The 70,755-nt window shown below is 50.8% G+C and overlaps 1 protein-coding gene across 2 annotated transcripts; it reads left to right on the top strand.

The window, feature by feature from the left end:
* Nucleotides 1–34,372: 34,372 nt before the first annotated feature.
* Nucleotides 34,373–43,185, top strand: TBXT (T-box transcription factor T). 2 transcript variants are annotated; one of them, XM_042985367.1, is made up of 8 exons: nucleotides 34,373–34,578; nucleotides 34,984–35,248; nucleotides 35,985–36,119; nucleotides 36,909–36,970; nucleotides 37,091–37,152; nucleotides 38,648–38,821; nucleotides 40,255–40,384; nucleotides 42,261–43,185. In XM_042985367.1, the coding sequence occupies exons 1-8, from the start codon at nucleotides 34,373–34,375 to the stop codon at nucleotides 42,532–42,534; spliced, it is 1,308 nt and encodes a 435-aa protein (XP_042841301.1). In that variant the 3' UTR covers nucleotides 42,535–43,185. The 2 variants fall into 2 exon arrangements, with proteins under 2 accessions (XP_042841301.1, XP_042841299.1); XM_042985365.1 differs by having other exon boundaries at nucleotides 38,645–38,821.
* Nucleotides 43,186–70,755: the final 27,570 nt, after the last annotated feature.

Raw genomic sequence — 70,755 nt, 5'->3', positions numbered from 1 at the left:
ATTGCAATGTTTCAATCTTTCCCTTTATGTCGTTTATCTTCCTAAAGCAAGTGGTATATAAGTATTGATCTGTATTGTGGTTTGTCACTTTGGCCGCACATTGGAGCCCCCTGAGGAGCCTGAAAACCTAGACGCCTGGGACCCGCCCGGGGGGGTTTCACCACGCGGCCGCACTTGGAAACCCATTTATGTGGCGTGGTGATTTTTATAATTTCACTCTCTACATTTGCTTGCTCATGAGGTCGGAATCTGACCTTATATTGCCAAAATATTTAGCCGTTTTTCTTAAAGCCATTTGTTAGACAATTCATTCTCTACCAGATACTACCCTTTCAAAGATGTTTGAGTGTTTTCCTTTAAAACATTTTTTAATGTTTATTTATTTCTGAGAGAGAGAGAGGAAGAGAGGGAGAGAGAGACAGAGTGTGAGCAGGGGAGGGGCAGAGAGAGAAAGGAAGACACAGAATCCAAAGCAGCTCTGGGCTCTGAGCCGTCAGCACAGAGCCCGACGCAGGGCTCGAACTCACGGAGTGTGAGATCGTGACCTGAGCCGAAGTCGGACACTTAACTGACTGAGCCACCCAGGTGCCCCTTTCCTTTTTTATTTTTTAAAGATTTCTATTTTTAAGTAATCTCTACAGCTCCCGTGGGGCTGTAACTCACAACCACGAGGTCAACAGTTGCCCGCTCAACCGACTGAGCCACCCAGGCGCCCCTGGGTATTTTTCTGTGTTTCGATTCTGTCCACCTGATTCCTGTGACAGTACTTTTCGGTATCGCAGAGGACGAATCTCCCATTGTTACTTTTTGAGATGTGGAGGTCACATGTCACTCCTAAATCGAGACTACCTGGAGGGAACCTAGAGGCTAACAATTCGTCGAGCCATCTGCATCGGGTGGCAGGCAGTTAATATTAAAAGCTGCTCTGTCTTCGAATCACTTACCGTGAATACGTTTAAAGGAAATGCACACATATTCATCCCCTGGCTTTTGGTGGCGCCCAGGCTTTCCCTTTGAGGCTGGGTCTGCTGACTGGTTCGGTGTGGTTTTCGTGCGTCCTCCATAACTGGATGTGTTGTCTGCGTCCTCGACTTCCCGTTGGTGATGGCGTCAGCGCCGGGGACGGCCAGCCCAAGTGCAGACGCCTTTCCGACTCGACGGTTCTCTCCCCTGCGCTGATTCGCTGGCTGTGTCTTAGGTGACTCACCTCCGTCACGTTTCCCCAAAGCGGTCAGCTTGATGGTTTTGTTTTTTCGGAAAGAACCCCCTTTTATAGTCCCATTTTACGAGGTTATGTCAAAGCTTCGCTGAATTCTAAAACCCGACTGTAACTGCGCTCGGCCTCAGTGGGGAACACACGCAGACGGCTGATGACCATCAACCTGATGGTGGATAGAGCCACGCGGCCGCCCACGAGGGGCCTGCCGTGGGCTCAGCCTGACCTGGGACCCCTCGGTGTATTTCGAAGAGGGTCATGGGCTCACCTGGTCGATGGGTTCAGTGGGGTTTTGGGGAGGTTCTGGGGCGCCCGTGGTGGGGAGGCAGCATGGAGGTAGGAAGCAAGCGTGGCCAGAAGAAGGTGGGCCAGTGGAAACCAGCACCTGCCCAGCTGTGGGGCTCTGGGAACGCTCCTTCTGTCTCTGCCACTCTCGTCCTGTGCCCAACGAGGGGGATGCCACAATCGCCGTGAGCATTCAGCGTAAGGGGGCTATAGTGCCTGCACCCCGGAACCTGGGAGTGACCCCTGCCATCACCCTCTACTCCCGCAACACCTGACGTACCCCAAGCTCGTTCTCATATCCCGAACTCGCACATCTCTCAGGCCCCCACACTCGGCCGGGCCCCCGTGACCTGGACCGGTGGCCTCCCTGTGTCCACTCTTGCCCCTCTCACACCAATTTTCAACTGGATAGTGATTTTAAAACACATCTAGGGATATCAGCCTCCCCTTCTAAACATCTGTGTCTCCCTCCCCCCCGCCCCCGGCTCTTATGATAAAGGTGGAAACCGTCATCCGTCCTGCTCTGTCCTCAGCTCTCATCTCCCTGGCCTCTGGGTGCTTGTGGTGGTGGTGGCTGATGGGGGGTGGACAGAGTGCTTCTCCACAGGGAGTCTGGTGCCCAAACTTCCCTCCGGCCCCCTGCTGGCCTAGCCTCACTCCTGGGGGGGCGGGGATTGTCCTCCTCCAACACACTGGGTTCTCAGGCCTGGGGGTCTCCTTCCTCAGGGACACTCACTCAGCTGTAGGCGGGGTTCTGTGGTTACCTGGTTACCATCTGTCTCCCCTGGGGGACGGTGGGCCCCATGGCGAAGGAACCCTGTCACTGAGCGAACGCTCTACAGAAAAGCTTCAAGTTTCGGGAGTATTCTCAACCGGTCCTGAGTCAACTGCTCTCCATCAACCTTAATCCTTGGTAACAAACTGTCACGGTTTCGGATCATACCAAATTGCGGCTTATTTGTAATTATATTAGACTTCTTTCTCCCCCGTTGAGCTCTGGCAGGGAAGGTGAGGCCGGCTTTGATCCGGGAGCAGGTATGTTAATGCTGCAGCTACAGGAAGCCCTCGGGATTGCCGCCCACCCCGCCCCACTCCCGGCCTCCACGCCATTTATCTGCCCGGCCAGATTAAGGAGACCAACTTGAAAGGCGCAGGCACTTGGTCATATTTACATCAGCTGTATCCATTCTAAGGAAAAAAAAAAAACTTTATGGGGGAAAGAAAAAGCCTTAGTGACTCAGGGGTTCGTTAGAATCCCCGGTTAGTACAAGGTTTGGGACTTCTTATTCGTGTATTTTCCAGGGGTCTGCAGGCTTTTTCGGTAAAGGGCCCAGGGTGGGGGTGGGGCGCGTCTACACTCCTCTTTATGGGGGCTGCTCAGCCCATCGAGTCTCATTGCCGGGGGGGGGGGGGGGGGGGGGGGGGGGGGGGGCTTCGAGAACCACCCGCCCCCGCCCGCTTTCCTCCCACACCCCTCCCACAGCACGGCAGAGGAATCTTCCTGATGGGACCACTTGAGGGTCTAAGTCCCCCCTCCCCACAGGGCTTCCCAGGTACCTGACCGCCTCCGGCCCCCCTGCTGCCCCGCAGCCACTCCCCTCTGCTCTCCCAGCACTGGCACTCACCCGGGCCCTCCCCCACCCCCTGCTGCTTGCAGACCCCTCCAGGGCGGAAGCTTAGATTCCCACGTATCCCCTCAAAACGTGGTGGGAACAGAAACTCTGGGTAGAGGGGCACATGTCTGTCCCATGGCACTTTGCACGCGGGAGCTTGGGGATCTGTACCCCGTGGCCTGGTGCACAGAGGGCCGGCCACCCCGCCACGGTGATTGCTGTTGTGGCAAGAACACCCTCCCCTTGAAAGGGGACAAAAGCTTGAGATTCAAGTGTGGGAGTCAGTGTTCTCCAAAGTAGGGTGCTCTCCGTTACCCATTTGGGGGAGAAATCTTCTATTCACGTTTTTTAATTTTTTTCTAAAAATAAAAAAAAAAAAAGGTGTGAAGTGTCGCTGATATTTAACCTACCGGCAGAGGCTGGGGGCCTGTCCTATGTCATCAGTCACAGACAGGGCGCCGTGGCGGGGCCGAGATTCGTGGGGCCTGGAGCGCACGCTTTCCAGAACAAAAGGGGTACTTGGGGGGTTCGTTAATGAAAAGACTCGCACTGTACGTGACATGCTGAGGCCGCCCGGTGGGACAGCCGTGCTGCCGTCACTCACTGCAGCTCTTTGGGACACGCTGTGGCTTTCACGGTTGGGTAAGCGAGCGTACAGATTATGCTTCTTCCACACCCCTCGGTGCCGCCCCCCCCCCCCAAGGCAGTGGGAAACCACAGGAAATGCCAAAAAGAAAGCCTTTGGGGCCTAGGCTGAAACCTTGGTCAGTTTTATGAAGCCGGGGACTGGGCACGACAATCGAATCAGAGGCTAAGTCAGGAAAAAAATGACAAAAGCCCTGTTGAAAATGTAGATTCATATCCTAATCTCCCAGGGGGGCAAAATCCCCCTGGGTGCACACCGTGCTTTGGGAGACTGGCGAGTGACCCCACAAAACCTTGGTGACTTAGCAAGACATTTAAAGGGAAGGATGGGGTGGGTGCACCTGGGTGGCCCAGTCGGTTGAGCGTCTGACTTCAGCTCCAGTCACGATCTTGAGATTCACGAGTTCGAGCCCCGCGTCGGGCTCTGTGCTGACAGCTCAGAGCCTGGAGCCTGCTCCATTTTCTGTGTCTCCCTCTCTCTCTCTGCCCCTCCCCGGCTCCCGCTCCGTCTCTGTCTCTCTCAAAAATAAATAAAAACATTAGAAAAAAAAATTTTTAAGTAAATTTAAAAAAGTAAACCAAAATATGTCAGGATTGTCAGAATGGCATGTGCCATGACACGGGCTGTGGTCACGGCGTCTCGTGCCACACAGAGGCTACTGGTCACGTCTACGAGGGGTACTTGGAAGATTTCAGTGACAGGTGAGTCACACGCCTTTATTCTATGCAGAGAAGGTGACCTAAATTTGCCGGCGTTTTCTGTGTGACAAATGACTGGTAGATTGCAGAGGGTTAAAAAGAAAAGCCTAATCCACATCCTTCAAGGTAAAGACAGAATGATCAGTTTGTGACTTATTTGTTTTAATTTTTTTTTTTTAATGTTTATTTTTGAGAGAGACAGAGGTCAGAATGCGAGTGGGTTAGGGGCAGAGAGAGAGGGAGACACAGAATCCGCAGCAGGCTCTGGGCTCCCAGCTGTCAGCCCAGAGCCCGACACGGGGCTCGAACCCACGAGCCGCGAGATCATGACCTGAGCCGAAGTCGGACGCTCAACCGACTGAGCCACCCAGGCTTCCCCAATTTGTCATTATTAACTGTAGTCCACAGCGGACTTTAGGGTTCACTCTTGGTGTTACACATCCTACGGGCTTCGACACACGTGTCACGTCACGTATCCACGGTTTGAATATCAACACTTTCCCTGCCCTAAAAATCCTCTGCGCTCTGTTCACCCCTCCCGCCCTCAGTGCCTGGCACACAGGGATCCTGTCACCGTCTCCGCAGTTTAGCCTTTTCCAGAATGGCGTGTCGCCGGCGTCATGCAGGGCACAGCCTTTTCAGATTGGTTTCTTTCACTCAGTGATACCATTTAAGGCTCCTTCGTGTCTTTGCGTGGCTTGATAGTTCATTTCTTTTGAGCGCTGAATAATATGCTGTTGTGGGGCAGCGCCACGGTTTATGTATTCATTTACTTAGTGAAGAACATTTTGCTTACTTCCTAGTTTGGGCAATTAGAAATAAAGCTGCTATAAACATCTGTGTGCAGCTTTTCACGGGGACAGAAGCTACAGCCCCTTTGGGTAAATACCAAGGGGCCCAAAAGCCAAATCTTATGGTAAGAGCATGCGTAGTCGTGTAAGAAACCGCCCATCTGTCTTCCGCGTGGCCGCACGATTTTGCACGCCCACCAGCAGTGACAGTTCCCGCTGCACCACAGCCCTGCCGGCATTGGGTGTCAGTGTTGCAGATTTTGGCCATTTCCGCCTTTCTAACAGGTGGGCGGTGCTAATCAATTTGCATTTCCCTGAAGACATGACCTGATCATTTGTTCATGTGATTATCTGCCGTGGGTTTGTTTTCTTGGGTCAGGTGCCTGCGAAGATCTTTGGCGCATTTTTTTATCTTTTTATTTTTTTAAGTTTATTTATTTATTTTTGAGAGAATGGGGGGAGGAGGGACAGAGTGAGAGGGAGAGAGAGAGAATCCCAAGCAGGCTCCGATCTGTCAGCACAGGGCCCGAGGTGGGGCTCGAACTCACAAACCGTGAGATCGTGACCCGAGCTGAGATCAGATGCTCAACTGAGCCTCCCAGGCGCCCTTGGCCCATTTTTTAATTGTATTGTTTTCTTGTTAAGTTTTAAGAGTTCTGTGTGTCTTTTCAAGGCAAGTCCTCAGGTACATTTTTGCACACATTTCCTCCCTGTTTCTGTTTGTCTCTTCAGTCGGCTACTGTCTTTCATAGAGCAGAGGTTTGAATTTCACCGAAATCCAGCTTACCAACGTTTTTCATGGATTGTGCTGCCTTTAGCGTAGTATCTGAAAAACTTATCACCAACCGAGGTCACCTAGGTTTCTCCTGTGGGATCTCCTAGGGGTTTCGAGGCTTTCACTCTCCTTGTGGGTCCATGATCCATCCCGAGCTTGAGTCTGAGCTCTGTATCGAGATTCTTTTTGCTTTCACATGGATGTTCGATTGTTCTATTTCTTTTTTCTTTTTTTTAAGTTTATTCTTGAGAGAGAGCGAGAGAGAGAGAGCACTCGAGTACAAGTGGGGGAGGGGCAGAGAGAGAGAGGGAAACAGAATCTGAAGCAGGCTCTAGGCTCTGTCAGCACAGAGCCCGATGCGGGGCTGGAACCCATGAACCGTGAGATCATGACCTGAGTCGCATTCAGACGCTTAACCTACTGAGCCCCCGCCCCAGGGGCCCCTCGGTTGTTCCATTTCTTGAGAAGACTATCTTCTCTCTGTTGAATAGCCTTCACTCCTTCGTCAAAGATCAGTTGATGTGTTTGTGTACGTCTGTGTTTATTCTGTCCCACTGGTGTGTTTGTCTATTTGTTCACCAAGAACACATCATCATGATTTTTGTATCCTTACTAAATCTTCAAGTTGCATAGTTTCCACCCTCTGACTTTGTTCTTCTCTTGTGCTATTGTGATGGCTATTCGGGGTCTTTTGACTTTTCTTTCTTTCTTTTCTTAAATTTATTTATTTTGAGAGAGAGAGAGAGAGAGAGGCCGAGTGAGAGGGAGAGAGAGAATCCCAAGCAGGCTCCAAACTGTCAGCGCAGAGCCTGACGTGGGGCTCGAACTCAAGAACTGTGAGATCATGACCTGAGTTGCAGTCAAATCGGAAACTTAGCCAACTGAGCCCTGCAGGTGCCCTGCTCTGTACTGTGTTGTGTGTGGTAGTTCTAGATATTACAGTCTATACGTGACTTATCCCACACTCCTCATATCAAAGACTTAACATTTCGAAGGAAGCATCGAATGTTTCCTTCCATTTAGGTCCTTTTATTCTTTCCACTTTTTAAAAAGATTGGATTTCCTCTACATACACTGAGTGCTGCATCAGGTAGTGTTAAAAGATTTGTTTCAACCATGAAGTCTGATTTAAGAAACTCATGAGAATTGTACTCTATTATTTCACCCCTATTTTCCCCCAATGCATCAGTCTGCTAGGGCCCCCATAACAAAATACTGCAGACGGGAGGGATTAAACCGCAGGAATTTCTTTCTCAGGGTACAAGAGGCTGCGAGTGCAACATCAAGGTGCCAGGAGGGCGGCTTCCCAGCGAGGCTCTCCTCCCGCCCTGCAGACGGCCGCCTTCTCCCTGCCTCCTCACACGGCCTTTCCTCTGTGCGAGCGCACATCCTCATAAGGACACCAGTCCTATTGGGTTAGGGCCCCACCCTTATGACCTCAGGTAACCTTAATTACTTTCCAAAAGACGCTGTCTCCAAATATGTCACATTGAGGGCCGGGACTTCGATATGTGAATTTGGGGGAACACAATTTGGTTCATAACACTCGCCCCCTTTTTCCCTTTCTGCAAACAATATCGAGCGCCTCGAGAACTCACGGGCCATCCTCGCGCAGGCAGGTGGATCTCTGCGTGGTTTCGTTTTCCCTGTGTGTGGCTGAAGTGAGCGCTGTTTGAATACTTAAATAATTCCTTTTGATTGAGTCTGATTGTCATCCTAGGAACAGGCATGTTGCACCTTTCTGATATAGACGCATTCTCGAAGTTAACGTCCCCTTCTCTTAGTCGGCTGGATCTCAATATAACCTTAGCACATTATCCTCACCGGTGTGTCGGAGCCACTGGTGAAATTTGAATCGAGTTGTAAATGAGACAATAGCATTACAGCAATATTCAATTCCTAAATTTGGTCATTTTGTTAAGGTTATATGAAAGCACGACCTTTTTATTGGGAAGCGTATGATGAACTATTTAGGGGTAAAGGGTCATTATGTCTGTAACTTTCTCTCAGATGATGAAGTAATAATAATAATAATATAATTATATCTACAATGTATGTATATGTAAGGTAGGTATCATATATATGCGTGTATATGAAAACCCACATACAAAAGGAGAGAAAGAGAGACCCGAAACATGTATTTCATGTGACGCACAATGCGAAAAAAAATGTTTACAACGGATACATCTGACTGAAGGACATATAGGAGCTCATTATACTATTCCTGTAACTTACGCATAAGTTTAAAACATTTTTCCAAATAAACAGTCAAAACATTTCAGAGTTAAAAAGACAACCCCTCCCCTCCCTGCAACTTGACCTGGGGGTATTATATAGTCCAAGATATTAAAAGTAGGATGAGGTCTATTTTTTTTCTTCAGTATATAGTGTTATCAGTAAAGACAGATTGAAAACAAAATCACACTACTAATTCCAACTGGCCAATAGTCGGTATGTGTCTCCAAGTACAGAAAGCAGCTCAACAGAATTTGGTGTTTCTGTCGATTCCCCCGGAAGATTTGGTGATATTGTTTAAGGTGGCAGAAGCTGTGGGAAAAGTGTGCTCATCATGAACCATTGATGAGCTTGTTGTGAATCACAGATACGCAGTTTGAGACGGAGACTGGAGGTAAATAAACTTTGTGCCCCCAAAGATCGGAAGGCTATCAACTAGACCCAGGAGCACATGAGGCAAGTCAGATGTCTCTCACATTACGGTGGGTGGCTGTGTAAAACACCTGAAAACCCGGACAAGTGCTTGGGAACGGACATGACCGATTTGGCGGACGACGTCAGCACAGCCAAAATTCCACAACGGGGTGAGAAAGTGAAAACCTGCAACAAACGGGAAGGTCGAAAGTGACCGAAGATCGCGACCAGAAGTGTTTGAGAACGTTAACCAACTCTGAGATACAAACGCTTCTAGAATAAAAGGAGGAAATAAAATACGTGAAGACCTTTGCTGCAGGTGTGACCTTTTACATGAGAATGGGACATAGTCGGGGACAGTGTAGCTGCCATGAATTGCTTGGAGCCCACGCTCAGCTTTATGATTTAAGAAGCATTACGTCAAACTTTCAAAAACCCTACTTAAGCATGTAGAACACGAGAACATGCAAAATCTTCACCGTAATTCCCAAACTGAGCCGAGGCCATCGGATGGCAGCTCGCCAGCAACTTGAGGCTTCCGTCCGAAGTGGCGAACGTCCAGCAGAGAACCGCGGAAGGCTGAGGAAGAAAAGACTCCTCCCCAGCACCCTCCTTGGTTCACGCGGGGATCCACCAGCTGGGTACTGATGAAGGAGGAGGAGAAGAGGAGAGGAGGGGGCGTGAAGAGGGGAAGGGGAAGACGAGGAAGACAAGGAAAAGGAATTGGTGAATGAAAAGGAGGTGCGCAAGCAGAGAAGGGGTGCGTCCGGTAAGGCATTGCAACTCCAACTAAGTAAACAAACGTCTTCCAGGGAAACTTTCCCAACGTAGATTTAATCACTGATCGTCGCCAACGGCGACCTCTCTACCGATCAAGCCATCCAAAGATCAAACACTCCCACAAATGGAGAGATTATGTGACCATCAGTGACAGTGGCTTATCACCCAATGAGATCCTCTAAAAAAAAAAAAAATTGTCGCTAGGATCGAGTCACTTTGGCATCCACACCGGGGGGTGGGGGGGGGGGTGGCTGAGCTCAAACCCAGAACTGCACGTTAGGACGCCTAGACAGGCCTTTGCTTTCTTGCTCACCCCTCTCCCCCTTGCTGAGGGACAAGGGAACCCCCGTAAGTGACAATGTGCATTTCCAGGGCAGCTGAAACAAAACACGTTATTCTGAGGTTGAAGCAAACATGTGAAACGTAGAGTAAAAGAACAATTTGCAAGAATTTTTAGTGAAACATATGATGTCAAGGAAATGTTGCTCTTGAAGTGGGATGAGTCCCTGGTGCCGTGGGGGGCGAGCCTGCTTCCCGCTGACATCAGTGGGGCCTTTTGGAAGCTTCACCCAAAAGTTCCCTTACATATAGTTGTCCCGAGCTCTGTCACATTGCCATTGGAACTCACAAGGGGGCCGGAAAACACGGTTTCTTCAGCTGGGCGCCTCGCCACCCCACAGCATGGCTGGGGCCCTGTTAGTTAAGGAAGACACGGGTGACAGGCGTTGGGTCCTTAGCCAGCAGCGTTGGCCACCTCGGGAGAGCCCCTGCCACTTGCTGGGCCTGGCGGTGGCTTCGCGCTGGTCACTGGGAAATGGGCATCGAAAGCCTGCGACGGGTACCGAGCACTCAGTGACGCTGCTGCAGGTGGCCGGTGCGGAGGGGGCGGGGCTTTGCCAGAGTGACCTTGTTTATGTTTATTCTTGTTTCATTTGCTTTGCTCATGTGCTTTGCTCGGTTTGTTTCCTGTAGGCTCCTCGAGTCCCATTGTAAATAATCCCGCAGCAGGCCTGCCCTAGGCGAGCGACAGGTGCGGTGATGTTGTGAACTTAGGCGTCCCCACCATTTCTGTATTTGAAACATTCAGCTGTCCCTGTGTCACCATCGGGTGAATGAACGAGGCCAATTATTCTCCATAAAAGGCTTTAAAATCTCATCGGCCCCCTGGATTTTTCTTTTTTTAAGCCCCGAAAATCATTCTTCATTTCAGTCTCGGAGTGGGGCTTACCTTACCGAAGACTTCACCCTCGCTGCGTTTGATGTTCTCTTGCCACATTTCGTCTCACTTGTCACTAAAGTGGATTTCTCCTTTGCGTACTGAAATTCTATTTCTGAGACCTTCCAGTTCCGGAATTTGTCCAAAACTCTTGCTTTTTTATGGTAAGGACTTAGGAAACAAGAGAATCGGAAGTGTCGAATTGCTTTGTTACGTAATAGGCCAATGCGCCTTGAATTTCACGCCACACGTGTCATGACGTTGACCTCCTTTTTGCTCCGAACTGGCCTTTGCTATAAAACATTAATGTATAAATAAGTAGGCTCCAGTATACTGAGGAATAAAAGTACAGGAAGTTCTTTATGTTCGCATAAAGATCCTGTTGTGCTCTGAGTATGGGAGTGACGTATACTGTTTGGAGGGTGTGGGCTGGGTGGAGCGATGGCCGGCATTGGGGCTGCGTTGTCCCTGTCTTGCTTGGTGTGTGTGGCCCCCTCCCCCACCCCAGCCCCGCCCCGCCCCCAGCCGCCCTTCAGGGGTGTTTGGGGGTGTGGCCGAGTGCACGCTTCTGCACCCACATTCTATGTTGTTAACACAATTCAGCGGGGTACCTTTTAAAGGTCCCTTTGGCTTCATTTGGCGATTCACGAATCGGGCAGCGTCCCATCGAGCAGACAGAGAGGAGCTCTGAGGAGCTGGACAAAGCGGAAGGCTTACGGGCAGAAGAGAGTGGGGACAAGAAACTGACAGGAGTCAAAAAGGCACACTCTCCCTCGGGGACGGCAGATGTCTAGCAAGTACCTAATGGTAGTTGGTGCTGGTCAGGCGATTCCTCACGGGCGGGCTGAAGTCTCCGTTTCCCGGAAAGTGGAAACCCCACCGAAGTCTCAGCTTGGTGACGTGGGGCTTGGCGTAAGTGACTCCATTTTGAGCCTTTTTGTTTAAATAATGTCTGCATCCAATCTCATGCTTCCAGCGGCTGTACCATATTCCGTGGTGAGCGTTCCACCCCGTTTTTCTTACCTGCTCTCACTGGGTGGCTTACGTCCGCAGAGATGACACCAAGGGCAAGAGCAAGTGGCCCGGAGAAGCCAGCGCGGCAGCATCAGATGAAAAAGCGCCAGGCCGGGGACCCCGCACAGGGCAAGCCCGGGGCGTGCAGGCCGGGGTGACGTGTGGCCACGGGAAGCGGGAAGAAGGTCCTGGAGGCAAGAAGGGGCCAGATCAGACCGCCAGCCTCGTGGCGAAGGGTCCCCGGGAGCTGAAAGGCAGAAACGGCCAATTACCCTTATCAGCCAGCGTGTATTAAACGTCCCTAGGTGCCAACATGTCACCCACCGCGCAGCTTGGCGGGGTGCCGTGGCCTCTGGCGGGCCGGCGAGACGCACGGGGCGTGAGTCGGTCATCACCCAGAGGGACAGGACAGAAGGCCCGGAGCTGCATTTCAACCCGGAAAGACCGAGTTCCGGATGCACACGCCCCCGCCCCCCTGCACAGTCAACGGCAAGGCCGAGCGGAGGGCAGGGGGAGACGGGGGCCCGCCACACAGATTTTGCCTGGTTTTCCCCTGGAGATGATTCGAGAGAAAGAAATAGACAAACCCGAAGGAAGACTAGGGAGCGGCATCCCCAAAGCCTGCGAGCCAGCGAGGAGGAACCAGTACGTGCTCTGATACGACACACGATACTGACGTGTCACCGGGCGGCTGGCATCGTGCGTAGGGCACAGTGAGGCCAGTGCCGGTGCTGTCCAACCAGAGGGCCTGAATGGCGGGGGGCAGCATGTAGGGGCGACAGGGGTCACCGAAACGTGGGTGTGGCAACAACCCCGCGCCCCATTTGCAATCCTGGCCCTACGTTCCAGGGGGGACCTGGCCGCCGTCGAGGCGCAGACGTGAGGCGAGTTTCCCAGTTTTTAAGTTGTGGTGGAAATCGGAAGGCCTCCGCGTGGCTCAGGGCATCACCGATCTGCGGCACCGAAGGGTGTGTGTAAAAGCCTGTCTCCTGTTCCCTCTCAGGACCTTCTTCCTCGGCCGGTGGAATCCAGGATAAAGTGGGATAAATCCAGGATAAAGCAGGACGTGGCAGAGAGGCCGGCCCGAGGCCAGGACCAGGTGAGCTGCTCCCGGACACCTTTGCTTGCCTCTCTCACCTCTTTCCGCCCCGGCCCCCCGTCCAGTCGGGCTGTCCGTACCCGAGAGAAAGCCCAAGGCGCTGGGGGTTCAATGTGGAATCTAGAAGAACCCATAGTAGAGAAGAAAAAAATGAAAGGATTCAGACAAATGCTTTTTCTTCTTGTTTTTTCGGTTTTTTTCTTTTTTTCCAGACAGATGCTTTCTTTATCCTGAGAATAGTGACAGAGCCCAGCTGAGTGTTGAGGTAAAGGTGACCGTCCCACCCGTGTCTCCACTGACTGAGGCCAGACTTATCTTTACCAATCACAAAGCCAGATAGCTGGGCTTAGTTTCCTAAAGCATGTCAAGATTACATCAGTATAACCTGAGAAACAGTCGGCCTTCTTAAGGTGCATGCGACTTCTTGAAATTCATGAAACGAAATGAACAAACTTTCCCCCAAGGACTGCCCATCATGGATTATGAGCTAGAATTGGACTCTGTTTAATACGTACAGGCTATGGGTTAAGGGGCTCGGCTGCAGAATGCTCCCAAACTCAGGAAGGGGTAAAGACACACACCTGTAATATGTGCTCACACGCGCACGGACGCACGAACTTACACGGCTCAGGGAGGTGCACCTGTTGTCTGTCGGATGAGGGACCCTGACGGGATGATGTTCTTGGCGGCCCATCCTGCCTCTAACATTCTGTGAATATATATGATCTAGAAATCCAAGGATGTGTTTATCACCACGACCCCGACAGCACAACCACACCAGAAACACACACATGCGCTTACTTGGGCCTTTAATTTAGAAAACAAAACGTGTCCTATTGGTAATATAGTCTACCTTTAAGTTGGATTGTTTTTTTAAAAACGTATTTATTTTTGAGCGGGGGAGGGGCAGAGAGAGAGGGAGACCCAGAATCCGAAGCAGGCTCCGGGCTCCGAGCTGTCGGCACAGAGCCCGATGCAGGGCTCGAACTCACGGACCGCGAGATCATGACCTGAGCCGAAGTCGGCCGCTTAACCAACTGAGCCACCCAGGGGCCCCTATAGTTGATTCTTAAAGCAAAGAATACAGTGGCAAGTTGTTGCCATATGTTTGGGGCTGTCCAAGAAGACCGGTTTGTTTTCCTGAGCCAGACTCGGCTGTACCAGGGTTCCCCAAATGTGCTGAGTCATCGCGGTCACGGGGGGCTCTTGGTAAAAACGTGCAGTTCTAGGTCTTTCCCCGAAGACTCGGATTTAGTTGGTCTGTGTTGGGACCCAGGAATCTGTGCTGTTATCAAGCTCCTCGGGTAATTCCTGTGAATGTGGTGATTAGGCAAGTCTGGGACATCCTGAACGGAGTAACCTGCTGTCTCTACTGGTACCTGATTCTGTCTGGACGTGAAGTTCAAGGACGGGTCATGATGGTAGGCGTCTCCATTGGAGCACTGACTGAGGGTGTGCTTTGCTTTACGTGTAATAATTTCTGCACCAAGGACCACTGGGGCTTAAAAATGCTCTGCTGTGCGTCCTTCCGGGGCCCCTCATATTCCTACGTGTTCTTATTTCTTGTTTTTCCATCTGTTTGAAATTTTCACAGACCTAATACTCTTTCATTTGGGGTTCAGTTGGATGTAACTTTCTACCTACTTGTATGGGTTTTTTTTCTCCTCGTTTTCTTAGAGGGGTGCAGTTTATGTGACTACGTTTGGATTTTTTAAATATTATCTCAAATACGATACTTGATAAGACCCTTAACTGTGCTTCAGTTAATATCATCCACTTTTTTTTTTTTTTTAAGTTTATTTATTCTGAGAGAGACAGAGAGTGAGCAGGGGCGGAGCGGAGAGACAGGGAGAGAGAAGGAATCCCAAGCGGGCTCCACACTGTCAGCATGGAGCCCGAGGCGGGACTGGAACTCACGAACCGTGAGATCATGACCTGAGCTGAAACCAAGAGCCAGACTGAGCCCCCCAGACGCTTCAGTCCATTTGCTTTTTACCAGCCTGAGCCTGGGTACCTCGGTGTCTGTCGGACTCCTGCTTTTCGGTAGAATTAGCCTGCTCTCACGAACTAACTTATCCTGGAGGACCAAGGCCAAGGAGTCCAGGTCTTTGCAGCATGCCCAGAATATTTTGACACGCATCCGAAAGCAGAAGTGTAAACCAGGAAGGATTTGTGCTGGATTCGCTCGTCTTGAGAAGCAGCCCAGTGTGCTGCCCGGGTGGGATAGATCGATCTGTGCGTTAGAGATGTAAAGAGGGAGAGAGAGGAACCCGTCCTCGGCGGTTCTCAATTCCAGCCGTGGAGGCAGGACATGAACAGAAACAAGCATCAAACGTTTGTTTCAGAACAAGACGGTGTGTAAGTCAGAGGAGAAGGAATCCCGAAGCAAAGCATACCTTCGCCGCTTCCGTCGCATGTATTCTGCTTCTCTCGCCAACACGGACTTCTCCAGGAGGTGAGTTCCTTCCTGAATGTGCGGGTGTATGTGGATTTTCTAAATAGTACTTTGCAAACTCATATTCGCTGCCTTGTCACGGATCCACGAGAGAATCGTCACTCTACATAGTGGTAGCACACTGTTCCCCAGTAAAAGAAGGGTCACGGGGCGCCTGGGTGGCTCAGTCGGTTGAGCGTCCGACTTCAGCTCAGGTCACCATCTCGCGGTTCGTGGGTTCGCGCCCCGCGTCGGGCTCTGCGCTGACGGCTCGGAGCCTGGAGCCTGCTGCGGATTCTGTGTCTCCCCCTCTCTCCGCCCCTCCCCTGCTCACGTCGTCTCTGTCTTTCAAAAAATAATAAATACACATTAAAAAAAAAAAGATGTCACAAAGGCCAATTGGCAAGAAAGAAGCCGTCAGAGTGCAGATCTAAACAGTAAACCGGAGTAACCCCTGCTCTATGAGATCCTCGGGGACCATAGGAAGTAGCCCTGGGGGAGGGGATCCTTACCCTTGAGGATTGTATAATAATTCCGTCGCGGCTGGAAATTGCGAAAGCATCTTACTGGCACAAACTGAAAACCAGCGTTGCTCTCCCAGACACGCATACGCCAGCAGAATGGAGCTAACCCTCACAAGGCACCCAGGGAACCCGGGAGCGGGCCACTTGGTGAGCGGTGTGCCCCCCGCCGGGCACAGCGTAGGTGCAAGGCCAAAACGTGCGGGGCTGCATAATTGGTGGACGAGGCAAACGCAAAACCAAATGTTACGAAAGCGCACTGGAACGATGGCAAAAGAGAGACAGAGGAGAGGAGTTGTTAAAACCTCTCCATCATCTGCCCCGCGTTCCAACCCCGAGGGCTTTCCCGGGCCCCTCGGTAACAGAGGCCAGCTAGTGTCTCCTGGGACAGGGAACAGGCATGGGGGTGACAGAAGAGACCACGTTCTTGGAGTCAGAGCCTCTTTCAAAGCGAAGGCTCCCTTCTCTTCTGCAGAACCCCACACGCTGAGCATGCCTCACCCCAGGCCACCACGGGGATGTTTCCCATGAAGCGGTTTAACAGACGGCCCTGCCCGCCCGACTGGAAGAATCCTGCAGATTTCTTGCAGCAAAGGAGTGAGTCTCTGGTTGTTTGCAGGGAAGAGCGTCTCCCTTTTAGGGGCCAATTCAGCTCCGGCCATTAGCATTTGAATCGGTCCACCAGGCTGTTTTGATTGAAGAGAGAAACACAGCCTTTGTTGCTGTGATTTAGGGGCGTAAGTAATTTTCCAACCCCCTTTAATCAGTTCACACAGTTGGGGAAATGGTAATATATAGGAAGGGTGTGGTCTGGCCTCGGAAATGCAGATGGGGCTCCTGTCCGGAAGGTTCCCCGTGGCAGCTCCTGGCCCTGCCTGCGGCCGCTCCCTGAGCTCTAGGGACCCCCCCTCCAGGGGCCGCCTGTCCTTCTCACCAAAAATTGGCTGAATGTCTTCAACACGTTCTCTTTGTTTGGGTTAAACCGACTCAGGTAATCACAGAAACCCAAGGGGCCTCGTCTTCCTGGGCTGACTCGTGCTTCCGGCACACGGATATGGGCCAACCCGGGGGTCCCGTCCGAAACGTGACGGGTCGCTGGGCTCCCTGGGTTCACCGGGCCACTTTACAACCTGTCACTGACTCGCTTAGCAGACCTGCTTCTGTGGCTGAGAAAACCCGCCAAACTTTAGGTTTAAAGAGGGGAGACGGCGTCTTGCAAGATCCCGTTGGCCTCGTTTTCCTGCCGCACCTTTGCTCATCTCGTGCGTGTAGACGCGTGGCAGTTTAGGCTTCGTAGCAAGGCAGCGCCTGGGGACGACCTAGCTGGGAAAAGCAAGGTCTTCTCGAAGCTGCTGCCCGTGCCGCCGGGCTCAGAGCCGAGTTTCATGCGGCGTGTTGGTATCTCCGTGGACACTCGGGCAGAGGCCTGGGCCGAGCCGGGTGCACTTCTCAGCGCTCCGAGGCTTTAGCTCCGTGGCCCGACGGAGAGCGATGGGTTGGCTGAGTATCCCCCCCCGCGCCCCCGCCGCCCCCAGCGTTGACCAAACACCCCCGGAGGACCCCCGAGCCCCGAGGCCCCACGAAGGGGGGTGCACCGGGACCCCAGACGGCCGTCGGGGGGCGGGCCTTGGGCTCCAGCCGGGAAGGAGCTGCAGTGGTAGCCGCGGAGGCGACGGGAGGAGGCGACGGGAAGATGCTTCACCCCGCTCGGCCCGAGACCAGAGTCAACGACGACACGTTTGCCCCAAAACGTGCCTTCAGAGGGCACCCGCGCCCACCTGAACACACTCTGCCCACTACCTTGGCTACCGTATTTGCGAGCCACCTTTCCCTCCGCGGGCGAATTCCCTCTCTGAGACTGGGTTCCAGTCTCCCTTTACCTCTTCCCTCCTGTCGGCTAATCCATCACCTCCTCCAGGAGGCATTCCCGGACTCCTCTGCCTCTCTCACTAGCTCCTGCCTCAGCTGGGGCTGAACTTGTCCCTCGGCGAGTTACGTTCTTCGGCTGTCGGAGCTCTCAGTGCCTCCGAGGCGGGTCCCGCGGCACCTAATCACCGCGTGTCCTCCCGTCGCCGGGCCGGGGTCCTTTTCCAAGAAAAGCAAAGAGTCAAGCAGCTGTTCCCCGGGAGCTGATGAAAGGCCGTGTTTGTTTCTTCGTTGGCGTTTGCTGTGTCGTGTGCACAGGGACAGATGGCAGGAGGGGCTTTCAGGCACCTGTCTCATCCCAGCGGGAGAGGCACCCGTCCTGCTCCTGCGCCCGCTGGTGCCCCCAGCCCTGCCCGGAGCCCCCGGGGCCTTGCTGTGGGGCTCACCCTGTGCCCTGCTTCACCTGGCCTCACCAGGAGGAGCACCGGGAAGGAAGGAGTCCCCTGGGGCCGGGCGGTGGTCGCTGTGAGGTCTGGAACTTGACCTGGACAGCGCCCAGGGCTGGTGGAGGCCTGAGGGGAAGTCCCCACGAGACACAGTCTCCCCACCTCTGTCTCCAAGGTCACAGGGCGCAGGATGCAGGCCGTGGAGGGGAGGGGGCAGCACAGTGACAAACGTTCATGTCCCATTAGCACTGAGAGAGAGGCAGCAGCTCGGGGCGGGGGCAGGGGTTGGGGGGGGCCGACGACTGCATTCTAGGCCCGGGGCCAGCTTCCCCGAGGACCGCCGTCCCTTTGTCCCCCCCCGAGCGATGAGGGGTTCTCGTCACATATCGCAGCTCAGCGGCTGCGAGGGTCTCGGCTGAGCGGAGACTGACGCCCTCCATCCAGGAGCCACCCCCTCGGGCCATCGACACTTCTTTGGTCCCACACTTCCCGGCTCGAGACCCACTTTATTTTTAATTCTCCAAGTGAGCGAAAGGAAAATGCAGTTTCAGGGGCTACACCAGGGGGCCGGCGGCACCACTCGTCCGTCCACGGTCGCCTCCCGCGTGGCACGTCGACTGCTTCCCTCACCGCGGCCGACCGTTGCTTCTTCCAAGATGCCTGTGAGCCTCAGGCTCCCAGCAAGAAAAGCTGTTGAAGGCGCTCTAACAACAGCACTGTGTGTTCAAGGAGTGCTGATCTTGACAGCTCTGCTTCTGTTTGCTTTTCTCTGCTTGGTGCTACCGCGAGCAGACTCCTGGAGAGGGGCAGCTGGTTTGCAGATGTGGACGCGGAGGGCAGAGCCGGAGACCTGGTCAGTGTCGTCTGGTCTGAGGCCGCACGGCGAGGCTCTGTCTTCGGGCTGGGGGGATGTGGGCCAGGGGCCAGCACGGCGGGGGCGGCCGGGGGTGAGCAGAAATCTCCAGTGAAAGCTCTGATCAATGCCGGAGGGCTGCCTGTAAGCGGGGGCTGCCGTTTAGAACTAAGGGTGAAGAGGCACATGCCCTGCCCTCCTCCCAAACTGCACTTCCATCCCGGGGCCTCACGTGGGGACCAGAGGACAGAGGGGTTGGTGACGGTGGTTACAGAGATAAAAATAGAATCTTGAGTCTGACTCAAAGACAAAACACGATGTAAACAGCACTTGCCTGTCCGTGTTCTGGCTTCCCTGTCCCTTCCCTGCATCGCCAGGGCACTGCCCAGCAAGGCTGGCACGCAGGGGGGTGGCCGGACAAGACAAGCCCGGGGCTTCCAGGGGACATAATGCTATTTCTTGGCCGTAAGGAACTATCTCCTACAATATCGAAGGGTATGCGAGGAAAGATTTTCAGATCGGAGTAAATAAACCCACACTTTAATGATCCTTCTGGTCCAGCTTTGCCAAGTTCTGTTTTAAAAGTTGACACTCACACCCTAAATGTCATGTTTGCTTCCTAAAGCGGGACTGTGTGTTCCCAAGTGGACACGGGCAGCGTGGAGCGCGGCCCGGGCCCAGGGGGAGGAGGACGGGGGGAGCGTGTGCCCACCTAGGCAGCGGCCCGCAGCACAGCCTCCCCTCACCTTCCTGAAATGCGACAGTCCAGCTGCTAAAACAGAAGGTCCCAATCGGAAGACGAGAGGACACCAACCAGCCCGGTGTGTGGCATGTGAGTAGTCTGGAAAAAAAAAAAAAAATGCCAGAGAGAAGAAATAGTGCAAAAAACCCCAAAGTGCAGTTTTTGAGAATTTAGCGGTGAAGGGGTAACAGCGACCGAATACGAAGGATGCCAGGTTTAGGGGGCAGGCTCCCACCTCAGATCTCCGCCTGAGGCCACTTTCTCCGGGAAGCCTTCCGGGACGCCCCCCAGGAAAAGGTGGGTACCCCGCATTTCCCTCCACTCCCACCACAGACCCGCTCTTTGCCTGTCTGCCTGCCCCTCCCCCACGGTCCCCCCTGTTGGAAACCCAGCGAGGGGACTCGGCCTACCGCCTTCCCTGCATGCCTCCTGCTTCCGGTTCAGTCGCTGGCAAACAGCAGGAGCTCAGTTAATTTTTCTTGAATGAATGAATGAATGAATGAACGAGCTCCCTCTGGTTCAGTTTTCCACCTATGTCTACGGCGCCCCTTCTCGCTCCGAGGCACGATGGCACCCCAGGCGTCGCAGGGCATACCTGACTCGACTCCCGGCCACCCCATCTACTCACGAGACCTTTGTCAGGCCCAGCCTCGGTTTCCTCATTTTGCGCGGTGCGTACGGAGATAGCCACGCGAGGGTCTTGCGCGGACTCAGTTGAGTGACGTCTGTCAGGCGCCTTTCGTACCCCCGGGACGTGCTACCAGCTCTTTGAACGCTGAGTTCTTTGTACAACCCGGGTCCCGTGTGTGCAGGCGATGTAGGTGGCGGTCGTCGAGAGTGCCTCGTGCGGGCGGGAGCAGGCGCCCCTGGCCAGGCATCTCCCATCCCTCCCAGCGACCAGGTCCACCAGCGAAGCAGCGAGGGCCCCCTGCCTCCTTCCTGGGAGACACCCAGGTGCGGCCGGGCCTCTGACTGTGTTCAGCTGCGTTGGGGGGACAGTTGTTTTCAGCCATAGTCCGTCTCGAGGTGGCGTGGCAAGGCCTAAGGCGCCTGGATCGGTCTCTTACAACCCGGGTACCCCGTCAGCATCCGCTTTTCGTTTCGGAGTCCTTTGCAGCGTGACTGAAATGAACAGAATTACTATTTGCATCAAGGCAACTTGTACTTTCGAGCGTAACCGTCATACTGTCACCACAAAGATGAAGCTTAACCCAGAGGCCGGTGACGCCTGAGGAATCCGGTGCACGCTCCGTGCAGGTCGGGAGCTGGTAAGGAGCCGGAATTTGCTCTTAACCCAACGAACTCTGCTCTCCGGCCTCCAAAAAATGTCACAGGTGGCGTTCCTCTGGGCACTCGGGTGTAGACCCCGAACTGAAGACGAGACAGGATCATCGGGTACCAGCTGTCCTCTGATCTCTGTTTCCCGGGTAGCCCTCAAATTCTACTCGATTATAGATGTTCTATGGATATTAGTTTCAAGCCAACACATACAGCCCACGTGTGTGCCTCCCGAGCCATTTGTTTGTTTGGCTTTTCACGCGACTGCAGCGGAGATCTTTCTTTCCTGCACGCACACGTAGGCATACGCGCACACAAACCCTCCTTAATAGTGATTTGTTTTCATTTCTCTGATAACTGGTTTTGATGAAGCTTACTTTGTCTTGTTGGCAGCAGACATGGTTTTATCTAGCCGAGATCTGTGGCTCTCAAAACGTCTTCCGAAGCAGAATTGTGGAGTATAAAATGTGAACCCGAAATTTACATGCCTTATTTTCAGAATCTTGAAAACATTTCCGTGAGTTCCCCAGTGCTCAAAATTTCCAGCCTGAGATATAACTGCCTTACGGATTCGCATATCAGAAAAAGAGGTCGGGGTGCCTGGGTGGCTGACTCGGTTGAACGTCCGACTTCGGCTCCGGTCACGATCTCACAGTCTGTGAGTTCGAGCCCCGCGTCCGGCTCTGTGCTGATGGCTCGGAGCCTGGAGCCTGCTTCCGATTCTGTGTCTCCCTCTCTCTCTGCCCCTCCCCGTTCATGCTCTGTCTCTCTTTGTCTCAAAAATAAATAAACGTTGAAAAAAATTAAAAATAAATAAATAAATGTTAAAAAACTTAAAAAAAAAAGAAAAAGAGGGATAGATATTGTAAGTATGAATGGATACACAATAAAAAATTTACAAGTGAGTCTTCAGAGAGCTACTGAATGGGGAAATCTGTTGGCAAACGTCTAGTAGATTGAGGCATTTAACGTCAGATTCATAAGCTTGGGGGGTGGAAAGCACTTAAAATATATTTTATATGATTATGTACGTGTGATTTTTCTTGGAGAAAGGATTCACAGGGTGCTGTCTTTAAAAATTAGATTTTAAAAGAGGTCTGTGATCCAAAAATGTTTAATGCTATGAAGTTCAATGAAGTGGAAAAAATCTTACATTTGCAGAAAATACTGTACATTGGTGTTAATACCGTTTTAAGAGTTTATGTGCAGAAAAAATTTAAATATAGTCTTCAAGTCTCTCTCTCTCTCCCTCTGTCTCTTCCTTTAGGATTAACCTTCCAGAACACACAAGGGATGAGCCTGCTCCTTCTAGGATGGCCACAGTACCTCTGACTTTGGAGCAAGCAATTCAGACTCACCACGTTGTGGTTCGCTCGTGTCTCTTCTCTGCCCGGGGGTTAGACGATACAGTTCCCGGGCGAGCAAAGGAGGATTCGAGTGGGAGGGAAAGCAGGGGACGCTGGAGGATGGGAGGTTGCGGTCAGAACGGGATGCCCAGCACCATCTCTGAGTCTGAGCAGCTCTGGGCAAAGCCCAGAGGTAATAGAGCAAGCACGTGCCCTCTGTGGAGTAGGGGCAAAGGTCATGGAAATTTCGAGGCTGAGAATTAGATGGGTCAGCAGCCTGAAGAGAGGGAGATTCCCAGGATAACAGCAGGGGTTGGCGGGGGGCGGTAAATTGTTTTCTAACTCCTTGGTGAATAAGAAAAATGGCCAAGAATTAGGGTCCTGAGAGGCGGTGGGTGCACTTGGCCGTGGCACTTGGCCTTTGGAGTTTATATGTAGTTTTCCCCTTTTCTTCGTTGCAGGAGGCCAGGACAGCAAGGCGATATTGGACCAACTACGTGGACCAGGAATGAGACAGTAGCATCACCTTGATGAAAAGGACAAAGAAATGTTGAAACTCCCAAAGAAGCAATTAAATGGCAGATTTCTTTTTCTTTAGTTCAAAGTTATGATAAGCAACAATAACATCATCCACTAAATAACATACTTGTTATAAACGTAACATTTTCCACACAGAAGCCTGGAACCATGAATGAGAAGACGTAGAAAAAGGAGAAGAATAAAACTCACAGAGGGATGAGATCATGGAAATTAACAGATGGAGAAAATACCTAAGTATGATTTATATGGTTAAGTAAGTTTCAGGAAAAATTTTTAAATTATGACTAAGCACTAGGAGGAGACTCTAAAATGAATCAAGATGTTTGAGGGGCGCCTAGGTGGCTCAGTTGGTGAAGCATCCGATGTAGTAGGCTCAGGTCATGATCTCGTGGTCTGTAAGTTCGGGCCCCATGTCAGGCTCTGTGCTGACGACTCAGAGCCTGGAGCCTGCTTGGGACTCTGTGTCTCCCTCTATCTCTGCCCTCCCACCCCCCCACCCCCCACCCCTGCTTACACTCTGTCTCTCTCTCTCTCTCTCAAAAATAAATAAGCATTTAAAAAAAAAGATGTTTGAAAAAGAATGAAATAGAGCTTTTAGAGTGGAAACATAATAAATAAAAAATACTCAATGGGGGGCTAAAGAATAGATTAGACATACCTGAAGATAACATGAGTGAACTACATAGATCAAAATTATCCAAATAATAATATTTGGAATTATCCAAAATATAGCACAGAAAAACAAAGTGACAGAATATATAATAACAGAGAGGTTAAAGGAAACAGAGGCTCTAGTGAGAAAATCCACCATACGTTTAATGCTGGCTTAGTAGAAATACCTGAAAGAATGGGGAAGAAGAAATACCTGAAGGAAAAAATTTAAACATTCCAGAATCGATGAAAGAAAGTAATCCTTCGATCTAGGGATTCCCAAGGAATCACAAGAGCAATACGTAAAAAGAACAGCAAATGTAAAATGAAGTTCTGTAAAGAAGCCAGAGAGAAAAGACCGATCATTACAAAGGAATAACAATTAAAAAGACAGATGACATCTCAGTAGCAACAGTGGGTAAATTATTTCAGTGAGAAGAAATGGAAAACTTAAATAGTCCTATAGTTATTGAATGCATCGGATACATAATTTCAAAAGTTTCTCACAAGGAAAATAAGAAAACTCCAGGCCCAAATGGTTTCACTGGTGAATTCTCTAAATACTTAGGAAATAATGTCATTATCCATCTATGAACTCTCTAGAAAATGTGGAGAGAAGGCACATCCCCCAACCTTTTTGTGAACCCAGCATAAACTAGAAGAAAACAGAAGCTGATCGCATTCAAGAATGTAGTTGCAAAAGTCCTAAACAAAATACTAACAGAGCCCAGTAACATAGAGTTCAATTCAGTAACTTCTTCTCTAATAAAAATAATAGCAAATTATGAATAAGAAGAAAATCACTTAATCTGTTAGTGTATTTAAAAGTATTTTTGTAAAAAAATGTACTTGATGGTGAAATGTTGACACCGTTCCTTTCGAAGTTGGGAACAACAGAAGGATGCCTGTGCATCTCATTTCTATTCAAGATTGTTCTGGAAGTTTCACTAGTATTATAAACAAGAAAAAGAAAGAAAAGCTGTAATGTTTGTAAAAAATTAAAAAAAACAGATTTTTAAAAATAGAAAAGTCCTGAAGAACATAGAAAAGCAAGAATGCATCCTACTTTTCTGGAAAATGAAAGTAACTACCTAGGATTCAATTTGGAAAAATGGACATAAGCCCTTTGTGAAGAAAAAAATGATCAAACATCATTGAGAGACATTGAAAAAAGACCTGAATAAAAGGAAGTGTGATGGTCTTGAATAGAAGTACCGTGCAATTTAAATGGTGTGAGTTCCCCTCAATCTAATCTTTAGATCTAATGCAAGTTCAATAATGTTTCATGGAAGTTGACGAGCTAATTCTGAAGTTCATGGGAAGGAGGTGCCAGCTGGGACAGGAGGGACACACCGGAAACAGAAAGTAGTAAGGGGCGGGGCTTGTCCTACACATCAGGTCCCGATTTAAAGCTCTGTAGCAATTTAGGGGCGCCTGGGGGGCTCAGTCGATTAAGCGTCCAACTCTTGACTTCTGCTCAGGTCATGATCTCACAGTTCGTGGGTTCGATCCCTGTATAGATATGGCTCCTCACTGATGGTGTGGAGCCCACTTGGAATTCTCTCTTTCTCTCCCTCTCTCTGCCTCCCTCTTTCTCAAAATAAATAAATAAACGTAAAAAAAAAATCAGACTCCAAAGTCAGACGCAGAACGGAAACGATGTCTGGCAGATTTGTTGTTGGTCTCTGCTGAAACAGAGGACGATTTAGCGAACGGTGCTGGGACGATTGGTTTTCTACGTTGAGACTGGATCTCTGTCTCATCTCACGCACAGAAGTCAATTCTCTATGGATTAAAGTCCTAAACGTAAAAAGACAGGACTATGAAGCTTTAACAATATAAGAGAGTCTCTTGGGCTGCCGGGACGGCTCTCTTAAAGGCACAAAGAATGTAAAATGAAAAGGACAGTGTGATAAATCTGACCATGTTGAAACTGAGATTTTCTGTTCACAAAAAGACAACATCAAGGACAGGAAAAGTCGAGTCACAACGTGGGAGAATGTTTGCTTTTATAAAATCGACAAATGACTAGTACTGGCATTTAAAAAGAACTCCTGAGGGTGCCTGGGTGGCTTCGTTGGACAAGCATCCGACTCTTGGTTTCAGCTCAGGTCATGATCTCATGATTCATGAGTTCAAGTCCTGCACTGGGCTCTTGCTCTCTCTCTCTCCCTCTCTCTCTCTGCCCCTTCCCAGCTCGCATGTGTGCGCTCTCTCTCAAAATAAATAAATGGGGGCGCCTGGGTGGCTCAGTTGGATTGGCGGCCGACTTCGGCTCAGGTCACGATCTCACGGTCCGTGAGTTCGAGCCCCGCGTCAGGCTCTGTGCTGACCGCCTAGAGCCTGGAGCCTGTTTCAGATTCTGTGTCTCCCTCTCTCTCTGACCCTCCCCCGTTCATGCTCTGTCTCTCTCTGTCTCAAAAATAAATAAACGTTAAAAAAAAAATTAAAAAAATAAATAAATAAATGAACTTAAAAATAAATAAATAAACGAACTCCTGTAATAGAATTTTAGAAAGAAGATTCAGTGGGATACTCAAAATTCTTTGTAATCAGGAAAATGTAATTCAAAACCATAACATTCTTTGTATACCTATCAGATGGGAAAAATGATAAAATTGGACGAAGGCCCGTGTTGGGCAGGCTGCAAAGCGAGTGGATGCTCGCTCACTGCAGGTGGCCTCTAAAACTGGTTCATCCGAAAAAATTCGGATATTCCAGAAATTCTACAGGTGGATATTAACCCAGAAATTCCCTTTCGAGGCTTAAAACGCAGCTGTGGAAACTCTTGCGCAGGGGGCATCAAAAGATACGCGTCAGAATCTTCTCATGGATTCATGAGACTGACAGGGAGATCCGAACCCTGACTAGATTTCTGATGACATTAAGGAATTATTTTTTGGGGGGGGGTGGTTTTGATAATGGTGTTACGGTTAGGTATAACCGGAAAGAATCCTGTCTTTAAGGGATACACGCCACACTATTTCTTTCATGGGTGAGGATCGGACATCAAAGTGATCTGGAGGTGTCGGAGATGGGGCGAGGGGTCCGATGAAACAAGACGGCCCACGAGTATGTCTCATTGATGCTGGGTCATGAGTCCACGAAGGTTCACCAGGGGATTTACTCTCTAGGCAGCGTCTAGGCCCGCTCGCTCAGCCCCGATGCTGGCTCGCATCACCGCACCGTCTTCGGGAACGCGATGCAGCCAAGAGAGCCAGACCCGTGGCTCCAGGTAGTGAGGGCCCCCCACCCAAGCGGGCTGACGCACCCCATCTCTTTTCCTTTGCTGCTCACGGGGTGTCTCTAGTTGATTCAAACCTTGCGATCCGAGCCTCTTCACTTGGCCTGTGAACCCTTCTGTTTTGTGACTTCTGCGACGGCTCTGCTGGCAGTGAACTTGAAGGCTGTATCTCTATCAGAGTCGCTTCCCACCGTGTCACCACCGGGCGCCCCCGGAGCCCAGCTTGGCTCGAGTGTCTGGGGCTGGGGAGGGGTGTGGAGGAGGAGTTGATTTTGACCGTTGTGTTGAGAACGGACCACGGGGCAAGATGGCTAGGGAAGCCGGATGCAGGTAAAGAATTTGCTAGATTGGGTCCAGGGTTTTAAGTAAGCCAAGGATTATGGCAGACAGTCGAACAATCGCTCGATACGTTTGTATTTTTCCGAACGGAAGGTGTTCCCAAGGGATCTGTTCGGCACGTTGCAAACCCGCAGACTCGATCTTCGGTAGGTCTGTTACTTGGAGGGCTTATTTTCAAAAGACTCAAACAACAAGCGGTGGCCCAGTGTTGGGCACGGAGCCCAGCGATTTTCGGAGGACCTCTCGCACCTCGGTGCAGAGCCGAAAATGGCACCGATTCAAAACGGCATCTTATTAGCCCTCACAAACCTTTGCACGGAGCCGGCATACCTACGTCACAAATTGTGAAAGAAACCCAGGCTACAGATGTCAAGTGATTTTCTCGGGTGATGGCCGTAACTGACCCGATCTCTAATCCCCTACCCAGGCCAGCTCGCCAGCGGATGATTCACGTTATTGCCTGTCGTGAAAAGTAACAAAATCCCCCCATCTTTAAGTTTTAATTAGGTTTTCAATTTTAACACAGTTTTTGTTTTGCCCCAAACATGAGCCAACAAGTTTCCGTAACACTGCCAGGGTCCTTCACGGCCTTCGGTCTCAAGAACCTTTCTCGCACCCCGGTGAAGAAGCTATCACAGTAGCGTGGTGTTTCCAAAAGCCTCCCTCTGGGATTAATGATGATGTCAGAAAGCTAGACGACAAGCAGACGAGCAAAGACCAAGAACGTGACTTGACTCTCCCTACCCCTGTGTTGGAGTCACCTTAGTCTGCTAGCATAACGTGCGATTCTTGCTGTGTGACCCTGGGGAATTTCTCTACCTCTCAGATCTACATTTTCTTTTACTACGAAACATTTTGTTTATTCATTTATTTTTATTTTATTATTTATTTATTTATTTATTTATTTTTTAATATTTTAATGTTTATTTTTTTTGAGACAGAGAGAGACAGAGCATGAATGGGGGAGGGGCAGAGAGAGAAAGAGGGAAGGAAAGAGAGAGAATCCCAAGCAGGCTCTGCACTGTCAGCGTGAGACAGATCATGACCTGGGCCAAAATCCAGAGTCTGCTGCTTAACCGGCTGAGCCACCCAGGCGCCCCACTATGAAAGAATTTAAAGGGGGAGGCTAATAGTGCTGACGTTCCCAGGGTTCTGTGGGATCGGGACCAGGAGAATGTGTTTAGCCCTAAGCTCTGGTCGGCTTTGGCCCCTCTTCCCTCTAGTTTCCGACACCTTTGACCGCACGGCCAGCTGTTTAAGGATTGAGATGTTCCTTCTTCGGCCCCTAGTTTACCGTCGTCCTTCGTGTGACTATCGCGTGTTTCAGATTTCCAAAGTATTTAAGCTGACCCTTTCCCCCTCCCCAAACGCACACACCCCAGGTTCCTTTTATAACTGGAATGTATGCGCGTGGCGGGCGACAGGGGGACGGTGCGTTTGTCTGCACTTGCCATGTGCTTAACCTGGTCTAGTGGAAACAGGATGGGTTTAAACAGGATGGCTTCTTTACCCCAAGCCGTAGTTGCCTGAACCTAAAGGAGAGGCTCTCAGCACCCCCTGCCCCACCTCCCCGGGCAGGGCCGCCGGCGTCCAGATCATGGCTCGGGGACAGTGGCCTCCGTGAACGCGAATTCCTCCCGCTTGCGTCCGGGGGTGGGGGGCTGGGCTGGGGCGGGGGCGGGGGGGACCATCCCGCAGGCAGTGTGTGTTAGCACGTATGTAGAAAGGGCGGATTCTAGTTTCCGGAGGACTTTCTTCCCCAGTGGCTGTGTTGAGAACCACGGATGGAGCGTCTCTTCCCGCGGCCCTGCTGAGCCCTCCCGTGGCCCCATCAGTCTGCTACTTGACCCGTAGGGAGCTCATACTTTAGGCCCTCCCTCCCCATCCTTCTGAGCAGACACGAGGGGGCCAGGCCAGCACCCCCCACCCCCAGCCCTGCCGTCTTCTGCCTCCTCTCCTCCCTCGGGCAGGTTTCTGCCCGGCTCTGCCTCTGGCCTCCCTTCTCTCGCCTGCCCCCAGCCAGCCATCCCCAAACTCTTCTTACAATGTGATCGCTCTCTTATTCTTCCTTGTTCGTTTTTGGTCTTCATCTGCGGTGTTTACGGGAATCCCTACAGGAAGCCCCCGGAAGGGTTCCACTACGTTCACAGGCTACACTGCAGACCTTTTCAGGGCCTTCCTATCTATCCTTGTAGATGCTGAAAGCCCATGCCCTTCCGAAAGTCTGCTCCGGGCCTCACCCCCATCCCTACTACCTGACTGCTGCCCCCCTTCTCTTCCCACATCGTGCACTTAGCACGCCTGTCTCGCCGTGGAATGTCCTGCCCGCGTGGCCTCGCTCTTGCTAGATCGGGGACTGTGTCTTTGAGTCTCTGCTGTCATGAAAAGCAGACTCCCTCCTAGCCACACATCCCTTGCTGCTTCTACAAAAGCTCTGTCTCTCTTCCACTCCCAGGCCCGGAACCCTGCCCTGTCCCCAGGGCCACACCCCCAGGCTGCCTCTGCTCTCTCCACGCAAATGTCAGGTGTCCCAGCTCTGAGCCCGAGCTGCTGCGTGGCCCTTGCAGCAATGAGGACAACCCTTAGGACAACGTCCACCCTCACTGCTAACTAGTGATTGTGGCGACCAGAGCTGGGCAGGCCTGGGCACGCATCTGTGTCCCCAACATTCTTTTCTACGAGACAATACATTTGGGATCTCATGTTGCTTTCAGTAGCGAAATAGGAGTTTCCAAGACATAGGTGCAGATGTAGAGAAGGTACAAAGAAAGGAGACAGCAGGTCCCACAGTGTTAAGTGTATAATCATCCCTTAGATGATGGAGTGGAGGCCCCATCAGGGCTTCTTGAGTAATTTTAAACGGGGTGGGGTGGGGGGATGCTCTGATCGCTTTCACACTCACTTTGTTAATTTCTCTTCCTTCTCTGGGCCTCATTGGGTACACAGTTTCCACAGAGAATCCCTCCTTCACGTCTTCAAGACAATGGACTATTTGAGCCCATGAGTGTGGGAGCCTGCACCTGGCCTGTGACTGGGCGTCCACGTCCACACATCGAGGCCACAGAGAGCGAGCCCCAGGCACGGAGGCCTCCCTATTTAGGAGGAGTGAGTGCGGAAAGCAAGTGGTGTGGAGCTGAGTGTTGGGGGCTAAGGGTGGTGGGATTATCTAGAAGGATCAGAGGAAATAATAAACTATACGAACCAGAAGACGAATCCAGAAAACTGCTGGGCCTTCTCAGTGAGACCCAGAAAGCTGTGGCCTCTGAGAGACAGAGCCCCGGGGAGGGGAGCCTGCGAAAGAGGCCAGCGAGGCCACGGAGGGCGCGGGGGCTGCTGGAAGGCCGCCACAGAAGCGAAATCTCCATCGGAAGCGCTAGACCCAAAAGGGACACTGAGACGAGTGGACACTTCGAGAGCCACTTACGACGTGCAGAAAGGCCTGGGGGCCACAGCTGCGGGAGCCAGCGGGGTAAACAGAACAGGCCCCGGCCAGGGGCCGGGTTGGATGCGGGGAGTCCCCAGAAGACAGCAACTGTCGGCTGGACCGACCACGGAAGGGCTCCCCCTGCATTCGAGGGACGTCGGGGGAAAGACACCCCACTCACACACCATGGGGAAACCCGTGCCCCGCAAGCATGGACAAAATTGAGCGTCCCCACAGAGAGCACTCGAGCTCCCACCGCGGGAGGGACGGCAGCCCGGCCGGCCCACGGAGCCCTCCTCCGCAGCCTTGAACCCGAGGGGACCTGAGCAGCCGCCCTGGAGTTTTAAGGAGACGCGCCCCAATCCCAGGCCCTGAGCCTCTCACCAGGCTTGTTTGTTTTTAATGTGTGAACTCCCGTCAGGCAACCGTGCACGGTCATGTGCCACAAAGCACACAGAACATCTACTGAGGACGTATTTGGGTTGAAGTGCTTCTCCAGTGGACCGTCCTCCAATCCAGGGGCTGTGAGGGCCGTCCCAGCCGGCCAGGGGACAGCAGGCCGCAGCTCAAGATGGCAGCCTGACCGTCACCTTCCCGTGGCCGCACTGAGCTGGGCCAGGGTACTCAGAAAAAGACAGGTCCCTGTTCTCCTCCACAAACCACAAGTGCCCCCCAAACAACCCAATGGACTTAACATTTTTTTTTAATGGTGAGGAGTCCAGAGAATTATATTATGGAACTCTACGAACCATAATACAATTAATTGGGTTCCTTTCAACGGGAGAGACAAATAAACCAACTGATGACACAAATGATTTGCTATTCCCCACTCTATCTACATTGTTTTAAATTTAGGACTTGCCAAAGGTTTTGGCCGCCGGGCCTGACCAGTACGGGAGAGTGAGCTCGTCAGAAGGAAAAAAATGAACACAAGTGAGGAAAGGCCAGCAAAATGTGAATAGTGGTTAGTGATGGAGGTTTTTATTTTCACACACACACGCACACACGTATTATGGGTATACATAAATCTCTATTATATTCCACACTGAACAGAAATTTTACAATCAGAAAGTAAAAGTTAGTTTTTCTCCCAGAAAAGGAGGGGTCCTACAATGCTGTCCCCTGCCCCTGCCGGCCTTGAGCCTGCTTTGGGACATCGATACCTACTCCTGAAAGACAAATGGTTTTGTTGCTTGAAAAGGGTTGGGCCTGGGGAAAATGGTTTCTGGAAATTGAGGGGTGTGCGTGTGTGTGTGTGAGAGAGAGAAAGAGAGACAGAGAGAGAGATTTCTTGTAAAGTGTTTGCTAAGTTATTTTGGGGGTGACCATTTGCATTCTGAGGTCCAGCCATAAGACCTTTTGCAGATTTTCCCCTGAAAGGCTGGGCTTCCCAAGGAAAGACAGAAAGACAGACGTTGGGACAGAGCAGCCGGCCGCACCTCCTCCTTCCCAAGGAGGCACATTGTTACTAACCCGGAATCCTTTATAGCTGGGCCTGAGGAAGTTTTTGGCTGTAAACTGTCATGCACGGAAGCCTTCAGTGAAAGGGCTGGAGAGTTGGAGACGCTTCTCCTGGGAACGGAGGAACAAAGATCCAGAAGACAAGGCCCAGAAAGGTGAAGACAAAGAATCGGTGGTGGAAAAGGAGAGTGCTTCCCAGCTCGGCACAGTCGGGAACCCCCAGCCCCTAGCTGCACCAGCTACTGGGGCCGAATTTCTGGGTGGTGTTCTTGAACCCTTGGGACGTTCTTTGTGGAGGGTAAAAACGGCATTGCAAGGCTTTGAAGCTTAACATTCTTTCCTGATGGGGTTTTATTCTTAGCTGGTCGTGCCCCCTCCTGTTTGTGGAGCCCGCTGAAATCAGAACCATAGTTCTGGAACGATCTCGAAACCCTTCATCACCAGGAGCTCTACTGGGCTTTGTGGACCACACCGACAGAACTCGCGCCTTACCGGTCAGGGGGCGTTGGAAGCGCCGCTTCTGATGGGGGGAGGGCTTCAGAGAGCCTCGATTGCCGGATCCCCTCCCTTCTTTCTCCACCTCACACCCGGCCTCTCCCCTTTAGGACAAGTGCGGACGCAGAAATGACCTTTGACACATTTTAATTCTCTCGAAAAAGACTCGCCCCCAAATCCCAAGGCCCAAAGAGCCGGGTGGATGGCCACTCGGGAGGGCCCGGCTGTCAGGGGCAAATGAGGTCCTTTCGGTGCCTCTTTCCAGAAGGAAAATCCTCCCTCCCCCCCCCCCCCCCCCTCGGCTCAGCCCCTTGGGAATCGCCTGCGTCCTAGACAACAAAAGAAACCGAGAAATGCGTACAGGGACGAGGTGCGCTGGGCTTCCCGGCTCTTCAGGACCCATTTGGAGAGGGGCGGAAACCAGCTCTGGAAACACGCTATCTCCACCCCAGGGGGGCGGCGGGCGTCCCCTGTACCCCCAGGGCTGGCTCCCGGGAGGCGAAGGCCCGGATCCCTCCCGCGGCTTGCCCCGGCAGGGAGGGGGTGGCCGGGGCGCAGACCCCGCGTCCTGCCGGGAGAGCCCCCTAGCTCGGGCGCGGGGCTGTCCTGCGTGGGCCGCCCCACCCGATGCACTGGCTCCCCCCCAACCCCGGGCCGTGGGGGCGGGGTGCGCGCGGCGAAGACCCGGGAACCGGCTGGAACCGCACGCTCGGGTTAGAGCGGTGGCCATGGGGTTCAGAGGCGCGCAGCCGGCGCTCGGACCTGCTGCTCCTCCTCGCCTCCCGGGCTCCCGTTTTAGGAGGAATGTTATTGTTTAAAGAGACCTCATTGAACTATTTCCTGCTCATTGTCACCTTTCCTTCGCTCTCCTGGCGGAGGTTCTCACCGAAAGGTCATAAACCACCCGCTCCCCACGCCGCCGGGCGCTGCGGCCCCCCGGGGCCTGGCGGGGAGGCGCACCCCGAACCCTGCTCTCCCGGGAGCACCCTGGCCAGCCTCCTCCCGCGCCCACCTTCCGCGGAAGGAAAGATCAGACCACAGAAGCCACGCAAACCCCCAGGTCCCACTCAGTGCACGCGCAAACCCCGTCATCCAAGTCCCGCGTTTACGCAGCAGGCGGGAAAACTTCCTAAAGGGACCCGTTTGGTTGATTTCTGAGTATTTCCCTCTCTGGGCGCGGAGCCCACCGTCGGGCAGAGGCTCGGGCCGCCCAGGCGCGGGGACGGGGGCGCCGGGTGGGCCGATCCCCGGTCTCGGGCGCTAGCGGAGCGGAGGGACCCGGTCCCGCGGGGCGCACGACCGGGCGACACTGCGCGGGGGCGCGCGCCCTTCTGCGGGGGCCGGGCTCCGGGCGCCGGCGGGGCGACCCCGGGCCGGCCCCCGCGCGACGGCAGCCCCTCGGGGACGCGCGGGCAGGGGCCCAGCCCCGGCGCCCGGCCCCGCGGCCCCCGCCCCGCCGCTTTGATGGAGGCGCAAACGCTTGGGGGAGGGCGGGGGCGGAGGGGCCGGGCCGGGGACGCGTCGGGCCGGGGCCCCGGCTGACAGGAAGCGGGCGCGGGAGCCCGGGGTGGGTCCCCCGGCGTCCCCAGCCCCCGCGCCGGGTCTGAAATGGCCGCGCGCGGCCAATGGGCAGTCGCCCCCGCACTTCAAAGGGCGCGCGGCCCAATCGGCCGCTCCCCTCGGCGGCCGCCGCGGCCCTATTTATGGGAGGGGACGCCGGTGCGGTCCCCGGAGACCTACTCGGGTCGTGCGTCGCGGGAGTTCAAGTGGAAGAGCCTTCCCCCCCACCCCTCTCCCCCGCCCCCTCCCCCCCCAGGTCGCGCTCCTCGCCCTCCGCCCGGGAGCCCGGCGCCGTCTCGGAAAAGCGGCCGCCGGCCGGCCGGGGTGAAGGTGGCTGTCGCGTCGCGAGTCGGGGCTTCGGGGGGCGGCGGGGAGGGGGCGGGCGGGAGGATGAGCTCGCCCGGCGCCGAGGGCGCGGGGAAGAGCCTGCAGTACCGAGTGGACCACCTGCTGAGCGCCGTGGAGAGCGAGCTGCAGGCGGGCAGCGAGAAGGGCGACCCCACGGAGCGCGAGCTGCGCGTGGGCCTGGAGGAGAGCGAGCTGTGGCTGCGCTTCAAGGAGCTCACCAACGAGATGATCGTGACCAAGAACGGCCGGTAGGCGCGCGCGGGGCGCCCGGGGGCCCGGAGAAGGCTTCCTGCCGGGGACGGGGTGGGGGTGGGGGGGGGTCTTTCTTGCTCCCTTCCGCTCGCTCGGCCGCGGAGCCCGGTGTGCCCCCGCCGCCACTCTCCTGAGGTCTTCCCCGCGGAAGTTCGGGAGGCGTCCCGGGGACACGCGCTTGCCCCGCGCGCGGAGAGCCCTCGGCCAGTGCTCCCCGACCCTGCCTCCGGAGGCCGTGAGAGTGCGTGGGGGACGCCTGGGGACCTAGGGGGGCTCTGGGAAGCGGGGGCGTGGGGGCTTCTCTCTGCCCCCACATGACAGCCGCCTCTGTCCCGGGTTGCGTGCCTTCGGTCCAAAAGCTCCTCTCTGGGGGTCCTCCTGCCGCACTCCTTCCTTTCCAGGAGGATGTTCCCGGTGCTGAAGGTGAACGTGTCCGGCCTGGACCCCAACGCCATGTACTCCTTCCTCCTGGACTTCGTGGCGGCCGACAACCACCGCTGGAAGTATGTGAACGGAGAGTGGGTCCCGGGCGGCAAGCCCGAGCCGCAGGCGCCCAGCTGCGTCTACATCCACCCGGACTCGCCCAACTTCGGGGCGCACTGGATGAAGGCGCCTGTATCCTTCAGCAAAGTCAAGCTCACCAACAAGCTCAACGGAGGGGGTCAGGTAGGTGTGATGGAGCCCGCGCCGGGCAGGGGGCCGCGGGGCCGCACCTTCCGCTGGCGGAGCCTTGGGAGGGGCTGTGCTTGCGCGCCAGGTGACCTCTGTCCGGGAGAAACTGCCACCGCCGGCCTCAATTAAGCCTTCGGTGTTGTTTATAGGAAAGCGATGAGGGCAACAGCAAGGTCTGCAGCGCGGGGCAGGGGGCAAAGCTTCCCCTTTGAAGACTCAGCCGGTCTGGGTCTCAGGCTGGGGGGAGCTTTTGCATTCAAGCCCTCCACCGCCCTAGGGGCAGAGAAAATACCAGCCTTGAGGGGCAGTGGTCACTTTGGAGCTAAATATGGGCTGCCGTGTGGCCGTGTGCTCTGAACAAACTTGTAAATTTGGCATTTTCTGAGAGCCCAACCGGGAGACCCCAGGTTCAAGCGCCTCGCACACAAGCCCAGGCTTTTAAAGACGTCTACTTCCATCCTGGAAGCATTAACAGGTTACTCCACCGGGTCAAAGGAGTTCATGATGGGCATTCATTGCCTCTACTGGGGTGTAGCATCTCACATTCCTTTTTTTTGTTTAACACGAGTCGTGGGAAGCAGTGCCCGTGGGGAAACCCGCCCACTTACCAGCAAAGAGACACTTTGCTGTGAGCTACACGGCTCTGTGCACATCGCGTGTATTTTTCTCCTCAGCAGCAGGGCAAGGGACGTTTCCTTATCTGAAGGTCTGGTTTCTCTGCTTCCCCCAGATCATGCTGAACTCCTTACATAAGTACGAGCCTCGGATCCACATAGTGAGAGTTGGGGGCGCCCAGCGCATGATCACCAGCCACTGCTTCCCGGAGACCCAGTTCATAGCGGTGACCGCTTATCAGAACGAGGAGGTGAGCGGCGGGGAGGCGTCTGGGTGGGCGACGTTCCCTCGGAGCTCACAAAGCATGCAGAGACTCTGCGTGTGGGGCACTGGGGCATTTTAGCCTGGTAAGTAAGGCCTCATCAGATAACCTGCCATGAGCGTAAAATCGGCCCAGAGGGGCGAAAAGTTTAGTCCCGGTCCTTGGCCAGGCCTTTTGCCCTTATTTCTCTGTTAACGCGTCTAAAACTAGAACCATCTACCAAATGAATCTCCGAACGAAAAGAACAAAACTTTTAGGTGAAGTGCCGTGCGAATTTCTTGGGAGCAAGATGAGGGAGGGAGGGAGGAAATCTTTGGAAAGCGTCCTGACCGGCATCCGGGAGGGGCAAGAATCCGCAAGGTGCCCAACACTGGTCCCTGCCTGTAAATCTCAAAGTCTGAGCCCAGCGTGCAGACGTTGTGTGATGAGCTGGTTAGGTTGTCCGTGTTGGCCACCTGAGAGCCCTGGAAGGTCGCTCTTTCCTAAGCGGATCCGGGTTATGTTTTGAACCACGTTTGTTTGATTTCTGTGCGCAGAATGTTGTCAGCCGCGGGTTAAACTTCTTCCCGTGATTTCCGCTCAGAAAAGCAGCTTTTAACAACGTACTTTGTGAAATGTTCCCATTGCTCAGCCACCTCAGACCCAAACAGAAAAATCCACCGGGAGGGGGTCCGGTTCTGTCTGAATCTTTAAAGGGACGCACTGATGTTTCCCAGTTTCCTGGTACCAAACAATCCTCCGGCTGTGTACCAGTAACCGTGAATTCTTGTTTTTCAGATCACAGCTCTTAAAATTAAATACAATCCGTTTGCAAAAGCTTTCCTTGACGCAAAGGAAAGGTGAGAGGTTTCTAACTTCTACCCTGCGGGCCAAGAAATATGCAGAAAGAGGAAATATTTCTGCAAATGCTGTTTTCCGAAAGTTCTCCTTTTTGACAGTTCGATGCGTTGTTTTGGCAGAAGCGATCACAAGGATATGACAGAGGAGCCTGGAGACAGCCAGCAGCCCGGGTACTCCCAATGTACGGTTTGTTGCACTCTGTCTCAGCGTCCCTTCCCTCGGGGACTAGGCAGCTGAGGGCCGGAAGCCGGAGGGGCGAACCGCGGCGCGTTTGGGGAAGTTGACCGCCCTTCTGCCGTGCAGGGCACGTGGGCCCATGATGTTGAGGCTCCTTTACTACTGGTCTTCACCCTCGATCCAACTGGGAGGGCTGTGGGTGCCATTCAGCACCCTTGACCAAGAAGCCCAGGGCGAGTTTACCTGGGGTCTTTTGTCCGGCTCCGAGGCAGCTCGAGCCAGGGCTGGGTCGGATCGCTGAGATCTTGGTGGGTGGCTGGACCCTGCCATGTTGGGCAAGTGGAGAAGCCAGCTCGTTAGATACGGTTTCTCTCTTTGTCAGCGATAGGAGACTGGAGGGTTGTGTTGGGAACGATGCTCATGAGCGGTGTGGTTTTTCCCTTGGCCCGTTTCGGTTCCAGGGGTGGCCGTCACCTGAGGCTGGTTTTAGAGGGAACGGCGGCTTGTAGGCTGGGAAGAGGGCTCCCAGTCCAGCTCCCTTTTCCAGTTGCACCAGCCAGAGCCCGGGGGTGCGGGTCTAGAGAGCCATCAGGAGGCCAAGTTCTGTGTAGCTGTCCTCTCTATACAGGGATGGGGCTTGGAATTTAAATAATGGACAGAAAAGTTCGCGTTTGCCGCTTCTTCCGGAGGCCGGATAGACCAGCATGGCACGTTTCCAGTCTATTTCTTCTTTAACCCTCTTCTCGGCCAATTTAACAAACAGCTCTTTTAGAAGAGCATTTGAATGTTGTCCCAGGAATTGTTTGTCATTTGGAAATTAGAGCCAGAATAGTTGTCCCTGTAGAGGTTGCGTTTCTGAATTAAAAAAAAAAAAATGCCTTAAAAACCAGTGACTGGAGAAGAGATTGGAGGGTGAGAGGCGGGCCTGGTGTGGAGGGAGTGATTCTCTGATGCACGACGGGGAGAACCTTGAGCCTAAAGCAGAAGAAAAGCAGGAAGAAACTGGCTCCAGTGGGGACACAGCTCCTGGGGCGGGGGAGGGGGTGGCGGTAGGAGCAGGTGAAGGGAGGGGAGGGGGTGCCACGCGCGTGAGTCGCCCCGTGTGTCTTGAGCGTGTCTGGTTCTGAATTTCATCTGTTTCCGCCTTTTTTCATGCTCAGCAGTTAGGGCCTGGAAGCTGACGGGCCTCGGAAGGTTCTGGGGGGTCGAGGCAGAGGGGGTGAGGAAGCAGCAGGTGTTGGCCGAGGCTGGGGTTCCCCGGCCCTTCTCGGGTGCCCTGTGGCTGTGGAAACCCTCGTCCGCCTATGGCCTCTCGTGTGGAGCTGAAGCCCAGATGCCTCGGAACTTGATCTGGGGACTTGGTGTTAGACGCTATGAGTCCTCTCTTCGTCGGGGACCCCTCGGGAAGACACCCCCGGTTTTCTGGTCTCAGCTGTCCTGTCCTTTAAATAAGGGAGGTATGCAAATGCCAGTTACTCAGCGCTCTTTTCTCACAGCAGGGGGGTGGCTCATCCCTGGAACCAGCACCCTGTGCCCGCCCGCCGCCCCCCACCCACAGTTCGGAGGGCCCCTCTCACTTCCCTCCACTCACGGCTGTGAAAGGTACCCCGCCCTGAGGAACCACCGTCCGTCCCCCTACCCCAGCCCTTACGCACATCGGAATAATTCTCCAAGTAAGTTCTAAGTCGCAGTAGACCCGGGCTTTGGGGGTGGATGGGAGACCGCGTCTGGAAAGGCCTCTATCGGTAGGATGGGTTCTGGAGACCAGGATTGGAAGAATGTCCTCTGGAGCGGACCCAAGCCAGCCCCTTAGTGGCTCAAGACGGACCTTCGTTTCGCATCCCGCCCACCGCTGGCTTCGCACTGAAGGTGTGAGGTCCGGCCCAGGGGGCTTGCGGTGCTGAAATGCATCTGTTTTTCCTGAGCTGCGGGTCTGTCTCCGGGGGCCCAGGTTTGGATATTTTATGGACCCCTCTAAAGTGATGATGCTGGGTCAGATGGGCGTGAGAATTACTGGCTGAACCAGACCCACGCGTGATTTTGCAGTGTCTCTCCAAGTGTGGTGCCTGGGCCAGCGGCGCGGGCATCACCTGGAAACTACCCCACACCTACTGAATCCGCAGTCTTCCGGCTGATCCTGACGAGCGCTTAAGGACTGTGAGCACAGGGCTGGACCCCTGACATCCCTTCCCTAACTTCCTCTAACACCATGCACGGCTAGACTTGATATTGTCTGGCTCTAAAAAGAGGAACATAGTTAATGAACACCATAAAACAATTAAGCAATTAAAGCTGATTTGAAATGAAAGGAGCTTATTTGGGAAAGAAATAGTCACTGGGACTTGTTCAACCAGCGGCTGGACCCTGAGGTTAGAAGATCGTATTTTAGTTTTGTCTGAAGCAAGTGTTTCTAAAGTCCTTTCAAATCTTAAGAAATAACGTTTTCGGAAAAGACAGGCTAAAGTTACATTTATTATTTTTTTTAACGTTTATTATTGAAAGAGAGAGACAGAACGGGAGCCGGGGGAGGGGCAGAGAGAGAGAGAGGGAGACACAGAATCCGAAGCAGGCTCCGGGCTCCGAGCTGTCAGCCCAAAGCCCGACGCGAGGCTCGAACCCACGAACTGCGAGATCGTGACCTGAGCCAAAGTCCGATGCCCCTGTTTATTTTTATTTTTAAAGATAATTAATCCCTAGGGCGCCTGGGTGGCTCAGTCGGTTGAGCGTCCGACTTCGGCTCAGGCCATGATCTCGCGGTCTGTGGGTTCGAGCCCCGTGTCGGGCTCCGTGCTGACAGCTCGGCGCCTGGAGCCTGCTTCCGATTCTGTGTCTCCTTCTCTTTCTGCCCCTCTGTCGCTCACGCTCTGTCTCTCTCTGTCTCCCAAAAATAAATAAACGTTAACAAAATTTAAAGATAATTCACCCCCCATCCAGTGGTTGTAGGATTCCGTTTCTATGGGGCATCTGCTGATCTAAAGATAAAGAAAAGGCTTGGGCTGACTTGGATGCGTTTTCCAAAACAGACGTACGGCCGTAAATATTTGCCTTTGATGACCAACGAAACAGGCCAATGGCGTCCATAACGATGGCTTGTCACCTCCCACAGCCTATTCTGACGATCCGTCTGCATGCTTATCCATGCTCCAGTCCCGCGACGGCTGGCCCAGCCTGGGAACGCCTGCCCATACCAGCATGCTCCCCGTGGGCCACAGCGCCGGCCCGCCGGCTGGCTCCAGGTAACGTGTGTCCGGACATGCTGCAGAGCGTCCTGGGACCCCGAATGTGACGTCCTGCCGTTTCCATCCTTGGTCTTTATTCTGCCCTTCACCTGGGGGCGGCTGGGCAGTTATTTGTGGCCGTACCGCTAACCCGGGGATCCCAGGTTGCGTGACCACGGTGCGGCATGGATAGAGATATAACAGGGAAGCCAGGGCCCCCATCCTGGCTCTGGCACTTACTAGTTCCTGCGAAGGACAAGTCTCTTAAACTCTCGGAGCCTCGTTTCTACAAGAACGCCAAATGACCCCATCTCTTTGTCTTTACAGAGTTGGGGTCAGCAGGTGTAATCTGAAGAAATGTTTCTAGCGCCTTTTTTTGAGAAGAGCTATTAAATTAAGGGAAAAGGTGTAGTTGGTTTTCCTGTGGATATAGGACCAAAGTCCTTAACGTGGTTGCTGGTAACTAGTAAAGAACAATGGATGCTTTATTATTAACTTGAAAATAATGTAGGGGGAGATGGGCTTAAAAAATCAAGCTGATTGGGGCGCCTGGGTGGCGCAGTCGGTTAAGCGTCCGACTTCAGCCAGGTCACGATCTCGCGGTCCGTGAGTTCGAGCCCCGCGTCAGGCTCTGGGCTGATGGCTCGGAGCCTGGAGCCTGTTTCCGATTCTGTGTCTCCCTCTCTCTCTGCCCCTCCCCCGTTCATGCTCTGTCTCTCTCTGTCCCAAAAATAAATAAAAAACGTTGAAAAACAAAAATTTAAAAAAAAAAAAAATCAAGCTGATTGGTGAACATACGGAGGGTTTTCATAGGGTTATTATAAAAAACTAAGACAAAGTTGAAAGTCAACTCTCATTTTCTACCGAAGAAACAGGCTCAGGGATATTAAATGATTTGGCAAGTTGGTGGCTCACAGTAGAATGAGTCTGTAGACAAGTTATCTCGACTTCGAAAGCAGTGCCTTTATTCTATTTAGCATATCATACTATGCCTCAGATCTTAATTCTTTTGTCTAGGAAAGAATTCTTTGATAATAAGAATCTAAGTGTCTGCCTGTAAAAAATAAAGCAAACAGCGCTTCAGGTGCGTGAAGCAGCCAACTTTTCAAGGGCGGGACGGTCGCTTAGAAACCAGCACAGAAATGGAATCACCTGCAGGTTACAGACCCCTGGCAGGGGGGGCACCCCACAGCACCATCCGGACTGGGCATCTCAGAGCCATGTGTTCTGTCTATAAACAGGGGGCGGTAGACTACTTCCTTCAACTCAGGGTTGTTTTCAAGTTCAAATACAGCTGAAATACAGCACATGGCTCGGTAAGCATTATAGCACCACGTAGAGTAAGGTCGCCTTCATTTATAGGAAGACGTTTTCTCCAAACGATTTTAGCAGGTTTGCAACCTGCTGACGTCTACGTTCCCAGACCGAAGGGTCTAATACCGATGTGCAACCCCTCCTTCCACGGATTGGGACACAGGCTCGAAACTGGTTACAGGCCAGTGTTCCCTGACGCAGCTAGGGAAGGGTGGGGCTCCGGGTCGGACTCTCAGACCTGTTCTTGCTGCACCGCGCCCCGCTGGCGGGCATCGCTGCCCAGGACAAGGTGCAGGGGACCTTGTTTTGGAGTCCTTGTTTTGGAGTCACCGTCAGAAGCACCTTCCAAACCATCATGCTTCAGGAGGGTGTTGTCTGCCTCTCGAGGGTCGGTGCAGTGGGGTGTGCACCTGAGGGTCGCCTCAGGGTGTGGTTGACTAACAGAGCGGGTGACCTGCTTGGAAGACGCCGTCCGCGCCCTGGTCAGCACTCGGGTCGTTGGCCGTTGCTGTCCCTCCCGCAGCCGGTCTGGGGCCCCGCTCCAGGTCTGTGCCTGACTGTCTCCACGTTTGCATTTCAGCCAGTACCCGAGCCTGTGGTCCGTGAGCAGCGGCTCCATCACGCCCGGCGCCCAGACCGCGGGGATGTCCAACGGGCTGGGCGCCCAGTTCTTCCGGGGACCCTCCGCACACGCAGCGCCTCTCGCCCACCCGGTCCCGGCCTCCCCCTCCTCGGGATCCCCGCTGTACGAAGGGGCCCCCGCGGCCACAGACATCCCTGACAGCCAGTACGACGCCTCGGCCCAAGCCCGCCTCATAGCCTCGTGGACGCCCGTGTCGCCACCTTCCATGTGAATCGAGGCCTGTGTCGTAAACGACGCGGGACTTCGCTGTGGCAGCCGCAAGTGCGGGTCCGATTCACCTCCCGGGTACCGAGGTGGCCGCTCCTGGGTTGAGGGAAGGAAACAGGCCCCGTCACCCTCCCTTTACGGTTAGGAGGAGGGACACGTGTCCCGCCGTCCCTCAGGAGTGCCGTGCCCGCCGCGCACCCGCAGTGAACTCTGCACGGAAGCAGCGCGGCGGCCCGAATTTACCGTGATTTGCGATAAACGCCATTTGCTGGGGTCAGACACGTGGCGTTTCTCATACGGCACGTGCAGCCTCGGCCCGCCAGCAGTTGTAAACCCCACCGGTCCTACTCGTGCAAGACAGGTGCACACTCAGTTCTCTTCCTTGTGGCTTTGGAGGACTTCCCAGACCCTCTGTGGCGGCGGTCACAGCTGGGCCTGTGCCGGGAAGGACAGGATAATGTCACAGCCGAGGACAGCAGGTTGTAGTTGAAATGCAGACTTGCCCGCTCTGCCCACTAGAACGTGTTCATTTTGAGCATCGGTAGTTAACCTCTTGTGTTGTTAAACCTACGATCGTTTATATTTGTCTTTTAAGTAGCCAAAGACAATCAGCAGGAGGCCTTTTTCTGCAAAATAAAAGCAATATCCAAGTTTGGTTGGTCTAGTTTTTATTCAGACTCCTCTTTTTGGGGGGCGAAAGTCTGTGACGGCTGGTGGCAAAGACCTTGTCCCAAAGGAGCATTGTAATCTGTTGTGAACCTTAATGCTTCGTCTAACGAGCTGCAGAGCTGCGTGTGAACTGCGTGTATTCACTCGTTGCTCATTACCACAAAAATGCAGAAGGTGATAATTGACTTTCAAGAGAGTCAACACCGAGTCGTGGGGGATGGCATTGTGGGCGATGGCCAGCGCTAACATGAACTGACACAAAGCGACAGTTGATATGTGGGAACAATAGGGCATTTGTAAATATCTTCCCTGCTGGCGTTCTGAGCAGAGAACCAGACGGCTCGATCGGGGCAGTCTTTCCATCTAGTGGCTGAACGCTTAGTTGGATGCTGCGTACTTGAACCTCCTATTCAGAATTGCCAAGAGCTACAGATGGCCAGTCCGTCGGAGCTCGGCCAGTAAGGTGACACTATGGACACACGTGGTGTCGTGGACGTTAAGGGTGAAGAGAAACGAGGCAGAGGGGCTTCGAAACTTCCCGAGGGAGTGGGAGTAGTGTTTTTACAAGTCAGCACTGCTAACTTTTTAGTGCCCTTGGTGAACTCCTTAGGTATCATGGCCAGGGGCCCAGCCCAATGCTGGGGCTTCCTTCGGCTCCACTGCTCTTTCTAGGACCCGCGGCGATCCATTTGTCGCACTGAGGGCGAACCCAGAACTCAGCGCAGAGGGCTGAGTGTGCAGTGCCCTTGTGCCTGCTTTCCAAGTGGGACACGGCTCTCGTCCACTCTTTGCCCCTAGTTTTCCTCGATTTCGTAACCGCTGCTCACTCAACGTGCAGACCTATCCCACATCAGAAGGTTTATTGACAAGGGTGTTACGAGCATAATTTTTGAATAAGCCACTGCGCGAGTAGAAGTGGGAAATGAAACGGGCCGTAGTCCACGCTGTGGCTCCTGCCCAGCACAGGCGGGGTCTGCTGGAGAAGCGCTGGGCTTTGGAGGGACGGACGGTCCCCTGGGATCCCGAAAACTTGGACTCCCCTGCAGCCGGCTGCTCTGTGAAGGCTGGCATCAGGGTCTTGTCCCCCAGGACTGACCGGAGGGAGCAAGAAGAGCCTGGGTGGAGGGTTCTTGTCTTGAGGACACGTTCCTGGAGGTCGCGGCCAGGGAACACGGCCCTGCCCCGTGCTGGGGACTGCAGGGAGACTGAGTCACACGGCCCTTTCTCCAGGGGCCTTCCACTCTGGCCAGGGAGACTGATTTTACATGTAGAAGAGGGACACGGGAGTTTCTAAAGGTGACCCCCGGTTCAAATTCAGGGAATTAATATTGAAGTAACCAAACAGTGATTTCCCGCTTGTGCGGTGGGGCGGCGACAGCCATGTGGGGCAAAGAGCCCACAGTTTGGTGCAGAAGACCCGGATTTGAGTGCCCGTTGGGCTCACTTGCTGTGGGACCCCGGGAGAGTGAGTTACGCACTCCGGAAATTCAAGTTCCTTATCTGTAAAGACGGAGGAAGAACATGCTTGCCTGCTGGGGCTGTTGTGAGAAATGAAAGAGAGAAAGGTGTTGGAAAGTGGGTAGAAACAGTGATTTGTGCTACAGCATCGTAGATAAAATTCTAAGCCAATAAAACAAATAGTTGCCCAGCTCTACTTATGGAATCCTTAGAATAAGGTATGGCTGCATGTACGAAACATCTAGTCAAGATCCTAGGCCATCTGTCCTGATTTGGACTGCAAATTTCTTTCTTATCTGGAGGGACATTCCTAGGAATTATTTGTCTACCAAGATTAAGGCAGGCTCTCAATTATTCACAAACAAAAAAAGATACACAGCCCAATATTTGAAAAGAAATTGTATAATCTGCATCCCTTGTCTGTGGCTTATGGGGGGACTGACCCCTGTGTGAATATAAGGTGAAAGTAGTCTTTAGAAACTGTTCTCTACAACTTTTAATGTATGTGGCTGGATTGTTTTATCAGATCTTTTTTTCTTTTGGGGGGAAGGTGGTGGTGATAGGGTTTTGCGTTCTAAAAAGAAAAATACTTTTTGGGGCACCTGGGTGGCTCAGTTGGTTGAGCATCCGACTTCAGCTCAGGTCACGATCTCACAGTTCATGGGTTCGAGCCCCACGTCGGGCTCTGTGCTGACAGCTCGGAGCCTGGAGCCTGCTTCGGATTCTGTGTCTCCCTCTCTCTCTGCCCCTCCCCACTCACCCTCTCAAAAATAAATAAACGTTAAAAAAAAAAAGATCTGTTTTATCCAGAACTTGAACTTTTCAGGGCAGCACTTTGTCCCATTGGCTACCTTCTGGGTCAGTTGAAAATGCTGTGAAATTCATTCAACGGAAGAAAGACAACCCAAAAGACACCAGGAACTTTCACCAGCAGTGCACAAGAGGAAACAGGACTGCGGAGGAAGAAAAGAGGCCACCAGGCAGTGTAGAGGCAGAAGCGATGGGACTGTTCGAAGAGGCTCTCCGATTGTTGGCAGGGGCGCTGCATTCGGGTCCACGTGGTAATAGAGACAAGAGACGACAGAGGACAGCCATCGAGTTGGAGAGGACTTGATGGCAAATGTTAGAATATTAAAAAAGAACATGAGAGAAACCACAACATCTCTATGAGAAATCCAGGGTCGGAACCCGACTTTCTGATGGAGTGGTTTGGCTCATCTCTGGAAAGACAAAGCAGAGGGCTTAGTGGAACCCACATGTAGCTCGTAAAAAGGTGGTTGCCTTTGAAGGTAAGAGTCAACCGCTCATCAGAAAGGACGTGAAGCTGGAAAGCCAGAAATCTTCAGAAGTGCTAGAAGGGTCTAGAAAGAAGTCTTTAGAACGGAAGAAGAAAAATAATGAGGTTTTGGGATGAGCACTGGGTGTTGTATGGAAACCAATTTGACAATAAATTTCATATATTAAAAAAAAAATAATGAGGAAAAGGGAGGTCAACTACGAACCCCCTTGGGGTCGGGAGAATAAGACTCCAAAGGGCACAGAGAATATATGAGAATATGTATCAGAAGATCGGAAGGATGTATCAGACCACACGGAGCATGGAGCTGTTGCTGCTAAGAACGGAAGACTGACAGAGCTGCCTTCAGAGCTCTGGGGACAGATGGACAATATTGGACAGCTCAGGACGACTCGGAAGACACTTTCCCTTCCATTGGGGATGAAAATGAACTGCGCTCCACTCGACTTCTCCAGGTGGGAGCGCAGTTGCGAAAACAAGCAGTGGAATGTATCAGGTGACCCTGAGTTGGCCGGTCACTAGAGCGAGAGGGTCAACATTGAAGAGGAAAAACTGACAAGCATTTTCTGGGCAAAACTCTGCGCGTGACAGAAGGTAAGAGAATCTGAAGCCAAACCTGAGTGGGGGAAAGGTTTCGGTTCCGGGAGAGTGACGTGAAACTCGCCGTGTTCAGGTGGAAAACGCGTGGAAATGCCTGCACCTGTAAGTTGAACGCACCATGTTGTCTCTTTCTTCTACGCCCAGAAGTGCCCCCCATGGCGTCATCAGCGAGGCCTCCTCTGGGCCCAGGGCCAGCTCCTCGGCTAGGAGGGGCCAAAAGGCTGCCTTGGCCGCACTCGTGTGCCAGCCGGTGTTTTCTTTCCCCTTTATTTTTATTATTATTTTTTATTTTAAGTAAACTCTACACCCCACGTGGGGCTCAAACTCATGACCCCAAGATCAAGAATCACACCATCCATCTGAGGCAGCCTGGTGCCCCTCTCTCTCGTTAAACAGGCAGTAACTCTGGGGTTTTTCTCCTCTTGGCCTTCATTTGCATAGGTTTGGGGTTATGGAGGGCCCCAGGTCTTAAGAGTGGATAACTTTTGGACCGAAAAGACCGGACCGATCTGCTTAGGGCCTTATTTCAGACAAGACTTTATTCTGATATCTCTTGTCTCTTTCTCCGAAAGAATCCATCCCTAACGAATGAGAAGATCGTTTTGACGGATACCCTCTCTTACCTTGTTCTAGGAACAAAGCCTAGGCTTGCACGTGAGTAAGGATAGTGACCCCTGATCCCAGCGTGTCACGTTTGACACCTGTGTAAACATCCGCCTCCTATCAAGCCTCTATGTATGTGCTCAAGGACTGTGTGGCTGGAATATTCCATTTAGACAAAGAATTCCACGTGCTTCCAAGTCCCTGCTGAGTTTCACGTTGGTTACGAAATTCTCCAATTCTCTTTTTTTGGTTTATTTATTTATTTTGAGAGAGAGAGAGAGAGCACGCGAGAGAGCTGGCCTGTGCGAGTGAGGGTGAGGGGGGTGCCGAGAGAGGGGGAGAGAGAGAGAGAGAGAGAGTGAGAGAGAGAGAGAGAGAAACCCAAGCAGGTTCCGTGCTGTCAGCACGGAGTCCAACTCGGGCCTCAATCTCATGAACTGTGAGATCACGACCTGTGCCGAAACCAAGATTCGGACGCTTAATCACCTGAGCCACCCAGGTGCCCCAGGAAGTCTGCAGTTCTCAAGCTTTATCAGGTTTTGACGTGACAATGCTGTGTAACAACCTCAAAATCTCAGGTGCTCGCAAAACCAGACCCTTATTTGGGTTTAGCCCAGCCCTGCCTGGAAGAGAGCCACAGACCCCGATCTTATTTGTCAGGGTCTGCAGATTGGGGTCTGTGGCTCCCTTCCAGGCAGGGCTGGGCTAAGTATGGTCCATGGGTTTTTTTTTCCTCAGGGACCAGGCTCAAGGGACACACCATCTGGGGATGCGGTTCTCACGGTGGAGGTTGGAAGTGACAGGAGATCCAACGGAAACTTCCACGCTTCTTAAACCTTTTACTCATAGCCCGCAAGCTTTACCTTTCACCCATATTATGTGAGTCCAATCAAGTCACACGGCTAAGCCCTACATCAGTGGGACGGGGAACCATAACTCCCCACCCAGGGCATTCGGCGGGAGATGAGACCCACGAGTCAGGAGACAGTAATTCAACTTATCGTCAACTCTCTGTCCATTTCTGAGTCAAATAATTCGGGGTGAATCCAAAAATATACATATTTTTCTCATTACAAATGAACACCGCTTTTTAACTAATAGCTTCTTATGCCTTTTATGTGTTTAATTTAGACATACTGGGTTCAGTTCTAATGAAGGCACCTCACGTGTTTGGTAAATGATCCCAAATGGCATTACAAGGTACTATTGAAAACACCCTTAAACAGGAAAAACGTATCCCCCCTTTTATCCTGTTCTTCTTTTTTAACCTATGATTACTGTTCGGCGTCGATTTATAGAGAACCTGTGTTAATAAATAAACATTATCTGGGGGCGCCTGGGTGGCCCGGTCGGTGAAGCGTCCGACTTTGGCTTCTAAGCGAGGTGAGCTGTCTCACCAGGTCAATGGCGGTAAAAAGCCTGATGGTGTGAGAACCAGTGGTGAGCATTCCCCGCAGAGTGGTTTCCCCTGGTGAGAGTTTGAGTGGAGGTGTTTTTCCAGCTCCTCCCTTCCACATACACTCTCTCCTAGAAGTGACCTGCTTGCAGAGGTTCTGGAAGGTGGAGGTTCCCCTTCCCAACCCCACTATGGCCCTTCTTTCACTTAAAAGGAAAGGTTTACTGCCGACGCACCCGGGATCTTCATTGACTCAGGTGTAAAAGCTTCCAGACATCAAACGAAGAGACCATTGTTCAGTCCCAGGGCATCGTAAAGGTCCCAGACGCACCCCCCCCCCCAATAAATCCCAGGGAGAATCCTCTCGGTAGAAGACGCTCGCCTCCCGGCACCCAAATGGACACCACTGCTTTGGTTCCCGCACCCACAGAAGCCAGCTGGCCGACCCGACTCCCAGCTTTACATTCCTGGGACTTGGCAACAGCTGCCATGTTGGGTGCTTATGACGCGCCTGTTACTATTCTAAGCATCGCATGTGTCAACTCAACCTCCTAAGAAACGATCCCCTTTTTGTAGAAAAGAAGGTAGAGGTGTGAACGGGCAGGAAAGGGAGAGACGCGTGGACCCCCCCAAGCCTCCACAGCTGTGACCGTCCTGCCCCCTTCTGTCGGTCCGCATATACTGAATACGCGTGTGTGCTAACACACAGCGTCGGGTGGAGAAGGAACGCAGTGGATGAAACCCCGTCACTTCGTCTAAAACAAGAGAAAAAGTTCTTAAAGGAAGACACATGTGAATCGTGCTAAGTACGTGGGAGAAAATAAGCCGTGTCTTAGGAGGAAGGGCGACCTGGGCTGGGAGCCCTTAAGGTAAGGTAAGAAGAGCGCTTCTCCAGGGAGGTGACTGAAGCCAAGCCTGAGGTCACACAGACCTGTGGGCAGGGGCAGATCTGTGGGAGCACTGTCCTGGGGCCGAGCAGCAAGCCAGAGACTCTGAGAGTAGAGACAGCCGTTCCGCTCAAGGAACGAGAAGGGCAACATGGACGGAGCGTAGGGAGCGAAGGCGGGCGGTGGAGAGTGGGGGACATGGGCAGGCCGGGACCGGGCAGGCCCCGGTGCGCCAGCCGAGACTTGTGTGGTTTTCTTCTGAATGTTCATTTATTTATTTCGGGAGAGACAGAGACAGAGCACAGCGGGGGGTGGGGGGAGAATCCCAAGCAGGCTCCGCGCTCAGTGCCAAGTCTGGTGCCGGTTCCATCCCATGACCGTGAGATCACGACCTGAGCCCAGATCAAGAGTCAGGTGCTCAACCGACCGAGCCCCCCGGGCGCCTGAGACTTGTACGGTTTTAAAATTGTCGTAAAATACGTACGACATGAAAAGTTGACCGTCTTAACCATTTTTATGTGGCATCACGTACATTCATGTTGGGCAACTGTTCCCACCATCCGTCTCCAGAACATTCTCATGATGGCAAACTGAAACTCTATCCCCTTTAAACACTCGCTACCCCTACCTCCCCCGCCCGGGCACACCCGCCCTTCTCCTTTCTGTCTCAGGGGCTGTCCTGACTCTAGGGGCCTCACAGAAGACAGATCATACAGGATTTGTCTTTTTGTAACTGGCTTATTTCACTGAGCAGAATATCCTCAAGACCTATCCCTGTAAAGGGAATTTCCTTCCTTTTTAAGGCTAAATAATATTCCGTCGTTTGTATGGACCACATTTCGTTTACCCACCCATCTGTCCGCGGACACTTGGGTTGTCCCTACCATTTGGCCGTTGGGAACAACACTGCTGTGAATCCAGGAGAGCAAATACCATTTTGAGACCCTGCTTTCCATTCTTTTGGATATATGCCTAGAAATGGGAGGGCTGCTGAATCATGTGGTAATTCGATTCCTTTTTTTTTTTTAATGTTTTTATTTTTTTTTGAGAGAGAGAGAGACAGTGAGAGCAGGGTGGGGGGGAGCAGAGAGAGAGAGGGAGACACAGAATCGGAAGCAGGCTCCAGGCTCTGAGCTGTCAGCATAGAGCCCGACCCGGAGCTTGAACCCATGAACCACAAGATCATGACCTGGGCCGAAGTCGGATGCTCAACCGACTGAGCCACCCGGGCACCCCTGGTAATTCTATTCTTAATTGTTACCATGATGTACTACTTTATTTGGTTTTCAAACTTTAAACCAATCTTGCATTCTTCGGATAAATACCATTGATCATTATGTAATATACTTTTTATACATTACTGGATTCATTTGCTAATATTTTTAATAATGATTTTTGTTGATATACTTCTGAGGGATATGAACATGACCTTTTTTTGGATAACCTCTTTATTAGTTTTTATTATCAGAATAATGCTGATTTCATAAAATGTTTTGTAAAAATGTTTTGTAAAATTTACCAGAGAAGTCATTTGTCCTTGGAATTTTTTCTTTTCTTTTCTTTTCTTTTCTTTTCTTTTCTTTTCTTTTCTTTTCTTTTCCTCTCCTCTCCTCTCCTTTCCTTTTTCTTTCCTTTCCTTTCCTTTCCTTTCCTTTCCTTTCTTTCCTTTCCTTTCCTTTCCTTTCCTTTCCTTTCCTTTCCCTTCCCTTCCCTTGCCTTGCCTTGCCTTGCCTTGCCTTGCCTTTCTTTTTTCCTTTCCTTTCTCTTTCCCTTCCCTTCCCTTCCTTTCCCTTCCCTTCCCTTCCCTTCCCTTCCCTTCCCTTCCCTTCCCTTCCCTTCCTCTTTCCCTTCCCTTCCCTTCCTTTCTCTTTCCTTCTCTTTCCTTCTCTTTCCTTTCCTTTCCTTTCCTTTCCTTTCCTTTCCTTTTCCTTCCCTTCCCTTCCCTTCCTTTCCCTTCCCTTCCCTTCCCTTCCCTTCCCTTCCCTTCCCTTCCCTTCCCTTTCCTTTCCTTTCCTTTCCTTTCCTTTCTCTCTCCCTTCCCTTCCCTTCCCTTCCCTTCCCTTCCCTTCCCTTCCCTTCCCTTCCCTTCCCTTCCCTTTCCTTTCTCTTTCCCTTCCCTTCCCTTCCCTTCCCTTCCCTTCCTTTCTCTTTCTCTTTCCTTTCCTTTCCTTTCCTTTCCTTTCCTTTCCTTTCCTTCCTTTCTTTCTTTTCCTTTATTTTCAGCTTTTAAAGAGTTACAACTTTCATTCATGAATCTACCAACTGTAAGATTGAATGAATTTCACGAAAGAAGAGATGTCAGTCAGGAAGGGCCGGGTTCATGATGGCTTTGCAATGGAAACCATCACGCTTGGTGCACACCTGGCGATCAGCGCAGAAGAGGAAAACCAGACAATGGGCATTTGTCTCACGTTTTGCGAGGGCTCCTTATAATATTTCCACTGCTCATGTGAAAAGCATTGACCGTATTTCAGGAAAAGAGACAGCTAATGTTAAAAGTACTTATTTAATATTAACAATCTGGTACCATTCTAAAATTTGGAGGAAAGTATTCCATTGATCCAAAGATCTTGCCCCAAGGAGAACTGAGATGCTGATCACATCAACCTTTTCACGAGGCTTTCGTAGAAAAGTTTACTTGAGTCTTTCATTTGGGATTAAAATACGTGGAGCTTACAACTCAAATTCATATGAAAAGCTGCAAAATGTCTTGGGCTCAGAAGGCGATTTTTAAGTCATCTCTGTTTCCATATAATGTTTGGATTGTAGTAAACATTGTTAACCAGATCCAAAGAAAAAGCTGGTTTAGACGACGCATGCATGCTTTATTTTAATTGTTGGGAGAATCTGCTTTAATTAATTAATTAATTAATTATTTTAAAACTACCTAGAAAGACTGAGTGGGGTCAAGAGTCTGAGCGCCACGTTGAGGATGATGGGATTTTTTGCTTTGTTCATTTATTTTCGAGAGGGAGAGAGTGTGTGTGAGCAGGGGTGGGGGCTGTGTAGAGAAAGAGAACAGAGGATCCAAAGTGGGCTCTGAGAAGAGAGAGCCCGACACGGGGCCCGAACCCACAAACTGTGAGATCGCGACCTGAGCCGAAGTTGGATGCCTAACTGACCGAGACACCAGCGGAGGCCAGTGGAGGCCTGTGGAAGAGGGTTAGAGGCTGGTGCAGGACCGGTCGGTGGCTCAGGCTCCTCAGGGTCCCAGACACGCAGGTGTAAAACATTCCCCTAGATCGTCCCTACCGCCGTCCTTCGCACATTCCTCCCATCCTTGCCGTTCGGACGTGGATGCCAGTGTTCTTGGGTGTTTCCCTCCTACAGATGGTTTGCCACCGTCTAGAGTTTAGTCCATTTATGTGTCTTTGTCTCCTGAGAAATTTGAACAAAGGCTGTTATTTTGTAGCTCATGTGCTTCTTTTTCTTGCGAAGTTGCAATCCACGGTCTCAGGAATTTGGTTTTTACTGAAACCAGAAGCAAAGACTCCCCTGTGTTATTCATGTATCAATGCATTCTGGTTTCTTTCCTCCGATTTCTTTTCTTCCCTGTGGTTTCAATGTCTAATATTGAGCTGGCGCCTTTCTCATTGCTCACCTTTAAATGAAATGAGTTTCGGGGCGCCTGGGTAGGCTCAGTCTGTTGAGCGCCCGACTCTGGGTTTCGGCTCAGGTCATGATCTCACAGTTCTGTGGGTTCAAGCCCCAGGTCGGGCTCTGTGCTGACTGCGTGGAACCTGCCTGGGATTCTCTCTCTCTCTCTCTCTCTCTCTCTCTCTCTCTCAAAATAAGCCTAAAAAAAAATCTTAAAAAAAAAATAAATGAAGTGAGTTTCCTCCTGGCCAGCTGCTGAAGGCAGAGGTAAGAACATGCTTTACACTAGGAACAATTCCTCGTTTCCCCGTGTGTGTGTGTGTGTGTGTGTGTGTGTGTGTGCACGAGTGCGTGTCTCCAGCCCGGCAGGCAAGCACAGATGCCCATGACCGGTCACTCTTCTCCTCTGTCTCTGTGACGCACCTGTTCCTCCCAGGTAGCTGCCTGTGCCTGTGCTCATTTCCAACTGAACTCCCTGACTTTTAAAGTCCCAACGATCATAATTTAATTCTGAGCTTCTTTCTGAAAGGGAGAACTTAACACGGAATTAAACGTATAGTGGTTTGCATGATGGTCCGACTTCCGTACCTTATGTTAAGCTGTGTGCTCTGAGTTCCTGGGGCCTCAACCGAGTGGAAACCCAGATACCACTGATTCTCATTCCCAGACACCGGGAGACCATGTCTCCGTCATAATCTGGCGAGCCCTCCGCACGGCACCCTTTTGTCGCCGGAAGGCGTGTCCGGGGCCGGCTGGGCCCACGCGGAGCCCCCGTCGGGTCAGAATGAGAAACCTGCGCGGGGCTCACGCAGCCGCAGTGGACGGGCAGCACCGGGCGCACGTGGGTTTCGGCCCCACCTGTTCCCCGCCGGGTCCGCTCCCGCAGGGTCCCCGGCACCCATGAGACAGCACGGACCTCACCCAGAGACGCCTGTCGCTTTGCGGTCCCAGAAGTCCGGGGGACCTGCCGTTTGCCAAGCGTTGATCTCCGGCTGCCTGGCTGCCCTGGGGCCCGCTCAGTGCCAAGGACGGAAGAGGGGAAGGCACGGCCTCTCGCTTCTGCATCGCACTCTGCAAGAGAAGCTGGCAGCTGTTTCTGTCTGGCCCTCGGGGACTGATAGAATTTTTAGTGACAGTTTTTTTTTTTCTAATTTGAAAAACACTGACGACTGGTTTCTCCCCAAGGTACAGACACGGAGATGATGTAAGTGTGGGGAGAAACAGCCACCACAACCCAGATCACTCTTTCCCTCTACTTTTTTTGAACGTTTATTTATTTATTTACTGATGTGGAGAGAGACAGGGAGTGCACACACAGGGGAGTAGCAGAGAGAGAGGGAGAGAGAGAATCCCAAGCAGGCTCCGCTCTGTCCGCGCAGAGCCCGACGTGGGGCTCGAACTCATGAACCGTGAGATCACGACCTGAGCCGAAGTCAGAGTCTTACCCGACTGAGCCACCCAGACCCCTCTGACCGTTAACACCTTTTCCCAGGTCAAACCCATCACACTTGGCTTCTTCAGCCTTCCTAGAAATCAGCTTTCACTGGATCGTTGGCCGGACAGGCCCAGGTACTTGTGAACGCAGGTAAGTGTAGGCGTCCGTCCAGCTCTTGCCACAGCGCTGCCTCCAAGACCCGCGACAGCTGGCTGCACAGGGGAGCCCGGCCTGAGTGCCTTTCACTCTGGATTCTTCCGCACAGCCTGCTGAAGTCCACACCGCTGGATAAATATTTGTGTCTGACTTAATGGTTCCCACTTTCCCTACGTGGGATCTGACGCTCTGATCAGAATCTGCTTTATTTATGCTCAAGAGAGGTATGAGTTCTGCAAAAGCCACGCGGCTCCAAGTTATTGGGCTTCCTTCGCGTTACACAACGAGAGACAGATGAGAGGCGGACCCGGGTTTACGATGAGGCTGTGGGTTGTTACTAGGATCACACATTCTTGTCTCTGTCTGCCCCACCCTGTTGGATTTAATCCTCTGTCCCGGGGCCTCTGCGTTTGCAGGCTTCCGTCCAGGTCTCAAGCAGAGGAAGGAGAAAAGGAGGCACAGGAGCGACTGGTGGTCTGCCATGGCCAGAACTGTCCCTTGGCATGTCCCTCGGCTGCTTGCAGCCCGGCGGGAGGTGGAGAAACCAGACCGACAGCCTTTCGTGGTGGAAGCAGGAAAGGTAGAGGAGGGCAGAGGAAGTGACCTGCCCTAGAGAAACTGAAGTTTCTCTAGACAATGAAACTCCCAACCCCAGGGGTGCTGAAATGTTGCAAAGTGGTGTAGGTGGACAAGGAAGTGGCTTTCTTGGTCCTCGTGAATAACACCACCATCAGCATAACCTTCGTCCCGCGCTCCTCCTCGGGGGCACGACATACTGTGGTTTAGCCCCGTCCTTTTCCTCGGAGTTACACTTAATTTTCCAGGGGGCCGGGGAGGGGGGCATCGCCTCTGTCTGTGGAGGGCAGCGTCTCCATCCGCGCCTGTCTGTGTGCTCAGTTCTTAGAGGCCAAGTGTGGAAAATGAATGCCATTCCTCACCTATGTAGGAGAATCTTCTCATCGGGAAAAACACATAGTTCAGACAGCGTTGGGGAAAATTCCTTGGGTCTGGGTGATTGATGGGCCGGAAAGCAGGAGGTGGGGAGTATCTTAATTAAATGGTACATGGTTTTGGAGAAAGTGGCACATCTTTTTTTTTTTTTTTTAATTTAATGTTTATTTTTGAGAGAGGCAGAGTGCAAGTAGGGGAGGGGCAGAGAGACAGGGAGACACGGAATCCGAAGCGGGCTCTGGGCTCTGAGCTGTCAGCACGGAGCCCGACGCAGGACTCGAACCCATGAACCTTGAGATCGTGACCTGAGCCGAAGTCAGACGACTAACCCACTGAGCCACCCAGGTGCCCCTCCTTCTTGCTTTTGAATGCGCTTCATCCAGTAAGATTCTTCTAGAAAAGACAAAGCTAGGTTGCTTCTAATTCCAAAATCATGTGTGTTCTTTCTGTGATCTCATCACAATATATTGAAGAACAACATAAAAGCATCTTAGAAACATTCTCAGTTCATAAAACACTGCTCTTTGGCTGTGCTCTTGAGGCTACGCAACTTCCTGAAAATGTCTGCCCGAACACGAAAGTAACCGTTAAAAACGAGTCACATGAACGCCAGCTACAGCTTTTGTAAGAGACACTTTAGGAAGAAGTCAAATACGAAGGGAGGTTCGACCACAGCTAATTAGCCACGTGAAAAATAAATCAGTTAGCTACCGTTAGGATGTGCCACTTTCTGGGGCGCCTGGGTGGCTCAGTCAGTTAAGCGTCCCACTTCGGCTGAGGTCATGATCTCGAGGTTTGTGAATTCGAGCCCCGCGTCAGGATCTGGGCTGACGGCTCGGAGCCCGGAGCCCGCTTCGGATTCTGTGTCTCCCCCTCTCTCTGTCTCTCCCCTGCTCACGCTCTGTCTCTCTCTCAAAAATAAACATCTCTTTGACATTGTCATTTTCCGTGTCTGTTGTAGACAGTGACCCTTCTGAAAATCTAACAGGCCCCTGAGAGAAAGCCCGGTTGTTACCGCTGACGTCTACGGGCCCACGTACTCTGTGCCCGGAGTTATACCCAATAACGTTTTCCTGTTTTGTCTCCACACTAACTCATGGAGACAAACACGGTTCCTATGTGCACCTCACACAACAGAAACCGGGGTGGAGGAGACTCTGCAGTACAGCACGTCCCCCATTTCGAGATGTAAACTTGGGAAAACCAAAGAAGGGGAAAGGGAGACCAATGGGCCAGTTTTATGCCAATGGAATGCCTTCTCGTAGCTATTCGTGTCCACGGTAACCGAGATGGGGGAGGCGTCACGGAATTCTACTTTTATAATCATGGCGTAGCTTGGAGTTTTCAGATGTGCGTCCAAACTCATATAATTAACGGGATGTTCAAAGTACAACCACGTCTGTGTCTGTCTCTAAAGTCCGTGGTCTGTCCAGGATGTCATCCCTGGGTGTTCACAGGGGCACGATAGTTACCACGTTAGGTGGTCCCTCTCTGCTAGCACGACTAAAGCAAAATTAAGTTGTTGGGCCAGTCTGCGTTATTTTGAAGTCAGTCTACATTATTGTTAAGCCGTGTAACTCTTTAAAGCATGAGAACGTAAGTTTCAAACAGGACAATACCTGACTCCTTTGCTCACAATCTCACACATCTCAAAGTTGAAAGTGTTCTGGAAAGAAATGATCGTTCATTTCTTGGTCTTGGTAAACTAACGTCCCGGATAACACGTTGGAAACAATTTCCAGCGGCTAACACGGAGCTTCACAGAAAAGATGTTAGATATTCTGAAGATGTGACGAGGCCATATTTTCTGAGATGCTTTTCCACTCACCTTCCGACAGGTGAGGCCACAAGGATTCTGACCTCTGGTTTCAATGTCTTCTCGGCCAAGGCGGTCAGCACAGCGGGGTGACCATGCGTCCCAGGGCTGGTGGCTGAGTCACCCCGTGTCGATCGCGATGTAGCCGGAGCGCCCACCCGCTCCCTTCTTGCCTCCTGCCCGGCTAATCCCAAGTCGGGCAAGATGTGAAATTCTCCCTTCAGAACTAACCTGTGGCGCTGGGTGGATATTTTGTCCCCTGCCATGGTGACGGTTAGTGAAAAGTTGCCAGTGGAATTTTTAGAAAGAAAACGTGGTGAGTCAGAGTTCTCTAAGTGGGTTTGTCATTTGTTTCCAAAGCACTTTTGAGGTCCCATCAGTTTTAATGAGATGTGACTGGCCTTTCTCCTGGCGGAGGGAGGGGGGTGAGGCAGGTGGTGGGTGGGCTGGGCAGCCGTGGGTCAGAAATGTCAAAGGGAGGAGGGTGACGTATGACTCATACTTACTGCAGTGCCGACCGTGAGGACATTCCCTCCAGATGAGGCAAACGGAATCTGTGTGTGTCCGTGAACGCTCGGCCGTCCACGAAGGCAAACGGGCCTGACCCGAGGGCTCCCGGGGCAGACAGTGGGCTCGGCGGCTTGCAAAGGTAACTGCACAAGTTAGTGGTGGTACTTTTGTGGTGCCACCTCATCCTGGACGCTTGGCCAGGTCAAAGGAGAGCCTCACAGCTCTGGACTGACGGCAAGGGGAGGCAGGGACGGAATGAGGGGCGCGAGAAGCCACGCAGCGGAGCTGTTACCAACGTGGGTTGCAGTAATTGGATGGGGTTGAATGCACGCTCATCAGGTTCCAAAGCGGATGATTCTCCGTGACTCGAGGCTGACTCCCTTCTAGGCAGATGATACGAAGCTCACGGTGGAAGACGATGGGTACAGACTGGACGTCAATGATTATAACGCAAAGCTGCTTTGCTCACCGCGCCCCCTACGGCCCAACCACCGCCAGCCCGCACCTGTTTTCCGCGTCCCTCACCGCCCTCCCCTCTGCACAGCGTCTCATCCCTCCCATCCCCCCCAGGTAAACCTCGCTTTACCTCCTATGTTAACAAAAACATCGGGATCGGAAACCCTTGTCCTGTGTATCTGACCTGCAGAAATACTTTGCTCAGTCACACCATGTTTTAAAAATAGGTTGAATTCGGGGCACCTGGGTGGCTCAGTCGGTTGAGCCTCTGACTCTTGATTGCAGCCCAGGTCATGATCCCAAGGTCATGGGATGGAGCCCCGCCTTGGGTTCTGTGCTGTGCGTGGAGCCTGCTTGGGATTCTCTCTCTTCCCCTCTCTCTGCCCCTACCCCACTGTCGTGTGTGCACGTGCTCTCTCTCTCTCTCTCTCTGTCTTTCGCTCTCTCAAAAAAATAAAAATAAAAAAATGAAAATAGTTTGAATTCAAATGCCTTTTCCAGGTAGACTCCACCAATGGCTATTATGTTTACTGCCTGTTCAACTAATAGACTATACCTTCCTAGACGTGACAACAGTGAATTTAAGACCCTTATATACATGCAAGGTAACCTGCAGGGAAGAAAACATGTGGTCTCACCTCCGATGGTGGCCCCATTTTGCAGGTGGAACCCTGTTACCAGTTTCTCACCCAGGCGTGTTTCATTTTAGGTGCTTTTACTTTGTGTTTTTAATATATTACATGCGTTAGGTTTTGCCTTTTGATCCAGTTTGAGAGTCTATCTTTTAAAAACAAAATTAGTTCAGTTGCCTTTATTGTTATGGAGGGCACTTTTCATATTCACTTTGTCATGAGTTTTATGTCGCATTTACTATTTTTATTGCTTATTTAGAACATGTTTTCCACTAAGTTGATCTGTGTGTGTTTTTGTTGTTTTATGTATGTACTTCTAGTAAACTCGACTTTTCTATTTTGTTCTAGCAGTGACTTTTATTTCTATCTTTTTACTCTATATTCTATTCTTTTATGCTTTAAAATTTTTTAATGCTTATTTATATTTGAGAGAGAGAGAGAGGCAGAGCCTGAGCAGGGGAGGGGAAGAGAGAGAGGGAGACACAGAATCTGCAGCAGGCCCCAGGCTCTGAGCTGTCAGCACAGAGCCTGATGCGGGGCTGGAACCCACGAACCGTGAGATCATGACCTGAGCTGAAGTCAGACGTTTAACCTACTGAGCCATCCAGGGGTCCCTATTCTTTTATGCTTTAAATAACAAGTTGGGTAAAAAATTGATTGACCACGCATTTTTTTCTTTAAGAATCTGTAGGGATTGCTGCACCAATGGATGGAACATGCTGGGAATTATTCTGGAGCCATTTCGACAGCTTTCTCTTATAGGTTACTTCATCTTTTTCTCTCCAGATGTTTAAACATTTCTTCTTTACCATTGTTTTACAGTATCTTCTGGATTGTTCTGTGTCTGTTTTTCAATGGCTATAGTGGGCTAAAGTGCATATATTTTTTATTTCTCTTTTTAATGTTTATTTATTTTGAGAGGAGAGAGAGAGAGAGACAGAGACAGAGACAGAGACAGAGACAGAATCCCAAGCAGGCTCCACGTTGCCAGTGCAGAGACCAATGCGGGGCTCAATCCCATGAACTATGAGATCATGACCTGAGCCGAAATCAAGAGTTGGACATTTAACTGACTGAGCCACCCAGTCACCCCCTAATTTCTTTAATTTCTTATAGTTTATAACTTATAACATATTTCTTTATAACATATGGCATTCTGTTCTGTTATTTTGGTTCTCCCTTTTGGGAGAATGAATCTGTTGTATCTCATCTGAATGTCATTTGAATACACCACTTTTTACCCTTACTTCTTTAAATTATTATTAATTTCCACTCTAAACTCTTAATCTTCCCTGCTGTGTTGTAAGCAGTACCCTCTCTGGCTTTTTGTCTGTATTATGGGTGAGTTGGCTATGGGTCAAGCTGTCTGCTTGACCATGGATGAAAGCCGTGTGGTAAGATTGATAGGGAAGAAATACAGAGCCACCTGGGCCTCGAAAACCATCATGGATCTTCCACACGAACTTTGAACTGCCTCTTTTAAGATTTATACGTTACAGAAAATTAAACTTCCATCTTTTTACTCTACTGTAATGTGAGTTTTCTATTTTATCTAATAATACCTGTCTCTTATCTGATGTAACACGGAGGCATTACAATTTACCTAATTATGGACATTTGTCTTATTTGTAATATCTTGCTGCAAAACATTGCTGAGAAGTATAGAAGAAGATGTAGATAAATGGAGAGATATACTATGTTCATGGATGAGAAGACAATATTGTTAAGATGTCAGTTCTTTAACTGATTGATGGATTCAAGGCAATTTCAATTAAATCCCAGGAGGTTTTTTAGTGTAGATGTTGAAAAGCTAATTATAAAGTTTAAATGGCAATGCAAATGAACTGACATGGTCAAAATAACATTCAAAGAGAACAGATTCGGCTAATTTATCCTAAATGATTTAAAGAAACATTATATATTTACATTAATCAAAGCCATGTGATATTGGCGTACAGATAGAAAAGAATAAATGGAAAGTGTTCTATCGTTCTAACCAATTGATTTTTGACAAAGTGCCAAGGCAATTCAAGGATAACCTCCTCAAAACAAATGGTCCTAGGACAATTGGTAGCCATATAAAAACAAAAACAAAAATGCAGGCCCTTACCTCACACCATTTGTAGCATCAACTTGAAATAGGTCTCAGACCCAAATGCAACAGATAAAACTACAAAACTTCTAGAAGGAGACAAGAGAAAATCTTAGTGACCTCGAATTTGGCCAGATTTCTTCAAAAGGACTCCCAAACCACAAATTGTAAAAGACACACACACAAATGATAAATTTGATTTCCTCAAAATGAAACTTGCTGTTTAAAACACACAGTTTAAAACTCATGAAAAGGCAAGTCACAGATTGGGAGAACATATTTGTCAACTATATATCCAACAGAGGACTTGTACATGTAAAGAACTCTTACTGTTAAATTATAAGAGACATTTCACTAAATAAAAAGTATAGCTAGCAAATAAAAAATGAACATCTGCTCAGTGTAATTAGTTGTACAGAAATGTGAATGGAAACCACAGTAAGAAACCACTACACCTGCTACGATGGCTAAAATTCAAAAGACTGACCATATTAAGTATTGGCAAAAATGTGGACACTTTCACACACTGGTGGTAGCGATGTAACATACTCCATCTACTTTGGGAAATGTTTCATAGTTTCTTAAACAATTGAAGAGCTATCTTCTATATGGTCCAGCCTTTCTACTCTGAAATTCTTACCAAGAAAAATGCGCATTTTGTTCCACAGAAATGCAAGCATACAATGTTCACAGAAGCTTTATTTGTAATGCTAAACAACTGAAAACAGCCGAAATGCTCATCAACAGGTGAATGGATAATCATATTTTGGTATATTCACACAATGGAATATTATTCAATGATAAAAAAAAAAGTATTGATACATGAAACAACATTGAAAAATCTTGAAATAATTATTTTACATAAAAGAAGCCAGACAATAAAAAGTACATGGTCTAGGGGCGCCCGGATGGCTCAGTCAGCTGAGCATCTGACTTCGGTTCAGGTCATGATCTCGCGGTTCGTGAGTTCAAGTCCCACGTCGGGCTCTGTGCTGACAGCTCGGAGCCCGGAGCCTGCTTTGGATTCTGTGTCTCCCTCTCTCTCTTCCCCTCCCCAGCTCAGGCTCTGTCTCTCCCTCTTTCTCAAAAATAAATAAACATTAAAAAAAAAGCACATGGTCTATTATTCCATTTATACAGGGTTGTATAAAATACAAAGTGATATTTAGCTACAGAAAACTTATCTGTGGTTGTGCAGGATGGAAGTCGGGAGGGAGATGAGTCACAGAGGGTGTGGGGAAAAGCTGAGGTGTGCTGGAAACACTCACGGTCCTGATTGTGCTGATGACGTCACAGGAGCACACACATGTCAAAACACATCAAATAAATAGTACAGCCTAAATATGTACAATTTGTTGTAGGTTACTTACACACCAGTAAAGCAGTACAAATTTAAAATAAAAAGGGAGCTCTCAGATGTGCAGGGGAAGGGTTTGGGAGGGTGGAAAACTGGGACAGATGGGGGAGTGCACAGAGCAGGGGGAACAGGGCATCTGGGTGAGGGTGGTCTGGGCACACTGGCCCAGCGCCGGATGGCAAGGCCACCCTGGGGCATTGCTCTCTCAGGCAAGGGTAGGGCTCTGGGGAGACCTTCTCTACCTGGGATGTGGGAGCCATGGCGGGGGTGGGGGAGCAGGAACCTAGCTGTGGCAGGGGACAAACAAGTGATCATGTGACAGTCACTATGCATACAATATACATATTCATATGGGCATACCCACACAGGTGTATGCATATATTCATATATATGCACACGTACATCATATATGTGCACATGCATATTTGCATACGTGCACATAGTCATAGATGTGACGTAACACAGATACGTATTCATATATGTATACATGCACGCATACACATATGCATATAATAAATGCACATGACAATGCATGACATTACGTATTTATATAATACACATATATGAAATTTTGTATATGCATACACATTCGTATCCATAATATATTCATATACATATACACACATACACATAATATACATGTACACAGGATACATACTTATAAGCATACTCATATACATTGATACATACATATTAATATACATGTTTATATGCATGTACACACATACATATGCATATACCCATATATACACTCACATATACTTTTAATTCTTCCTATAACCTTGCCAAGTGCTTCTCATCCCCATTTTGCCCACGAGGAAGCTGCATCTTCGAGACGCTAACAATTGACAATTAACACTGATGATTAGCAATTAACCCGTGCGGCCCCCTCTCCCAGCGCCGAGAGTCAGTCCGGGGTCCCCTTCAGAGAACCTATGGGCAGCAGTCCCGAGGGCCTGGCCCCGCGCCCCAATGCCCCGGCTGCGCTCCAGGGCGGGCTCAGGGCCCGGGGCTGAGCAGGGGTGTGGTGGGGGGGGTGCCGCCCGCTCCCCGCACGGCCGTCCCCGGAGCGCCTCCTGCGGACCTGGCGGGTGTCACGTACCACCGGCCTCCTGGCGGTGACTCGGTGACTCGGCTGCTGCGCGCAGGGGTGTGTGTGGAATCTCAGGGCGAGACCCGGCCAGGGCGCCCCCTGTGCCCCGACGGCGGCGGGACAGGGGGCTCGTGTTTCCAGGAGGGCAGGCGGGCCCCGTGGAGACGTCCCACAAACAAACTTGTGTGTTGTCTCCGAGCTGTGTGCCGTCCCGCGCGCCTGTGGCCATTGGGATGGGACTGAACGTGCCGGCGTTGAGTCAGCGGTTTGAGCGAGGTGCTAACTTTCGCACGGTCCTCCTACTTGGCCATCCCTCCTCCCCGGGGACGAGGTGGCGAGCCGGCCCCAGGGACCCGACGACGTAAGGCTGCAGCGCTGTCTCCCCGCCAGCCCCGGAGGGGGCGCCGCGCTCTTCGTTGCACCTGCTGCGGGAACCCCAGCGCGCCGGCCCTGCGCCCAGCTCTTCCCTTCTCCGAGTAAACCACCTCGGGGGAGCGAGCGCTCCGCAGCAACGTGCGGGAAGCCGCTGGCTTGGCCTTTGTGCCAACAGCCCCGCTGCCGCAGCCCGCGGGCAGTGAGCCCCCCTCCCCGCGCCCGGTCGCTCCTGCGGCCACCATGGAGTCATTGCCGCCGTCGCCGCGGCTCCCGCGTATATAGTGTTGCCGGTGGAAATGTTCCTCGGGGCCCAGCCACCTGAGCGCTCTGTGGGGTGTCAGGAGGGAACCACCTCCTGTTCCTGGCGCTGCAGCAACCCCTCCCCCCCCACCCCGTCGAGATTTTCCCGGAAGAGTGGACAAAGCCGGCTGAGGTGGGCGGTGACAGTGACTCCCGGGTCCCTGAGGAGCAAGAAGGTAACACAGGCAACGGTGTGTGCAGCCTGGAAACCTGGGCCCCTCCAGGGGGAAATAAGATAATTCCAGACACACCGCTGGGTGTACCTGTGCCCTTCCCAAGTGGGTTTGTCAAATAACCATTTAGAGAAGTTTGGGCTGGGAGCCCTTGGGGCCTGGATGGGTCATGAAGTCAAAGACTGGATGCTGTTACTGCGGATTCCGGGCAGGGCTCCGAAGATGCCTTGGTGCCTGAATCTGAGACACTATCGGTTTTAGACCAGAAAGGCCTGCAGAGCTGGCGAAAGGCCAAGGACAGGCCGGAGGGAAAGACAAGGAAGGTCAAGGTGGTGGTGATGAGGGAGGGGAGCACCCCACCAAGGAGAGCGCGTCCCCGGGAGCAAAGTCCTGCTCAGGAGCACGAGGGCTAATGTGGAGCAAATCCATAGGAACCAGATTTAAAAGACTTGCTGGGAACACAGTTCAGTCTCTCTCCTGCTTATTCTGGTCCCTATGCACCTTGCTCTCTGTACTTATTTTCTTGGACGTTCGGTATCAGATCTAGAATCGGGAGGCCATGGAACTGCCTGGGCACGGCCCATGTCCCATCCTGACCTTTGGAGGCCATGAGGCGGTTAAAGGCTGAGAGGAAGCTGAGATAACTCCTGGTGCCTTGTCCCTCAAGGTTTAGAAAGTATAAGAGTTGGGGCACCTGGGTGGCTCAGTCGGTTAAGCGTCTGACTTCAGGTCATGATCTCATGGTTTGTGAGTTCAAGCCCTGCATCGGGCTCTGGGCTGACAGCTCGGAGCCTGGAACCTGCTTCGGATTCTGTGTCCCTCTCTCGCTCTGCCCCTCCCCTGCTCATGCTCTCTCTCTCTCTCTCTCTCTCTCTCAAGAATAAATAAACGTTAAAAAAGATGTTTTAAAGGACAAGAGCAGCCTGCCTAGTTGAGGAATCTGGGTCCGCAGCTGGTTTTCTGCTGTCATTTTGGCTCAATCCACATCCATGCCTGCTGATTAGAAAGTGGAAAAGCTGTACAAATTTTGTCTTGGGTGCCACATCAAGACTGAAGTAAGAAGAAAATACCAGTCTCCATAGGAATCCAGAGAAGCTGGACGTGTCTGCGTGTTGCTAGGGACTGGCTGTTTTCAGTTGACGCTATGAGTCACCAATCCGGACGAAAATAGTTCATACCAGCGTGGGGAGCCCGGGCAGAGAATCTCACCGCCCCTTCCCGGACGGGCAGGTGGCATCTCTCTGTGAATACGAGGACAGCGTTAGCCACAAACACATGCTTGTTGAAAGGGTTTCCCTCTGTCTCCAGCCCATCAGACTCCCCTCCCTCCCTCCCAGCGACAGAAGGGCACCCCAGCAGAACCGCTTCCTTCTGGATGCTTCTGGTAGTGGAGGAGAAAGTACCTCTCTGAAGCAAGTGGGTTTATAAACGCTGGAATGTTCTACAAACCAAGAGTTTTCATCCTGGAATCTATGGGGGTTCAGGGACGTTTGGAGACTTACGAAATTGATTGCAAATTTTTTTGCATTGTCTTTTTCTTGTACACTTTTCTGTTAATAACCTGTTAGAAAAAACGTATGCAAAATTTCCAAAGAATAATACAATAAACATGTTAATCTCTATCGTTCAGCTTATAAAGCAAAATACTACAAATAGAGTTGAAGTCCCTCGTCTCTGCCTCTCCCTGATTGTATTACCCGTACTCCGGCTGTAGGAAACCGCTCTCCTGAATGTGGTGTTCGTTTCCGCAAACAGCTATATTTTGACAGTATACACATTTATCACGAAACTATATACAGTGTTTTTAACCTTTTATTTTGTAATGGTATTAGACTTAACAAAAAATGTAGCAAAAACTAGTCCAGGAAGTTCCCAAATAAACTTTATCCAGTTTATTCTGATACCAGAATCTTATATAACCATTATATATCTATCAAAATTGGAAATTAAAATTGGTACAATACCATTAACTAAACCACAGAACTTTCTCAAATTTTGTCAGTCGTATAGTATTTATAGCTCATTACGTATCAACACATGTAGACCAAATCTGTTGTGTACCTCTATGAACTTACTAATAGAACATGTTTCTAGAACTTGAAATTCTGGGTGTATGCATATTAAATATTGACAGATACGACCGTGTCGTCCGTGAAAGAGGCTGGACCAATTTATATGACCACCTGCAGGGGATAGAGTCCCTACGTATCCATGGCCTTATCGGCCTTACCTGTTAGCAAGCTTTTAGACATTATCGTTGTGGTAGGTGAAAATGATGCCTCATTAAAAAAATGACAGCTTTATTGAGTTCAAATTCACAAGCTATAGACTCACCCTATTTCAGCGTGCAGTTCACAGTTTTAGTATATTCAAGATTGTGCAACGAGCGTGACCACCGAACGTTAGGGTGCTTTCGCCACCCGCACCTGTCAGCTGTCACTCCACATTCTTCCCTCTCCCCAGCTCCTGGAAACCACCAGCCCTATCCCAGTGGGTTTGCCTCTTCTGGGCATTTTGTATACGTGGAACCATATACTTTTGTCCTGGTTTCTTTTACTTAGCATAATGTTTTCTCAAGATTCATCTACGTCACAGCAGGTGTCAGTATGCCCTTCCTTTCTATCAATGAGTAAGAATCCACTGCACGATACATCACACTGTGTTTATCCATTCATCCTCCAGTGGACATTTGGGTTGTTTCCACTTTCGGGGTGTTGTGAATAATGCCGCTATGAACATTTATGTGTAAGTTTTTGTACGGACATATGTTTTCATTTCTCTTGGCTATATCCCTAGAAGTAGGATTGCTGGGTCGTATGGTGACTCCATATTTAATGTTTGAGGGACTGCCAAAATGTTTCCCAAGTTGCCGCAACATTTTGCAATCCCATTAGTGATGTGTGAGGCTTCCAAGTTATCCAGATTCTTGCCCGCCATTGGTATGGTCTTTCTTTTTAAAGTCTTAGCCATCCTAATGGATGTAAGATCGTATGTCATTGTGGTTTTGATTTGCATTTCCCTATTGGCTAATTATGTTGAACATCTTTTCATGTGTGTTATGTCTGTGTTTCCTCAAAATTCATGTATGGAAACCCTGATCCCCAATGTGATGATATTTGGGAATGGGCCTTTGTGGGGGGGGGGTGGGGGGGTGATTAGGTTATGAAAGTGGAGCCCTCACGAATGGGATTAATGCCTTTATAAAAGACACCCCAGAGAGCTCTTCTGTTCCTTCGGTCATGTGAGGACACAGTGAGAAGACAGCTGTCTATGAGATAAGAAGCGGACCCTCACCAGACACCGAATCTGCTGAGGCCTCAGTCTTAGACTTTCCAGGCTCCGGAACTGTAAGAAATAAGTGTTTGTGGTCGAAGCTATGGTAATTTGTTATGGCAGCCCGAGCTAACCATGACAGTGAGCTTACCGGCCATTCTACATCCTTAAAAAAAATACCTATTCAAATCTTTTGCATATTAGAAAAATTGAATTATTGGTTCTTTTATCGTTGAGTTGTCAGAGTTCTTTTTTTTTTTTTTTTTTTTTTTTAATTTTTTTTTTTCAACGTTTTTTATTTATTTTTGGGACAGAGAGAGACAGAGCATGAACGGGGGAGGGGCAGAGAGAGAGGGAGACGCAGAATCGGAAACAGGCTCCAGGCTCTGAGCCATCAGCCCAGAGCCCGACGCGGGGCTCGAACTCACAGACCGCGAGATCGTGACCTGGCTGAAGTCGGACGCTTAACCGACTGCGCCACCCAGGCGCCCCGAGTTGTCAGAGTTCTTTATGTATCCTGGATATAAGTCCCTTCTCAGATACATGATTTGCAAATGTTTCTCCTGTTCTGTAGGTTATTTTCTCACTTTCTTGATGATTTCTTCTGATGTACAAAAGTATATTTAATTTTGATGAGATCCAATTTATCCATTTTTAATTTTGTTGCTTGTGCTTTTGGTCCTATCTAAGAAACCATTGTTCAACCGAGATCACAAAGATTTACTCCTAGGTTTTCTTCTAAGAGTTTTATACTTTTAGCTCTTACAGTTTGATCTTAGATACATTTTGAGTTAATTTTTGTATATGGTGTGTAGAAGGGATTCAACTTCATCTTTTTGGGGGTTTTTTTTTTTGTGTTTTTTTTGCATGTAAATATCAAGTTGTTTTAGCAACATTTGCTGAAAAAACTATTTTCTCCCATTTTATTGTTTTGGTGTCATTGGTAAAAATAAATAGGAAGCTTACTTCATTTCATGTCATTTCTCCAACTTTTTTTTTTTTTCTTTAGAGAGATCAGGGGACAGAGGCAGAGGGAGAGAGAGAGAGAGAGAGAGAGAGAGAGAGAGAGAGAGAATCCTAAGCAGGCTCCACACCAAGCACGGAGCCTGACATGGGGCTCAGTCCTATGACCCTGGGTTCATGACCTGAGCTGAAATCAAGAGTCAGTCACTCCAACTGACCTAGCCACCCAGGCACCCCATTTCTCCAACTCTTTCCTTCCCTTCAAAAACCACCTGCTTTCGTTTACTTTTCAGAGTTCAGAGTAGTTCCTTTTTTTTGTTTTGTCCGGAGATTTTAGGTTTAATCAGGAGAACAGACAGTAGTGAGCATATACTGTTAGTCAAAACTCCTCCCAGAAGATAAACACAAAACCTGCTCACAAATGCCTACAGCAGCTTTATTCATAATTTCCCAAACTTGGAGGCAGCCAAGAGAATCCTCATTGTCTGACCTGTGAGTCCTTGGAAAAGACTCAGAGAGCTTGTCTGTATTTGACCTGGCTCAGAGCTTGCTCAGTGGGCAGAGCCCTACCCTCAGGGCATTTATCAAAAACAATCAGCTGTGATTGTTGACCCTCATATCTGCCTGAGGTGGGAATGTGTGTTCTCAGAATCTAATTGTGTTGGTTGGTTGGTAAAACAAAACAATATTCTCCAAAGATTATAATGGAAATCAGAATCAAAACAACATAACATTCACAACATTCACGTGTCTGCGATATCATCCAAAATTGCTTAACTTACAAAAAATCAGGAAAATATACGATCACATGAAAAGGCAATAAACAGAGACCAACCAAAAGGTATCCAGACATGGAGATTATGAGACAAGGATTTCAATCAGCTATTAGCACTATGCTCCATGAAATAATGGTAAACAATTTTGAGATTAGCCGGATGACAGAAGTGACTAGCAGAGAAATCAAAATTATTAAAAAGAACCAAAAGGAAATTTGAGAAAAAATAAACTTGTTGAAGTTAAAAATTCACTGGATGGGCTCAATCAATATCAGAGGACATAATAGTGTCCGTGAATTTACAGGTAGATCAATAAGATAATCTAATCTGAAGAACAGAGGACAATTATTAAAAAAAAAAAATACAGACTCTCAGGGAGCTGTGAGACTGTGAGGAAACATCATAAGGTCTAAAATGTGTGCCATTAAAGTTTCAGAGCATCAGAAAAAGACATTGGTGTAGAAAGAGTATCTGAAGAAATAATCACTGAAAACTTCCCAAATTTGATGAAACATATATTTATTTACAGACTCAAAAAGCTCAGTGAATCCCAAATAAGATAAACTCAAAGAAAACTATGCCTAGACGTAGCATAAGCAAATTGTTCAAACCCAAAGATAAGGAAAATCTCTTTAGTGCAGCTAGAGAAAAAAATGGCACAAATCATACCGGGAAACAATAATTTGAATAACCACAGATGTCACATTGGAAACCACGAAAGTCGGAGCACAGTGGAATAGCATGTTCAAAATGCCGAAAAAAAAAAGAACTGTCAATCCAGAATTCTGTACTAACCAAAAATATTTGTCAAGAATGAGGCAAAATAAAGATATTCTCCGGTAAGGGAAAACTAAGAACTATCACTGGCGAACCAAATTATGAAAAACAGTTCTTCATGCTGAAGGAAAATGGCACCCGTGAGACTTGAATCTTCACTAAGAAAGGCAAAGTGATGATAAATAGCTTGGATAATATGCATGCCTATTTTTCTTCCTCTGAAGTTCTTTAAACACTTGTGACTATTGAAAGAAAATCTATAGTATTGTCTGGTGAGGTTTTCAATGAATGCAGACATCCTCAGACAACTGAAGCATAAAGATCAGTGGGATGGTGTCGGTAGAGGGGCCAATAAATCTGTGAGTCTTCCACATTTCACTAGAAGTGAGACAATATTAACTGTAACTCAAATGTCAAACGAGGGGTATGTACATTTTAATCTGTAAAGCAACAACTAAAAACACACAGGGGACATAGCTGAAAAGTTCATAGGTAAATTAAAATGGAATACTAACAATTTAGATTATCCAAAAGAAGGACGGAAATGAGAATCAGAGGAACAAACACAGAGGGAACAAACAGA

This window comes from Panthera tigris, chromosome B2 (genome assembly GCF_018350195.1).
Source record: "Panthera tigris isolate Pti1 chromosome B2, P.tigris_Pti1_mat1.1, whole genome shotgun sequence".
Lineage (NCBI taxonomy): Eukaryota > Metazoa > Chordata > Mammalia > Carnivora > Felidae > Panthera > Panthera tigris.
The sequence above is the reverse complement of the archived record's forward strand: the minus strand, read 5'-3'. Positions and strand labels throughout refer to the sequence as shown.

Coding starts and splice junctions, on each gene's coding strand:
- TBXT (XM_042985365.1), top strand. CDS start 34,373: ATGAGCTCGCCCGGCGCCGAGGGCGCGGGGAAGAGCCTGCAGTACCGA. Junction 34,579..34,983: donor ATCGTGACCAAGAACGGCCG/GTAGGCGCGCGC, acceptor CTTCCTTTCCAG/GAGGATGTTCCCGGTGCTGA. Junction 40,385..42,260: donor GGCCCGCCGGCTGGCTCCAG/GTAACGTGTGTC, acceptor TTTGCATTTCAG/CCAGTACCCGAGCCTGTGGT.